General features: G+C 44.4%; 3 protein-coding genes across 4 annotated transcripts; 1 reads left to right on the forward strand and 2 right to left on the reverse strand.

The window, feature by feature from the left end:
• Positions 1-6895: 6895 nt before the first annotated feature.
• Positions 6896-25737, forward strand: DNAL1 (dynein axonemal light chain 1; the record flags this gene model as incomplete). Its single annotated transcript, XM_079699834.1, has 7 exons — positions 6896-6928; positions 10856-10965; positions 14429-14484; positions 20006-20061; positions 21464-21590; positions 22465-22605; positions 25697-25737. Exons 2-7 carry the CDS (start codon positions 10931-10933, stop codon positions 25735-25737), a joined length of 456 nt encoding a protein of 151 aa, XP_079555960.1. The 5' UTR covers positions 6896-6928; positions 10856-10930.
• A 9613-nt stretch (positions 25738-35350) lies between these two features.
• PNMA1 (PNMA family member 1) lies at positions 35351-36412 on the reverse strand (the record flags this gene model as incomplete). The annotated part of the gene is made up of 1 exon (XM_079699187.1): positions 35351-36412. The coding sequence occupies one exon, from the start codon at positions 36410-36412 to the stop codon at positions 35351-35353; it is 1062 nt and encodes a 353-aa protein (XP_079555313.1).
• A 4688-nt stretch (positions 36413-41100) lies between these two features.
• Positions 41101-60545, reverse strand: MIDEAS (mitotic deacetylase associated SANT domain protein; the record flags this gene model as incomplete). Of its 2 annotated transcripts, none has more annotated exons than XM_079700408.1 (12): positions 41101-41428; positions 41798-41994; positions 43513-43725; positions 44942-45091; positions 47550-47638; positions 48338-48413; positions 48885-48988; positions 49118-49260; positions 49761-49827; positions 52097-52442; positions 57633-57932; positions 59118-60545. In XM_079700408.1, the coding sequence occupies 12 exons, from the start codon at positions 60543-60545 to the stop codon at positions 41251-41253; spliced, it is 3291 nt and encodes a 1096-aa protein (XP_079556534.1). In that variant the 3' UTR covers positions 41101-41250. The 2 variants fall into 2 exon arrangements, with proteins under 2 accessions (XP_079556534.1, XP_079556533.1); XM_079700407.1 differs by having other exon boundaries at positions 59109-60545.
• Between the last annotated feature and the right edge of the window lie 11319 nt (positions 60546-71864).

A 71864-nucleotide genomic window follows, 5' to 3' on the forward strand; every position in this document is an offset into this window, starting at 1 on the left:
TGTGGGATCCTCCCAGGCCAGGGCTCGAACCCGTGTCCCCTGCATTAGGGGGCAGATTCTCAACCACTGCGCCACCAGGGAAGCCCCTGATGGAAATATTTATAAAGAATAAGTTTAAGTAGTTTTCTTCATTTTGTGATTCCATTGCTATATAAGTGGGCAGAAACTGAGCCCAGGAAATTGAAATGATGAGGAAATCATGCCTGACCTCAACCACGAGATTAAATGCTACTCTTTTTTTTTTTTAATAAATTTATTTGTTTTATGGCTTTTCTCTAGTTGTGGGGAGCGGGAGCTTTCTCTTCCTTACGGTGTGCAGGCTTCTCACTGCGGTGGCTTCTCTTGTTGTGGAACATGGGCTCTAGGCGCACGGGCTTCAGTAGTTGTGGCTCGCTGGCTCTAGAGTGCAGGCTCAGTAGTTGTGGCTTGCGGGCTCTAGAGTGCGGGCTCAGTAGTTGTGGTGCATGGGCTTAGTTGCTCTGTGGCATGTGGGATCTTCCCGGACCAGGGCTCAAACCCGTGTCCCCTGCATTGGCACGGATTCTTAACCACTGTGCCACCAGGGAAGTCCCTAAATCCTACTCTTTTAAAAGCAGTTTTCCCCTCTGCCTTCCTTACTTTATTCCACAGGCATTTAGCTGAAAACCAAGGAAAGTAAAAAATTCTTGGACCTAAATTTATATTTAGGTGAAGAAATAACTAGCCTTAAATAATTCTGCAAGTATGAATGAGAATTATTGAAAATCTTCAAATAGAGAATCAGAATTAGTAATTAGATGAAGCTAGCTGAGGCTGCAAACTTGTAGTTCTGGGGCCCTCTAGAAATACAGTCCCACATAGTTGTTTTGTTTTTTGTTTTTTGTTTTTTGGCTGTGTTGGGTGTTCGTTTCTGTGCGAGGGCTTTGTCTAGTTGTGGCAAGCGGGGGCCACTGTTCATCGCGGTGCACGGGCCTCTCACTATCGTGACCTCTCTTGTTGCAGAGCACAGGCTCCAGTCACGCAGGCTCAGTAGTTGTGGCTCACGGGCCTAGTTGCTCCGCGGCATGTGGGATCTTCCCAGACCAGGGTTCGAACCCGTGTCCTCTTCATTGGCAGGCAGATTCTCAACCACTGTGCCACCAGGGAAGCCCCCCCACATCGTTTTTTAACTTAAAAAAATTAGCTTCCAGTGTCTTAAAAATGATCATATTTTACATCAAAATGCAGATTTCTGGCTTCTCTGAAAAATCAGAAATACCATATTTCACTATCGGACACATCTTTTTTCATATTTTTGTACTACTGAAATATGATGGTGTGATATAATTGGCAGCATCTTTTCTTTCTTAATGGTACATAAAATAAGGGTGTTACTTTCAATTAACAGAGTTTTCATATTTGGAGAAATGTGATATTAGGGTAACTCTTGTTCCAAGTCCACCTGCCAAGTTTTCTAGAACCAAGTAGAGGTTATCCTCTTTACATGGCCAGCTTTACACATTAATGATGTCTATTGGTCCTTTAGGCATTTCAGATTTTGACTCCCACTAGTTCCACTGTAGGGGAACTAGTGACCTTATAAACCAATTTATAGATAACTGGATTGCTTCCAACTTGGAAGTGTTCTTATAGGTGTCTTTTTTTGGACCCACGCAAAGATTTCTGTGGGAAGTATATCCAGGAATGACACTGTGGGGTCCTAGAGTCTATGAGTACTTAATTTCTCTAGGCACTGTCAGATTGCTTTCCAGAATGGCTATACTAGTTCTTACTTACTTCAGTAATGCATGAGAGTTCCTATTTCTCTACATTCTCACTAACTTTCTAACTTTTGCCAATTTGAGGATGTATTTTAGTATCCCATTGTTTTACTCTGCATTTCTCTGATTTTCATTGAGTTCAAATACCTCACTATTAGTCATCTGGCTTTCAGTTTCTGTGAATTTTCTGTTTACATTTTTTACCAACTTTTCCCTTTTTTGGTTGTTTGGTTTTGAATTTTAGGAGTTCCTTGTATATTCTAGATAGTAGTCCTTTGTTGTTTTTACATTGAAAATATCATCTCTTAATTTTTCTAAGTTGTCAACAGAGTTCTTCATTTGCTATACTCTATCTGTTCTAGTATTTGTTAGTTTATTCTATTGTGTTTTCTACACAGATGATCATCTGCACATAGTGTTTTATTTCCTCCTTTAATCATTCCAATTTGTACTTCTTTTTATTGTAATATTGATAAAGATCTCTTGTACTATGTTAAACAGTAGCAGTGATAGTAGATAGGCATCCTTGATGTGTTTGGGATCTTAGAGAGAATACTTTTTTCTTTTTTATTGATGTATAGTTGATTTACAATGTTGTGTTTTCTGGTGTACAGCAAAGTGATTCAGTTATACATATTTAAATATATATATTTTTCATATTCTTTTCCATTATAGCTTATTACAAAATATCGAATATAGTTCCCTGTCTATACAGTAGGACCTTGTTGTTTATATATATTTTTTTGCTATTTGAATTATCAATTTTTTTAATTTATTTTTTTATTGAAGTATAATTGATTCACAATGTTGGGTTATTTCAAGTGTACAGCAAAGTGATTCAGTCATATATATATATTTATATTCTTGTTCATATTCTTTTCCATTATAGCTTATTACAAAATATTGAATATAGTTCCCTGTGCTATACAGTAGGTCCTTGTTGTTTATCTGGTTTTTGTTTTGTTTTGCGGTACGCGGGCCTCTCACCGTTGTGGCCTCTCCCCGTTGTGGCCTCTCCCGTTGCGGAGCACAGGCTCCGGACGCGCAGGCTCAGCGGCCATGGCTCACGGGCCCAGCCGCCCCGCGGCATGTGGGATCCTCCCGGACCGGGGCACAAACCCGTGTCCCCTGCATCGGCAGGTGGACTCTCAACCACAGCGCCACCAGGGAAGCCCCTGCCCATTTTTTGATTGTGTTGTTTGAGTTTTTTTGTTTGTTTGTTTTGTTTTGTTCATTACTGAGTTGTATGAGCTATTTGTATATTTTGGAAATTAGCCCTTGTCAGTCACATCATTTACAAATATTTTCTCCCAGTCCATAGGTTGTCTTTTCATTTTATTTATGGTTTCCTTTGCTGTGCAAAGCTTTTAAGTTTGATTAGGTCCCTTTTGTTTATTTTTGCTTTCATTTCTATTGCCTTGGGAGACTGACCTAAGAAAACATTGCTACAATTCATGTCAGAGAATGTTTTGCCTATGTTCTCTTCTAGGAGTTTGAGAATGCTTTTCATGTTGCATTCCCATTTTGGCCCACGTTGACCACGTTTTTTAAAATAAATCCTCCATACACATATACACACATCCTGATACTCTTTACCAAGCTCAGCTTTTTCTTTTTCCTTAGTAATTGTCACCTTCTAATATACTATATGATTTATATCTATTTATTTATTATATTATTTACCATCTGTCTCCCGCCAATAGATGTAAATTCCATGAAGGCAGGGATCTTTGTTTTGTACACTGATATATCCTCAGCAAGTGAAAGAATGTTTGGTACATAGGAGGTAATCAATAAATATTTTCTGAAATGAATGAATTGCTCCCTTAAGTGTGGTGTTTGTTGAAGCTTTTTGATGTGTAGCTTTTATCAAGTAAGAAATTTCACTTTAACCCTTAGTTGAGAGCTTTTAATATCATCTGTAAAACTTTATCAACTGCTCTTTCTGCACTTACTGAAATAAATGTGATTTTCTCCCTTTAATCCCTTAATAAGTGATTTATATTTATAGACTTTTCTGTTGTTAAACAATCCTTATGATCCTGGCATAAGCCATTTTTGGTCATGATCATTATACACCATTGGCTTTGGAGATCTAATGTTGTATCTAGGATTTTCAAATCTGTTTTGAAAAGTAAAGAGGGCTCCTTATCTGGTTATGGCATCAAGGTTATTCTGGCCTCGTAAAATAAGTTGGAAACTTTCCCTCTTTTTTCTGATTTCTGAAACAACTTGTATAACAAGTAATATCTGTTCCCTGAAAGCTTGGTAGAACTTGTAATTTATCTAGGCTTGGGGTTTTAGGGGAGGAGGGTGAGGGTAAATCTCTGATTATCTTTTTTTTTTTTTTTTTTTTTTTTTTTTGCGGTACGCGGGCCTCTCACTGCTGTGGCCTCTCCCATTGTGGAGCACAGGCTCCGGACGCACAGGCTCAGCAGCCATGGCTCACGGGCCCAGCCGCTCTGCGGCATGTGGGATCTTCCAGGACTGGGGCACGAACCCGTGTCCCCTGCATCGGCAGGCGGACTCTGAGCCACTGCGCCACCAGGGAAGCCCTGATTATCTTTTTAATGTTTTAAATAGTAATTAGTCTATTCAAATTTTCTGATTCTTCTTGTGAGTTTTGGCACTTTTGTTTTTTCTAGAAATGCATACTTTGTCTAGGTTTTCAAACTTATTACCATATATTTGCTTATAATATTTTATTTTTAAAATCTCTGTGATGGGACTTCCTTGGTGGCACAGGGGTTAAGTATCTGCCTGCCATAGCTGGGGACCCAGGTTCGAGACCTGGTCTGAGAAGATCCCACATGCTGCGAAGCAACTAAACCCGTGCGCCACAACTACTGAGGCTGTGCTCTAGAGCCCGTGAGCCCACATGCCACAACTACTGAAGCCCGCGTGCCTAGAGCCCGTGCTCCACAACAAGAGTAGCCACCGCGATGAGAAGCCCGCACACTGCAATGATGTGTAGCCCCCGCTCGCCACAACTAGAGAAAGCCCGCGTGCAGCAATGAAGACCCAATGCAGTAAAAAATAAATAAATAAATAAATAAAATCTCTGTGATATCTGTTATTTCCCCTTATTTATTCTATATTTTAAATTTGTATGTCTCTCTTTTTAGCTCAGTTGAGCTTGCCAGAGACTTCAGAACCCACTTTTAGTTTAGTTAATCTTTTTTCCTCTCGTTCTGTTTTTCATTGATTTCTTCCTTTGTATCTCCTTCTGCCTTCATGATGTACTTTTTCAAACATCTTGAATGCTTAACTTATTTGTTTTCTATCTCTTGTTCTCTCTATATTTTTAAAATTTATTTTATTCAAGTATAGTTGATTTACAATGTTGCGTTAACTTCTGCCATACAGCAAAGTGATTCATTTATATATATATATGTGTGTGTGTGTATATATATATATATATACACACATATATATATACACAACACATATATATATACACATTCTTTTTCATATTCTTTTCCATTATGGTTTATCATAGGGTATTGAATATCATTCCCTGTTCTTATTTTCTTTTTATTTTATTTAATTTATTTATTTTTGGCTGTGTTGGGTCTTCGTTGCTGTGTGCAGGCTTTCTCTAGTTGCGGCGAGTGGGGGCTACTCTTTGTTGTGGTGCACAGGCTTCTAATTGCAGTGGCTTCTCTTGTTGCGGAGCATGGGCTCTAGGCGCGCAGGCTTCAGTAGTTGTGGCTCGCGGGCTCTAGAGCGCAGGCTCAGTAGTTGTGGAGCATGGGCTTAGTTGCTCCCCAGCATGTGGGATCTTCCTGGACCAGGACTCAAACTCATGTCCCCTGCATTGGCACATGGATTCTCAACCACTGCGCCACCAGGGAAGTCCCTCTCTTATTTTTTTTTCTTTTTTTTCCCTCTCTTATTTTTAAATTAATGTATTTGAAGCATAAGTTTCCTTTTAAGTGTTATATTCCTCAAATATTGACATTCTTTGTCTTTAATTTTATTATTTTACTTAAATTTAAATTTTATTTTTAACTCAAGTGCTACTTATTAGTGTATCTTTATTTCATAGACATAATTCCTTTTGTTATTGTTTAGGGCTCTCTCTTTTTTTTTAACGAGCTCCAGCAATGATTCAAAGAATGTCTTCCTTTTCTTACCTTAAAAAATTTTTAATATCATATAAATTGAATCTAAGATACTATTGATTATAAGGTGCGACATTATTTTTTGTTCTACTAAGAAAGAAAAATAAGAAGTTAGAATTAAACTATGGCATAATTTCCTATCACTTAGAATTTTTATTTTGTACTTATTAACAGAGTTATTTTAAATGTATTTAGGCATATAGATTTTTATCATATGTTATCCTTTGATAAACATAAAAATGCATATCGTATGTATATTAAATAAGAAGGTTAATTTTTTTAAATTTATTAATTTATTTATTTTTGGCTGCGTTGGGTCTTCATTGCTGTGTGCGGGCTTTCTCTAGTTGCGGCGAGCAGGGGCTACTCTTCATTGCGGTACGCGGGCTTTTCATTGCAGTGGCTTCCCTTGTTGTGGAGCATGGGCTCTAGGTGCGTGGGCTTCAGTAGTTGTGGCTCGCGGGTTTTAGAGCGCAGGATCAGTAGTTGTGGCACACGGGCTTAGTTGCTCCGCGGCATGTGGGATCTTCCCAGAGCAGGGCTCAAACCTGTGTCCCTTGCACTGGCAGGCGGATTCTTAACCACTGCACTACTAAGGAAGTCCAAGATGGTTAATATTTTTCTAAAACTTCATCAGTGCTACCTGGCTGCAGCAATTATAAATTGTTCCTGGTTGTAAAATGTATCCAAATTTCAAAGATATTAAAATATAAAAGAAGATATAAATCTTAGAATCAATGAAATAAGATATATTTTAATATCAGTGTTGAAAGCTATATGTTTTCTGTAAACCAAGTGGGAGTGAAGTATCTGACATTACATCACGATTTCCTTAATTTCTCTGAGAGGTATTTAAATGAGTATTTCTGATTTCAGGAAATTAAAACACTCTTTTTGCATATAAAGTCTCAAAAAAAGAAGTTAATCTTTTTAACGGTAGATGCCAGGGCTAATAATTATTGCATGAAAATTGAGTCAACAAATCATACCAATAAAGACAGCTTTGTTTTTTCTTCTCTTTTTAAGGCAAAAGCAACAACAATCAAAGAAGCCCTAGCCAGATGGGTGAGTTATGAGTTTTTACTTCTTCTAGAAACCACATAAGGAGAATTTTTGGATAATTATTTAAATATGACCATTCAATACAAGGGATCTTTGTGGTATTGGAACTGTTTAGCTATCTTGACGGTGTTAGTGGATACATGAGCCTACACATGTGATAAAATTGTATAGAACTTAATACACACGTGCAAACACATTCACACTCGTATGTACAAATGAGTACAAATAAAATTGGGAAAATCTGATTAAAATCAGTGGATTGCATCAATATCAATATCCTGGTTGTGATATTATACTATAGTTTTGAAAACTGTTACCATTGGGGGAAACTGGGCAAAGTGTATAAGGGATCTCTCTGTACTATTTTTTATAACTGCACATAAATTTTCAAGTGTCTCAATAAAAATTTCAATTAAAAAATCTGACCATTGGAAAATTTAAATATGGAAAAGCTGATTCATCTGTTACTGTAATGGCTGGAATCTCTGTTACAGTACATTTTCTTTTTCAACTTTATCATCATTAAACTACATGTCATTTTCAGGTGATAGATTGATATGTGTTGTGGATTATCTAGGTTTTAGACAAATGATGGTTTTAGCCTCTTGGAGGTTAGAACAGGGACAGTCAATGTGGACAAACGAAAATCATGCATAGACAACTGAAAAAACATTGAATAAAAATACTAAAATGATGCTTAACATCACTGATCATCAGGGAAATGCAAATCAAAACTGCAGTGAGATATCACCTCACACCTGTTAAAATGGCTATCATCAAAAATACGGGAGAAAAGTGTTGGTGAGGATGCGGAGAAAAGAAACTCTTTTGCACTTTGGTGGGGATGTAAATGTAAATTGGTACCGTGCTATGGTAAATACTATGGAGGTTCCTCAAAAATTAAAAGTAGATCTACCATGTGATCCAGCAATCCCACTTCTGCATATATATCTGAAGGAAATGAAATCACTATCTCAAAGAGATACGTGTATCCCCATGTTCATTGCAGCGTTATTCACAATAGCCAAGATATGAAAACAACCTAAATGCCTATCAATGGATGAATGGATGAAGAAAATGTATATTTGTATACAATGGAATATTATTCAGCCATAAAAAGAAGGAAATCCTGCCATTTGCAACAACGTGGAAGGACCTTGAGTGCGTTATGCTAAATGACATAAGTCAGGTAGCTAAAGACAAATACTGTATGATCTCACTTACATGTGGAATCTAAAAAAGCCGAACTCATAGAAACAGATTAGAATGGTGATGGCCAGAGTTGAGTGGAGGAAATGGGGAGAAGTTGGTCAAAGGGTATAAACTTCCAGTTATAAGATCAATAAGTTCTGGGGATCTAATGTACAGAATATTTAATAATACTGTATTATGTACTTGAAATTTGCTAAGAGAGTAGATTTTTTAAAAAAATAAATTTATTTATTTATTTATTTTTGGCTGAGTCGGGTCTTTGTTGCTGCACGCCAGCTTTCTCTAGTTGCAGCCAGCGGGGACTACTCTTCATTGTGGTGCGCGGGTTTCTCATTGTGGTGGCTTCTCTTGCTGTGGAGCACGGGCTCTAGCCGCGTGGGCTTCAGTAGTTGTGGCACGTGGGCTCAGTAGTTGTGGCTTGTGGGCTCTAGAGCACAGGCTAAGTAGTTGTGGCGCACGGGCTTAGTTGCTCCACGGCATATGGGATCTTCCTGGACCAGGGCTCGGACCCGTGTCCCCTGCATTGACAGGTAGATTCTTAACCACTGCGCCACCAGGGAAGTCTGGAGAGTAGATCGTAAATGTTCTCAGCACACCAAAAAATAATTATATGTGGTGCTGGATGTGTTAACTAACCTTCTTCTGGTAATCATTTTGCAATGTATACATGTATCAAAGCATCACAGGGTATACCTTAAACATAAACAATGTTATATCTCAATAAATCTGTAAAAAATAGTGATCATTTTGTAATGTATAGAAATATTGAATCACTATGTTGTACAGTGGGAATTAACATAGTATTATAGGTCAATTATATTTCAACAAACAAACAAATTCATAGAAAAAGGCATCAGATTTGTGGTAACCAGAGCCAAGGAGTAGGGGTAGGGGGAATTGGATGAAGATGGTCAATAGGTACAAGCTTCCAGTTACACGGTAAATAAGTACTAGGGATGTAATGTACGACATGATTAATATAATTAACACTGCTGTATGTTATATATGAAAGTTAAGAGAGTAAATCCTGAGTTCTCATCACAAGGAAAAATTTTTTTCTTTTTCTTTTATTTTGTATCTGTATGAGATGATGAATGTTCACTAAACTTATTGTGGTAATCATTTCATGATTTTGTGAGTCAGATTGTTATGCTGTATATATTAAACTTATTCAGTGCTATATATCATTATATCTGGAAAAAATATACAATACATAACACAAAATACATTTTTAAAAAGCATATAGTAATATTAGAGAGGAAACTGTATTGTAAAAAATGCATTAAATATAAACAAATATTTTGAATATAACATTCTATAAAGTTTGAACAGTTGTATTTCAGCATTATAGATCAAATTTCCATAGAGTATAGAGGTGGCTCCTCAATTTCTATGCCCAGTGATATCATATTTGACTATGTTATCACTTGTTTTTTTGTATAATAATGTATCTTTTGCTTTTGTAGCTGGGCTTTAAATAAAAACTCTTTCAAGAAACTTGGTGTCTAGGGAAAATAGACAAAATGGGTAGGATAATGAAATATTTGAATTTTTGTTTTAGTGCTTATAAACTTCTTTGTACTCTAATTACATTAAAAAATTTTCTGCTTAGTTAGTGAAAGATCTGTTTTGTTTAATAAAAAAGTGTGGAGTAGGCTTAGTATTAGATTTGATTTCCTTCAATCAGATTTTAGGATTTTATTTTATTTATTTATGATAACAAGTGGTTGGTTTTTTGCTTTGGTTTGTAGGTTCTATTTCTAGATTACATTATGGCCATAAATCTTTGACTTTAAGATTATTTGAAGACATCATGCTCATTCTTGCACTCATTTAACCCAACATTTATTAAGGATCTACTTGGTGTCAGTCTCCCATCTCCTAACCTATAAAGTATGGCACAAAAAAAATACTGAGTGATTGTGTATTAGATCTCTTTCAACTGATTATATATTTTCTGTTATTGATGTGTTATGATTTGACTTTTTAAAAATAAGCTTCTTTTGTGTCTAATATCAGGTTATAGAAAATATAGGAAAGCAAGAAAATGGTCCCTGAGCTGTAGGATCTTCTTGTTTTGTTGGAGAGATAGAGCTAACTCTAAGTATTGAGGTACTTAGAAACTATTATTAGGCAGCATATCCTGGTAATTAAAATTTAAACTGCGTACTTAGTACTGAAATTAAACTCTAAGGTAGAATTTAGTAGTAAATTATTGTAGAGCAAATAAATTTGACTTCAGCTTTGTCATAAAGAGAAAATCTTCCCAAATTCTCGGTATTTGGTGGTTCTAGCTCTGACTAAATTGTATATAGGAACAGAAAGATGAGATGACAGAAAGAGTTGATCTTATAGGTCTGAATCTGATACTTAGGAAAAGTTTGTTTAGGGACAAGGAATTCTTCCCAGGAAAATGTTTTTGTTTATTAACTGATAGGCTCTAAAATGATTTTTTAAATTACGGAAATAAAAGTTATTTTTTTCCGCCTTTTTTCCATTTGGTTGAGACCTAACAGTGAATTATCTGAATCAGCCATGTATAAGGCTAGTTATCAGGTTCAGTAAGTAAATGTTGTCAATAAGTGAACTGTCAGGAATGTACAGAATTATTGAATTTTAATAATTGTTTTGAAATAAACATTGAAAAGCCTTGAGAAATTTTGGCCTTTTTTAGTTCCACATTTGGATTATTTTCTTCCAAATTAATTTTTAACATAGGAAGAGAAAACCAGTCAGAAGCCATCAGAAGCCAGAGAGATAAAGCTGTATGCCCAGATTCCCCCTATAGAGAAGATGGATGCGTCCTTGTCCACACTTTTTAATTGCGAGTAAGTTCTCTTGTCTTTTTTCGTCTTTTCTAGTATTGCTGTTAAGTTTCACTTCCTTTTCTAAATACACAAACTAGAAAAATATATTTATTTTCTTGATCTTCATTTCCCTTCTTTCCTTCCTTCCTTCCTTCCTTCCTTCTTTCCTCCCTCCCTCCCTTCTTTCTTTCTTTTTCTGATTCTCACTTTGGCAAACCCAAACATAAAAGATTATTGGTTTCTAGGATTATTAATAGAGTAATCCTGAATAATCCTGTACTGTATTTTTTTTTTTTTTTTTGCTGTACACGGGCCTCTCACTGCTGTGGCCTCTGCCGTTGCGGAGCACAGGCTCCGGACGCGCAGGCTCAGTGGCCATGGCTCACGGGCTCAGCCGCTCCGCGGCATGTGGGATCTTCCCGGACTGGGGCACGAACCTGTGTCCCCTGCATCAGCAGGCGGACTCTCAACCACTGCGCCACCAGGGAAGCCCCTGTATTTTTTTACAGTATAATTTTTACAATATGCTTGGAGAATAGAAATTTCCTTGTCTCTTAGGAGAAGCTAAATAACACAATTAAACTATTTCTCTGTCATAGAGTCTAGTACTTTCTCTTGTAAGATTATCCACCAAAGTCGATACTATACTTACTCAGAGGCATAGAGATACTGCTTTAAAAAATACTTTTCAGGGCTTCCCTGGTGGCGCAGTGGTTGAGAGTCCGCCTGCCGATGCAGGGGACGGGGGTTCGTGCCCCGGTCCAGGAAGATCCCACATACCGCAGAGCGGCTGGGCCCATGAGCCATGGCCACTGAGCCTGCGCGTCTGGAGCCTGTGCTTCGCAACGGGAGAGGCCACAACAGTGAGAGGCCCGTACCACAAAAAAAAAAAAAAAAAAAAGCAAAACTTTTCAAACTATGAAAATACATTGTAAAGCACCTAGAAGGGCTTCCCTGGTGGCGCAGTGGTTAAGAATTTGCCTGCCAATGCAGGGGACACGGATTTGATCCCTGGTCTGGGAAGATCCCACATGCCGTGGAGTAACTAAACCCATGTGCCACAACTACTGAGCCTGTGCTCTAGAGCCCACGAGCCACAACTACTGAAGCCCGCGTGCCTAGAGCCTGTGCTCCGCAACAAGAGAAGCCACTGCAATGAGAAGCCCGCACAGCGCAATGAAGAGTAGCCCGCGCTCACCACAACTAGAGAAAGTCCGCACACAGCAACGAAGACCCAACGCAGCCAAAAATAAATTAAAAAAAAAAAAAAAAAAAAAGAGCCCTCTTTAAAAGTCATAAGGGACACAAAATAATTTTTTTAAAAAACCTAGAAAATGTTAAAAGCACAAAGAAAGGGAAATAATATCAACCAAAATTGCACACCTTTTGAGAACCAGTGTTAGCATTTTGGTTTTTATTTTATTTTATTATTTTTTTAACTTTTTGGCCAGACCGCAGGGCATGTGGGATCTTAGTTCCCCGACCAGGGATCAGGGATCTCACCCCTGCCCCCTGCAATGGAAGCGCAGAGTCTTAACCATTGGACTGCCAGGGAAGTCTCAGCATTTTGATATAGAGCCTTCTAATTTTTTTCCTAATTGGGATCAAGTTACATTTATTTGTAATCCTATTTATCCAAGACTTTAAGTATCAGATCTATATTTATTCCTTTTAACTTATTTTCTAAATACACACTTTTTAGCAGGGTTCTGTGGCTAATTTGAGGCAATTATACCATGACACCTTGTAACCGTGCTCTCAGGCTGCAGCGTCTTGTCAGCGGCATAGAATGTTACAGAATCACTTGGGGTTCTTTCTGATTTCTTCATCCTTTGTTTTTCTAACTGTGGTCCCCTGACTACCTATATAAGAATCTCCTTGTGCAGTAGATAAGCCCCACTCCAAATTTATAGAAACAGAATCTACTGATGAAACTAGGTATCTGTATTTATAATAAGCAATCTGAATGACTCTTAGATGCATATTTGTGAACTCATGCATTAGACTAATATCTGTCTTTGGAATTAAAGGGAAAAGCAAACATATTTAGTTATTGTATGCAACTTGTCCTTTTTGATGAGAACACAATGTATTACATAAAAACCCACCTTAGATGTGTTTTTGCCTTCAAAAATCATGATTTCAAAGATCATTATTTCAAAGTGGTCAAATATCTTTTTATCATAAAGCCAGTTCAAAGGCAAGCATTTGAGAAGGTTCTGTACCCCCATACCAAAGTACCTTGGAAACTGCTTAGAAAGAGTCACCCTGTTCATATTTTTGCTGACACTATTTGAGCAGGTTGCTTAAATTAAAGAATTGTTCCCCAACCATAGTCCCAGATTTTCCAGTCCATTTTTCACTTTAACTGGTTGTTCTTGAGAATGGGGAATGACTAGAAAATACATATATTTGACCAGTAATTTACAGTGTACAGTAATTGCTTTTAGTGTTTCAAGCAAAAAAAAAAAAAAAAAAGAAGAAGAATAATTCCTCTTGAGGTCAAATCAGAAGGGTAAGATCTTATGTTCTAGAGTCAGTTTTTTTGCATCTTAAATTTGCCTGTGCTACTTTCTGGTTGTATAATATCAGGCAAATTGCTTAACATCTTTGTGCCTCAGTTTCCTCATTTGTAAAATTTGGATAATAATACTTATTTCATAGGATTGTTCTGATGGTTAAAATAGTTAATACATGTAAAATACTTAGAAGAATACTAGGCACACATTAAGTGTTCAATAAAATTAACTTTTATTATATTCTTTGCATGATATTTACTAAGATATTAAACATTTTTGTCAAGAAAGGAAGATTAATAATGTGTAATTATGCTCCCTTTAAAAATTTGTTTTTATACATTAAAGTATGTACAGGAAAAAAATCTAGAAAAATATATACGAACTATTAAAAGTCATTATCTCTGGGGGAATGTGTGGGGTGGTTAGGATTACATAACTTTTTATTATACACATATCATGGACATTTTCCCAAGTTGGTATGTATAGCCCAATCTTGTTTGCTTTACTGGCAAATAGTATTTCATTTTCTGTATTCCTCAGCTGATGGGTATTTATAAATTTTTTCCCACTTTTTTGCTATTACTATAATACAGTAAATAATCTAATTCATATATTTTTTGGCATTTGTATTAGTATTTCAATAGGACATATTCCTAGAAATGAATTACTGGGTCAAAGAATACATGCATTTAAAAATTTAATAGATAACACCAAATTACCCTCAAAAAGGTTTTTTTGATTTTATACAATAGTGTATATTAACTTTTGTAATCAGGGAAAAAGTATGAAGATTTCAAAATGAAGGAATACATGTCACGTCTGAGAGGGAAAAAAGGATTCAGTGTAAAAGGAAATGTGACTTAAATATCATCTTCTGTGGACAGTTGAAGAATAATTTCTGATATACCATTAACATTTTTTTCTTATTAATTCAAGTGTTCCTTTTTTTTTTTTTTTTTTTTTAGGAAGCTTTCACTGTCTACAAACTGCATTGAAAAAATTGCAAACCTGAATGGCTTAAGTAAGTGATCCACAGTAACAGATGGTTCTTGGATTTTGTAGTTATTTGGAATAAACATTCCAGAGGCACTACATAATCCTAGAAGCTGGCACCTGTTTTAACCCCAGTAATTGTCAGATGTCAGAAAGAATATATAAACCATGTATCTTATTTAATTATCCAAAGAAAAGTAGAGATAACATGAAACCGGAACAGCTTAAAGACATTATAAAGTTTTTGTAGTGTTAGAATTGAAATAGCTTAAATAGAAAATCAGGTGTTTTATATTTTTTTGTTCAGATTTATCTTGTGTTTCATACTTATGATATTTAAAATTTTATTCTTCACCATCCCTGTTTTTCCTGTGCTCCTTGTCTTTGTTAATGACATCGACACCTTCCCAGTTGCCAAGGCTACTTGTGCTAGTTGCCTGTGGCTGCAGAAACTTGGTGGCTTAAAACTGCAGAAATGTATTCCCTCATTGTTCTAGAGGCCAGAAGTCTGAAATCAGTTTCACTGGGCCAAAATCAAGAGGGCCACACCTTCTCTAGAGGCTTCAGGGGAGAATCTTTTCCTTACCTTTTCTAGATTCTGATGGCTGCCAGATTCCTTGGCTTGTGACTGCGTCAGTCCAATATCTGCCTCTGTCGTCCTATTGCCTTCTCCTCTTTTGTCTCTGTCATATCTTTCTCTTTCACCCTCTTATGAGGATACATGTGATTGCATTTAAGGAACACCTGGGTAATGAAAGCTACTCTCCCCATCTTAAGATCCCTAACTTAATCATATCTGCAAAGTACTTTTCCCCATATATAGTAACATTCACAGGTTCCAGGGATTAGGATATAGGTATCTTTTGGTGAGCCATTATTTAGCATATTATATTTCCCTTTACTTCCCTCAAGCCCTACATGCAAGTTCATCAGTAAGTCCTGTTAACTCTATTCTTTGAAAGAGCTCTCAAGTAATTTGTTGCTTTTCCATTTCCAGGAGCTACAGCTTTAATTTAGACCCTCATCATCTCCCCCTTAGGTCATATTTTTCAAATTTTTTTTACCACTTCCCACAGTAAGAAATACCTTTGAATTTATGACTCAGTATATATATATTCTTATGAATACACATATCAAATATAGCATATGCATATGAACGGGATTAAAATTTGTAAAACAATATTTACCCTTATAGCATAGGTTCCAGTATAAATTTTTTTAGCATGATTTCATTGTTTTTTAAATGCTTGTCACAACCCACTAAGTTGATTTCACATGACCCACAGTTTGAAAAAATACTGCCTTACAACTTCTGTTATAGCCTCCCAATTGATCTCCTTGTCTCCCATCTTTCTGTTCTTCTATTGACCTTCAGCACTGACACCAGAGTTTTCTTTTGAAAAATATTGTTCTCATTATCATTCCTCCAGATCAGAGATCTTTAATGCCTCCCCTTTGCCTAGTAAAGACCAGATGCCTTAAGGTTGCATTCAGGGTCACCTAAAAGCTTGTGACATCCTCTTCACACCCAAACATATAATTCTTTTTTTATGACTTTGTGCACTTGTTAATGCAGTGCTTTTCATTGAGAACAGCCCCTTCCTCTAGCAGGAAAACCCTACAAGAAACCAAATTAAGATTAAGAATGCCAAGTTTAAATGTCATTTAGAGGGAGACCCCTAAAGACTTCTTTAATCTCCATCATCATAACAATTACTCTTTCTTGGGAACATTCATAACAGTCTACCTTAGATTATAATAATAATTACTTCATATAGTTATTGTAAAGATTAAATGAGTAGTGTGTATAAAGTTCTTAGAACAGTGCCTAGTGCATATAAATGCTCAAGAAATATTAGCTGTTATTATAGTTAGTGAGGAATATGTTCTGTCTCTTCAGATAATGAGTTCCTTTAGGGCAAACATCACATCTTATTAATCTATCTTCTGTTCCAAATCTCCATCCCCCCCCAGTACTGTACTCAAAGTTGTACTGAGTATTTATATAGTGCTGGAGAGGAAGTGTTTACTTTTAGAGTTGTGTATAAGATGATTCAGTCTATTCCATTTTTCACTGACTCATTAAACAATTTATGTTTCATTTCATTCCCTATTCTTTGTCTGTATTTGAAATAACTTGCTTAAAGGAGACTAAATGAATAACATTATTTATCAGTATGAATAACATGCTTTTCTTTCATAAAAACATGACTGTGACAATATGAAAATGAAAATATGAAAAACCTATATAAGGCTGGTAATGGGTTTGAACTCATATTCTCTTTGGTCAATTGGTAGTGACACTCAGGAAAGTCATATGAAGAAGAGTTCCAAAAATTCAGTGGAAAAGAGTACCTTGATCAATTATTGATGTCTGATGTAGGCATGGAATGAGAGAGAATAGGCATTTGTACCATGTATTTGCTATATTTGATGCATCTCATTTTAGTTCTGCTTATAACAAATGGTATTTCTGCAGTCTATGGAGAGAATACATTTTGTCTGTGACTATGAAGCCAACTGATTCATGCAAAAGATTGAACCTATGACGCTAGCTTGCCTCCCACCCCTTTCCTTTCATGAGCACTATAGTCTTACCTACTACGCTGTGATAAGAGGATCTGAAATAAGTAGGTATTCCTATTTAACAGCGGGGTTATAAGGCACAATAACCCTAACAGCAATATATATTGTTTCAAAACTGTGACTAGAAAACTGTATGACATTACTATGTTCAAAACTGTGACTAAAAAGCTGTACAATGTGAATACTAATACTCTCATATTAAAGATTAGAAAGTAAAGTTTCTTGGTAAAAAAGTATACTCCTTCAGTTTACTAAATAAATAAACATAAAACTTTAAGGTATTGTTTTGATTTCGTCAGGACCTAAGAAGAAAAAAACAGTGTTTTCCTTCTAGTGGTGCTCTCTACTTATGCAACATATAAAATATGGAAAATACATAATTCTGTAATGTTAGAAGAGTTAATCTATTAAGTTTGATATCATAATTTACTTCCCCGTACAGCAAAAAGATCTCTTTAGCCTTTCATTGCCATTTTCATGTGCATTTTTTAAAAAAGGAGTTGTATATATTTAAGTTAGATACTATCTTTAAAAGATTTGTATATATCTGTTATCTCTAATTTCTGAGATCAGTTCTTATCTTAGTTGACCTAAGTGTATTTTGACATGGATGATTTCTTTTCTCTTTGAAGCAATTTCAATATTGGATTTCTAGGACAGTGTACCCTTCTGATTTTCTCCTGCCTTTTTGGCTACTTCTTCCCAGTCTCATGTCCTCAAATTTTAAATGTTGGAGTATCTGGGGACTCAGTTCTTGGATCTCTTCTCTTTTCTGTCTTCACCTACTCCCTAGATTATCTCATCCAGATCATGGCTTTACCATCTACATGCTGATGGCTCCGAAATTTATATCTCTAGTCCATACATCTCCTCTGAACTCCAGATTCACACATTCAGTTGCCTGACATTTCCATTGGATGTCTACTGGGCATCTCATACTTAACATGTCCAATACTGAGTCCTGATGTACTTCCCCAGCCCTAGTTAACCCAACTTCTTGTGTGTCTGTCTCAGATAGTGACAACTGCATTATTCTGGTTGCTCAGGCCAAACTCCTTGGTAATTTCTTGACTCCTCTCTCACTATATATGCCTGATACACACACACATACATCATTTATTTGTACTTACCATGGATTAGGCCTTGTACTGAATATTTTAGACAATTATCTCATTTAATCCTTATACTCTTATAAGGTAGATCCTATACTTCCTCATTTTACATATGAGAAAACTGAGATTCTAAGAGGTTTGGTTACTTCCCTAGAGAGTTAGGATTGGAACTCAGTTATGGATTTGTGCTCTTAACCATTGATTTATGGATGTTATAGAACAGTGCCATCCAATAGAATTATCTGCACTGTACCAATACAGTTGCCACTAGCCATATGTAGCTATTAAGCTCTTGAAATGTGATAATGTGATGGAGAAACTGAATTTTTTATCGTATTTAATTTTAATTAAATTAAATAGCCACATGTGGTTAGTAACTACCATACTGGACAGCATAGTTATAGAAGTTTAAGTTGTGAAAATTAAATGTATAACTTATGCATAAGTAATCACAGTAGTTTTTTAGGACAGAAGTGAGGTTTCCTGTGTTTTACTAGAAATCTTTTATTTTAATTTTGAAAAATAATGTATGTACATGGTTTTATGCAAATAGTTCAGAAGAGGGTGCAGTTAAAAATGTCTTCCTCCAGGGACTTCCCTGGTGGTCCAGTGGGTAAGACTGCACGCTCCCAATACAGGGGGCCTGGGTTCGATCCCTGGTCAGGGAACTAGATCCCGCATGCATGCTGCAATTAAGAGTTTGCATGCAGCACTAAGAGTCCGCATGCCACAACTAAGAAGCCCACATGCCTCAACTAAAGATCCCTCATGCCGCAATGAAGATCCCGCATGCTGCAACGAAGACCCGTTGCAGCCAAAATTAAATGAATAAATATTTAATAAATAAATAAATAAATAAAAAGAAAAATATCTTCCTCTGACCATAGACTGACTTTCAGTTCCTCCCCCAAACCAACCACTGTTTCTACTTTTCTCTTCCAGAAATAGCCTATAGATATAAAAATAGAAACATTCTTTTAAAAAATACAAATAGACATTTTTTAACCAATCACAATCTAATTATTTTAAAAAATGAAAGCAAAAGGTTTTAAAAATACTGATTCATTTGATTTCACTTCTAATCCTTTGTGGAGCAAGGTGGACCAAACATGAATATGTTTTCTATTTTCTAGTGTAAGTCCTCATATTATAAGAGATTTGAAATATATATGCTCCCAAATTTAAAGTTCAAATCTTCTTTACTCTTATTTTATCCTTGTAGTATTAAAACCATGCATTTCAAATAGCTAACCATTTAAAATTTAACATTGGCATGATGTGCAATTGTAGTTGTAGTGTTTACCTTAGTGATATGTCTATGTTATTTCTTACTTGATTACCATTTTTTATTAATACGGCCTTTTTTATTATATAAGCTTATTTATTATATAAATGTATTTTTTAATTTAAAAAAATTATTATTATTTAAAAAATTTTTGGCTGCATTGGGTCTTCGTTTCTGCACACGGGCTTTCTCTAGTTGCAGCGAGCGGGGGCTACTTTTCGTTGCGATGCGTGGGCTTCTCATTGCAGCGGCTTCTCTTGCTGCGGAGCACGAACTCTAGGCACAAGACTTCAGTAGTTGTGGCACGCAGGCTCAGTAGTTGTGGCTTAAGGTCTCTAGAGTGCAGGCTCAGTAGTTGTGGCACATGGGCTTAGTTGCTTTGTGGCATGTGGGATCTTCCTGGACCAGGGCTTGAACCCGTGTCCCCTGCATTGGCTGGCGGATTCTTAACCACTGCGCCACCAGAGAAGTCCCTATATAAATGTATTAAAGCTTTATTACATTAGATTTATAACAATTGTGTGATATGATTCTAATAAACCAAAATTGTTTTCTTTCCTCTACAGAAAACTTGAGAATATTGTCTTTAGGAAGAAACAACATAAAGAACTTAAATGGACTGGTAGGTTGTTATTTATTACTTAAAAGCATACACTCTTTTTCTTGAGTATGCAAATAATACTTGTCTGTTGCAGAAACTTTACAAAATAGAAAAGCAAATATAAAAATTACCTATAAACCACTGCTAACATTTTGATTGACTTTTTTTCCTATTCTTTGGTGGGTATGTAGAGAATGAAATCATACCATATATATTGTCTTGCATCTCTTTTTTTTACTTAGTATATAAAGATCATTTTTTCCATGTCATTCATTCATTCAGCAAATTCATTCAATATATTTCCTGAATGCCTACTTTTAGCCAGGCACTGTTCTAGGCACTAGAGATACAGCAGGATATAAAATAAAGTCCTTGCTCTCATTGAATTTAAATTATAGTGGAGGGAGACAGACTAGAAAATAACTGTATAATAATACATCAGGTGGTGATGAATGCAATGAAGAAAAACAAGGCATATATATTCCAAATAGATAATTATTTCCATTAAATTTTACTGTTAAAAATTATCTCAAGTTTCTGCCTGGCCAGAAAATTTTAAATTCTAATTTTATATCTTCCTAATTTATATATTTTTCCAAATTTATGTTATCTTCCTATGTGGTTAACATGCCATCTCTATCTTTGTAGCATTTATATGGATTTTATGGTGATCGCGGAATAAAATATAATTATTGATTTAAAAAAAACAAAAACAAAAATGAGGCATATAAGAGAACATAGATTGATGGGAAGTCCTCTCTAAAAGTGAGAATGTAAGCTCTAGAGCTGACCAAGGGACCAGTGCTCCAGACTGGCGAGGGACAGCAAGTGCAGATGTCTTGAAACTGAAGCTCCTTGGTATGCTTGAGTAAGAGCAAGAGTTGAATGAGGGAGAATTGTCCTCAGTGAGGTTGGAGAGGGAGCCAAGAACCATCCTTATAGGACTTGGTAAGATTTTAGATTTTTTTCTAAGTGGCTTGCAAAGCCATTTGAGGTTTTTGATCAGAGGATTTTATTTAAGTTTTTAAAATAATTTTCAACCATACTTTTTTTTTTTTTGCGGTATGTGGGCCTCTCACTGTTGTGGCCTCTCCCGTTGCGGAGCACAGGCTCCGGACGCGCAGGCTCAACGGCCATGGCTCACGGGCCCAGCCGCTCCGCGGCATGTGGGATCTTCCCAGACCGGGGCACGAACCCGTGTCCCCTGCATCGGCAGGTGGACTCTCAACCACTGTGCCAGCAGGGGAGCCCTCTAGTTGGCTTTCTTAATGAGAAAAAACTCCCACACAGCCTTCAGCTCTGCTGCCAGTGGACAGGTTGGTCTCAGTTCTCTCTGAAGGCCATTGTCTTTATGTTTATGAGGAAGGGGACAGAAAGAAAAGCTTAAAAATAAGTATGTAAATCAAATTGCTTTCTTTTTCAGGAAGCAGTAGGGGACACATTAGAAGAACTGTGGATCTCCTACAATTTTATTGAGAAGTTGAAAGGGATCCATGTAATGAAGAAATTGAAGATTCTTTACATGTCTAATAACCTGGTGAAAGACTGGGGTAAGTGAGGCAGGCTCTTTGCTAACCTTCTACCTCATGTTTATAGAAAATAGCCCTATAGGGAACAAGATACGAAATGGGGACATTTCTTTCTAAGCAGAGGGAAATAGCTATAGGAGTTCCTATATTTCATCTAAACACTTGAAATTTACATTTAAATATTTACTTAGAATGATTATAATTGAATAGGTCCTGGTCCTATTAATCATGAAAAAAATTAAACTATTGTCCAAAGGCCAAAAGGAATCGGTTTAATAATTCTTGGGTGGAAGACTTATTTAACATATATATTGCTTTTCTTTTTTATTGTACATTATCCATTTAGCATTTTAAAGCCCTATTGTGTGCCATGAACTATGCCAGGCTGTTGAGATACATAGTTGAATAGGACATTATCCCTGCCCTCAAGGAGTTCACAGCTTAGTGGGAAAGATTGGTTTATGAGTTAATAATTAGAAAACTGTGTGATAAGTTCTACAACAGAGGCTTGAATGAGTTGCTTTAAGAATTTAGAGATGAGGGAATGGGTCGAGACAAAGGCAGTGTAGTTTAGCTGATACTGATGTAGTACAGTATAGAGAAGACCTGTCACTGGAGAGTGATTTGTTGATTCTGAACCTCATTTCCTCTTCTTATGCCATCCTTAGATTAGCATAAAGGTAGAAGAGGTACGTCTCGCTTTCCCTCCCTTTCCATAATGTCTTCAGAGAATGACTTCATATGGTATAATGTCCCCTACTTCCTTCAAAATCTTAAACAATGAATTGTTCTGAATAGTCACAAACTGAGGGCTAGTGATAATGGGATTCACCCTTCAAAATCATAAGAGTAAAACTTGCCATTTTAATATGGAATGTATTCTTTGTACTTGTAGGTGAATTTGTGAAGCTGGCAGAACTACCATGCCTAGAAGACCTGGTGTTTGTAGGCAATCCCTTGGAAGAGAAACATTCTGCTGAAGGGAACTGGATTGACGAGGCAACCAAGAGAGTACCCAAACTGAAAAAGCTAGATGGTGAGTGACTCTGGGCCAGCTTGGAAATGTTTTCTGGGTGTAAGAATTGAATTTGTAGCACAGAATCATGAAAAGGAGCAAAACTAAAGAAAATGATAGGTTATCTCTGGTCTCCAAGGCCATTTCTGTCCGTAGGAAATTTTGTGGTCCCAGTTTGGGCCAGAGTGAGATGAAAGACTTCTAGAATATTTAGACTGGCGTAAGACCATCCCTAAACCAAAAGCTTATAAGAAAGCTGGGTTTATTCTCAGGTCCCAAACGTATTATTTTGCAAAATAATTAGACATAAATAGTAAGGAGTTGCTTTTTCACAATTGGATCAAAATTGTAATGTTTTCTCTCCCTCTCCCCCCTAATTTTAGTTTCTCAATACCTAAGGTAGGTGAAAATGTCAGGAGAGATCCCTGACTGACTGGGTTCAAGTCCCAGTTCTAGCTTTTTTGTCATCGGGCTGGTTAATTCATCTCACCAAACTTTGTTCTTTTGTCATCTGAAAACCAGAAATAATAGAAGAGTCACAGACCTCCCTGGGTCTTTCCTCCTTCCAGTGGTCCTATGAGGAAGCTAGGCCATTTTTACCTTAAACCTACACAATGTTATATATCAATCATATCTCAATAAAGTTGGGGGGAAAAGATAATGAACATATATATCACCCCCCAAAATTTCCTTTTGCCTCTTTGTAATCCCTCCCTCCTGCTGCTCACCACCATCCCTCCCAAGGCAATCACTGATCTGCTTTCTGTCCCTATAGATTAGTTTGTATTTTATAGAGTTTTATATAAATGGAATCATGCAGAATGTTCCTTTTTTTCCCTCTGGCTACATACCTAGCAGTAAAATAACAAAGACACTAGACTGCCTCTTGTGGGAGGTACAGGAACAAACAGGAAGAGGCAAACAGGTTTCTTAGATACTGGTGATGTTCTGTTTCCTAAATTGGGTGGTGGGTATACAATAATTGGTTTTGTTACTCTTTATTTATATTGTATCTATATGAGTGAATATTTCATAAGTTAAAATAAAATAGAACAAAAGAGAGGGTACATTAGAGCCTTGGACTTCAGCCTTTTTATGTTCAACTTTGACCTCTAGAAACCATTTGAAATCATTTGTCTTCCTTTCTCATTGTGCACGGGAAGTGAACCCTTCCATTAAGAATGGAAAAGAATCCCTTATATAGACCCTGAATAGACCAAGCCACATTATATACAGCCTTTTGGACCAAATATTGACTTCAGGCCAATCTGAACAGCCCCTAGAAAAACCAGCTGGTCTATCCTAAACCAGTGAGATGGACCAGAACACAGGTGGCCACAGCTGCTAGCTTGCCTCTTTTTGCTCCTCTTCAGTTGCTTGTAAGAAAAACTGAGGGGTGTTAAAGAGCTAAAATGAAAAAGACAGACAATACCAAATGTTAGTGGAACATGGAGCAACTAAAACTCTCATACCCTGCTGGATAGTAATGTAACTTGGTATAACCTTGGAAAACTGGCATTATCTACAGAAGCTCTACATACATATCCCACATGACCCAGCAACTTTTCTCCTAGCTGTATACCCAGGAGAAAAGAGCATGGATGTTTACCAAAAGACCTGTATGACAATGCTCATTGCACCACTATTTTAATAGCTATAAATTGGAAACAACCCAAATGCCCAACAAAAATAGGATAAGTAAATTATGACATATTCGTACAATGGAATATTAAACAGCAATGAGAACGAATGAACTATAGCTTCACACAATATACATGAATCATATAAACATAACGTTGAGCAAAAGAAGCCAGACACAGAGCGCACGCTACATCATTCTATTCATATCAGTTTCAAAATCAGGCAAAATAATCCATGGTGTTAGACATTAGGATAGAATATAACTTTTGTTGGGGGACAGTGACTGGAAGGGGACCTGAGGAAGTTTTGGGGGTTCTGATAATGTTCTCTTCCTAATCTGGGTGCTGGTTACCAGATGTGTTCACTTCGTATACATTTACCAATCTGTACACTTATACTTTGTGTACTTTGTATGTATATTTCAATAAAACATTCACTACCCCCCACAAACAGATGCTGTGGGGAGTACAGAGGGGTAAGACTCTGCTCGTTGCCATAAAGAAGAATCACACAGGAAGAGGCACTGGAGATGGCTCTTAATTAAGAGTAGGGCCTAGATGGAAGGGGTGTTACAGAGGGCATTCCAAAATGGAGGAGCTTGGTTAGCCAGGAGTCCAGAGGTAGTAGTCTGCAAGATGAGTTTGGGAGACAATGAGTTGATCAGTTCATCTGGAGTGGAGGGTGACTGGCTGAAGAGTTAAGACTGAACAGTTGACTAGGGTCAGATTGTGGGCATGCTTCAAATGCCAGAGCTCAGAAATGGCTGGCTCTTGGGCCAGTGAGAGCCTGCAGATATATTTTATTTTCTGTGCCTTGGTTCTTTTTATTTTTTTCCAATTTATCCCCAATGTTTAGTATTTGAGGGAGTAACATAAAAATTCAGATTCTGGTAATACTGGGATTGCGTATTTTATTGTGAAAAATGAATATTTCTTTGTGTTTAACATACAAAGTTTTTAGTGTGTATAGGGCCTTATTTTTCTGCCTGGTACTTGTAGGCATTTTTTTTTTTTTTTTTTTTTTCTCTGGTACGCAGGCCTCTCACTGTTGTGGCCTCTCCCGTTGTGGAGCACAGGCTCCGGACGCGCAGGCTCAGCGGCCATGGCTCACGGGCCTAGCTGCTCCGCAGCATGTGGGATCTTCCCAGACCGGGGCACAAACCCGTGTCCCCTGCATTGGCAGGCGGACTCTCAACCACTGCGCCACCAGGGAAGCTCCTATAGGCATTTTTATTTGTAAGTCTGCATTTGGGGACCTGAATATTTATAATTACTTATATTAATCCATTTGGGAATTCTCCTGAGAGGCTTTTTGGATAATTAGAAATTTAAAAGATTATTTTATGATATTATTTTTATTATGGCACACTTCTCAGCATCTCAGAACTCCTCAGGTTAACAGAAAAATATTTTCATTTAGAATTTAACAATCTCTTGAGAATGACCAGTAATAATTTTCTTTTTCATTTTAGGTACCCCAGTAATTAAAGAGGATGAGGAAGAAGATAACTAACACCACATTTTCCACTTTGTGTAACTTATTTAAATGTCATAAGAACAATAGATAAGTTTTGTATAGTTGTCTATTTTAAAGATTCTGTGTGGGGCAAATGGTTCTTAAGATAAAACAAATCTTTCATTCCTTTTTTTCTCGTAACCTATTCAGTGTTTCTCCCCCAAAATGATAACACCAACTTTATATATTCTAGTTCTCTTTTTGGAAGCTATAAATTTTCAATTTTTGTCTTCAGTCCCAGTTATGTACTGCGTGGCCCCATCTACTGAAACCTTTATAGACCAGTCATTTTTAACAACAAAGGAACAAATGTGATTCTTTATTCAGTTTGTTTAGTTTTTTCATTTTTGTTTGTTTGTTTTTTTTAGGCCAGGCATTTAAATACTTAACTTTTGAATCTGTAGGCCATCTTTCTTGAAGGTCCGTCTCTTTATGACTCAGAAGCACAAATGTGTCATGCCTTTGGTTTGGGAAGAGCTCCTCTTAGAAATATAGCAGCAGTCCTAGAATCAAGACTCCAAAGTCCAGTTTGAAAAACTATGGAAACAAGGAAAAATTAGTACCTTGGAAGCCTTATAGCCCATGTTATATTTACTTATTTGTTGTTCCAAAAGTGTGTGCATTGTCAACTGGAATTTATGCTGTGTTTACCTGCATGTCCACTCAAGTCCTGCAAACAGTCAGCCAGTCATTCCGTGATCCAGGTCAGTGGTTAAAATGACTGTTATAATCACTCCTTTGACCAGTACTTTGGCCTTATTACACATATGGACCTGACCTTAGGCACACTTTTTGGTTATAGTTCCTTATATTGGGTTGGCCAAAAGGTTTGTTTGTTTTTTTCCGTAAGATGGCTCTAGTAGCACTTAGTTGTCTTTAACTTCATTTGAAACAATTTTGTTAGATTGTATTGTGACAGCTGTCATATCAGCATGCATTTTAAAAAAAACTTATCAAAATTGGTGAATTTTTGTGTAGCCATTTTAATATTGAAGATGGAAGAAAAAAAAGCAACAGTTTTGGCATATTATCCTTTATTATTTCAAGAAAGGTAAAAACACAACTGAAACTCAAAAAAAGATTTGTGCGGCCTATGGAGATGGTGCTGTGGCTGATTGAACGTGTCAAAAGTGGTTTGCGAAGTTTCGTGCTGGAGATTTCTCGCTGGAAGATGCTCCATGGTCGGGTAGATCAGTTGAAGTTGATAGCCATCAAAGCAAGACATTAATTGAGAACAATCAATGTTATACCACGTGGAAGATAGCCAACATACTCAAAATATCCAAATCAAGAGCTGAAAATCATTTGCTCCAGCTTGGTTATGTGAATCGCTTTGACGTTTGGGGTCCACATAAATTAAGCGAAAAAAACCTTCTAGACTGTATTTCTGCATGCAATTCTCTACTTAAACGTAACAAAAACGTTCCATTTTTAAAACAAATTGTGAGGGGCAATGAAAAGTGGATACTGTACAATAATATGGAATGGAAGAGATGGTGGGGCAAGCGAAATGAACCACCACCAACCACACCAAAGGCCGGTCTTCATCCAAAGAAGGTGATGTTGTGTATATGGTGGGATTGGAAGGGAGTCCTCTATTATGAGCTCCTTCTGGAAAACCAAACGATTAATTCTAACAAGTGCTGCTCCCAATTAGACCAACTGAAAGCAGCACTCGTCGAAAAGCATCCGGAATTAGTCAACAGAAAACACATAATCCTCCATCAGGATAAGGCAAGACTGAATGTTTCTTTGATGACCAGGCAAAAACTGTTAGAGCTTGGCTGGGAAGTTCTGATTCATCCACTGTATTCACCAGACATTGCACCTTCAGATTTCCATTTATTTCGGTCTCTACAAAATTCTCTTAATGGAAAAAATTTCAATTCCCTGGAAGACTATAAAAGGCACCTGGAACAGTTCTTTGCTCAAAAAGATAAAAAGTTTTAGGAAGATGGAATTATGAAGTTGCCTGAAAAATGGCAGAAGGTAGCGGAACAAAAGGGTGAATACGCTGTTCAATAAAGTTCTTGATTAAAATGAAAAATGTGTCTTTTATCTTTACTTAAAAACCAAAGGAACTTTTTGGCCAACCCAATATGTTAGATAAGTAAATATATATAAGCAGTAGTTATATCTGAATTCCTAGCCTAAATGTTGGCCATTCATATTTTGTAAAATTTGCCCTAATAACTTTGGTCTGTTGACCCTCATGTTGAGAGAAGTGATTGTTGTTAAGGGTGTAGAACTTGAAAGACTGGATTTGGTACCGTTCAATAAGTGAAATTTAGTATTTCAAAATATATTTTTTCAAAAAGTTTAAGTTAAACAGCTCTTAAAATGAATTATGTATATGTTTGTGGATGGAAAAGAGATGTTTCATTATGGAATCCCAGGCAAACGGCATTATTTTTGAGGATTGCCTCTTCTGTGAAGCATAGCAGGTGATTTAACCTCAGAATTGCAAAGCAATAGTTGGATACAGAGCTTGGAATTTATCATATAAGAAAAAATTGTTTTTGGAAAATGCAAGATACGGTAGTCAGTAACCAGATGAAGTCCATAGTAGGCTGTGACTGAGTCACTGATAGATTGCAAAAAAGACGTCAGAGGCCCCCTGCCATATTGTGCCTAAAGTCCCTCAACCAGAAACTATTGGCTCCTATTTCCCAATTTACTTGTGTAAAACTAGTCAGAGAGGGAACAGTCATTTTAAAAAAGTGATTGCATAAGTAGTCCTGGCTTTCAGAAGTTTTCAGCTGTCATTTAAGTAGGAATTACATGAGTTCTCTGAGTCACTCTGATCAAAAGGGACCACTGCTTTGACAATCAATTCTAAATAAAGGTCCAATACTATTTTTAGCTTCCTTTTGCTCTTCCTTACAGTCTGATAGGAAGAAATCTTTACTCTGACTGGCTTATACATTCAAAGCCTTTGACTATTTCTTTTGTGAACCATAGGCAATGAGAATTTTCCTTGGTGATGTTTAAACTAAGAAGACGATCTTTTCTTGTACTCTGCACTTCATCTAGTAGGTAAGCTTAAAGCCCTATTGCTAGGTATGGATGTATTTTCTAAAAGCTATGCTGGAAGTGAATATAGTAGGGAATGCATGAATGACTTCATACTGAATTTATTTATAAAATGGCTTACAGTGTTGGTGTTTGGTTTTTCTGAATTCTTAATATAGAAACTAATTTTCTCTGTTTCTCCTTGTTTCTTAATGTCTTTTAATCACTGGTAGTTCTCAGAGAAGTGTAAGGTGCTTTTCTGTGTCCATTTCACACAAAATTCATAATTCAGTTCCACTCAACAAATATTGAATGACTTCTGTGCCTCCTTTTCTTGGAATTAAAGCCAGAATCCATGTTATTAGAAAATGGAAGATAAGGTATATGAAGAAGTTCAGAATATTCTCTCAAATCATTCCTTAAATCATCCTTTACTGCTGCAAATTTAGCTGATATTAAATGCTTTTGGTTTATGCTTCTTGGATTAGATATTTGACCTACTTGGAAGAGATTCTCTCTGTGCTCCTTGTTTAAAGCATTATGCCATTTTAGTGGATCATTCAATTTCTTCTGTTCTTATGATGGAATCAGTGCAGTATTTTAATTTTTCACAGGAAATTTTATTTTCGTCTACCAAGGAATTCAGCTTTCCTATGTTCCCTAACGTTAAGCTTATGGCTGTATTACCTAGTCCGATCTTGAAAGGTTTTTGTGTTCTCTGTAAATAGGCGTTTGTTCCTTTAAACCAGAGTTTCTCAACCTTGGCACTATTAATATTTTAGGCTGGATAATGTTGTGGGGAGGGGGGCTGTCCTTTGTAGTACAGGATGTTTAGCAGCATCTCTGGCTTTACACATTCGATGCCAGTAGAACCCTCTCCCAAGTTGTGACAATCAGAAGTGTCTTCAGACATTGCCATCTATCCTCTGGGGCAGAAGGGTGGGAACAAATTCGCCCCCGATTAAGAACCAGTGCTTTGTAGCAACATTCCTTTTTCCAAGGTCCATTTATTTTCACTCTGTAGCCATATGCTACCTGAGTTGTTATTGGAGAGAAGGTGATGTATTTAATAATCATGGATGGAAGGAAATGGTCACTGGTGTTTTCCTTTGTCATGCTCATTTTAATAATTTTCACATAACATTAGAAACTCAGGGCTGGAAGGTTCAACTTGTTTTTTTAGCAGGGCCTCAGCTTTTATTGTTTAGCATTCTTATCTTAGGACAGTAATTATTAACCAACCTCTCTCCTACTATCAAAAAAAACCAATTTTATGATAGATTTTGCTTTGTCTCTAAAGTTTAACATTTTAAGTGTACTTTAGAAAATGGATCATCCTTCTTAGGTGTTCATTCTTTATGTATTCATTCATTGTCCAATAATGCACAAATTTTGTAGACTGTAGCAGTCATTAAATACAGAAAAATATTGTATAAAATTTGGTAATCATATATGAAAGTAGCTGGTGTAGACACTGATTTTGCATGTGGACCGAAGACTATCTGGTCGTGATAACTAGCCGGTAACTTGGTATGGTTACTGGATCTATTCCACAAATAGAGGTGGTATAAGACACGTAAATGTGGTTCCTCTATAGAAAGAAATTTTGACTTGAATAGATGCTTCTTCTGATACCTCTTACCAGTGGTCTGAAGTAGAATAAAGAGGAGTACGAAATGAATCTTAACTGTTAACTTATTCTAAGAGTTGGTGATGTGTAAGTAGAGTTGAAGGTGGTTATCTATGTGACCTAGAATCTTCCAGCTGGATTTTTCTTAGGACTAAATGGAAAAAAGTATAGGGCCTAGAGAGGTTGGATTAAATCATTAACTTTAAAAAATTGGGGGGGAAGTGTCAAAGCATCAATCATGAGTAGTCTGATTGTCTGTTCACAAAGACCTTACATTGTTAAGTATTGTTAAAGGAGGAAAAAATAACTGCTAAACTGAAAGTTACCCTTTACCAGAAATTAATTTCTTTGGCACACATTTTCTTTATTTGGGCTGCTTAATGTGCCTGTAAATAATTAAATATAAAACAAGATTCAGTGTAGCAGAGTTGGTGCTTCTGACATAGCTAACTTGACCATATTCCTTAATCTTCATTTTAGCATGAGTGTTTTTAACTATAAAGTAAGTGCAATAAAAAAATTAAAGGTATTTTTTTAAATCACTGAACTTTTAGAAATCCCTCATCTATATCTCTATTCCTGCCTTTAATCAACCATTGACTTCAAAGAAAGAAAACTGAAAAACTAGACTGAGTCTTACCTTTTTCTAACCTAAGATAAATTTTCACTTGACACTTGGAGAAGTCATAACTGGATTCTAGTTAATTTCCCATATTGGGCAGGTTAGAAGGGAACCAGCCAACCAAATTATGATCTAGCAAATTTAACAAGGGGGTGGGGGAGAGTAAGCTATTTTTCAGTAGATTTGCACTTTAAAATGAACTGGATGTTGGTGGAAAGTACTCTCAAAGGGAAGATGGGTAAATACCTAGCCTGCATGTGGATATTAGAGAATCAAACCTCATCCTTGCTCATTCTAAACCCACCTGAGCAGTAGTTGTGTGTCAGCATAATCAGAGCCAGGATTTCCCTATTTCCTTACTTGGTGTCATCTTTCATGTCTGCTACATTAAGTCATCCTTCTGGGGGATGTATCAAGTAGAATTTCCTACTCAGAATAGAAACTTTGTGAGTTATCTTTCCTACATCTAGATTTTAAAAATTAATTTAGATGTTGGCTAGATTAAGTTGTGGCTAATGTTACAAGGGTGGGGAGTTCTTTGCTTATTTGATCAGCAGGGTACCTGCCTCTGAGGTGCTATTGCCTAGAGTGATCAATCCCATCAAAAGACTGGTGAGTTGGTAGCTGTAGAGAATATACATATGGCCAGCTTCTCCCAGGGTGTCAGTCATGATCACGAGCATCACTCCAGAATCTTTGGCTTCTAGAACCAACTCCATTCTGAAGAACATTTTAACATCTATTATTATGTTGGTAATAATCTTTTATATTCAGGAATTTTGTAGCATGTCTTTATGACTAAACTTACTGTGTTAAATTATTTAGAAATGTTGAGTTTCTGAATGTTATTTTGTCAGATGTTTTAAAATAGTAATAAATTGTGTTATTTTATAAAAAAATTAATGTGTATCTTTTTTGGTTACATGTCCATTAGTTTTACCTAATATAGAGCAACTATGTGAACTTCCAATGATATTCAGTTCCGAAGAAACTCAGTGTTTGGATAACATATTCCACACAGCTTGTGTGTGTGAGAGAGAGAGAGAGGGAGAGAAAGAGAGAATTGGGGATTGACTCATTTCTTTATGCCAAAAATTTTTTTTTCAGTAGTTTACTACCAATGATAACCTCCTCTCTCAAGTTTGTAAGTCTTCCCCAGAAGTTCTCTGGGCACAATTTCAAATGACTAGGATCCTGGAAGGAGCACTTCCAGAGACAGTAAGTTACTACTACACTTGGTTATTCCTAGTCCTCTCCTGACTTCCAGAAGTGTACAAGGTTAAGGTTGGCTGACAGGCCCTTGATTTGTGGTCTGGAATGACCTGACGTTGGCTAGCCCTTTTTTGATACACAAGAAACAGGAAGAACCCAGCAATAAATAGCAGTAATATTACACATTTTCCCAGCATATATTCTGTGCTATCAGTCAAATGTAATTTTGGTCGCAGAATGGGAATATAGTGCAGTTTCTACTTCTTTATTCCACAATTCTTCGGTTGTGAGGATGTTTCTTGCTGCTCTCCTCCTTTAAAAGGCAGAAAGATTTTAATTTGTACCTATTAAGAGAAAACCTTAGGCTTCCCTGGTGGTGCAGTGGTTGAGAATCCGCCTGCCAGTGCAGAGGACACGGGTTCGAGCCCTGGTCCAGGAAGATCCCACATGCCATGGAGCAACTAAGCCCGTGTGCCACAACTACTGAGCCTGTGCTCTACAGCCCGTGAGCCACAACTACTGAGCCCGCGCTCTAGAGCCCGCGAGCCACAACTACTGAAGCCTGCTCACCTAGAGCCCATGCTTTGCAACGAGAAGCCACTGCAATGAGAAGCCTGCGCACCACAACGAAGAGTAGCCCCCGCTCGCCGCAACTCGAGAAAAAGCCAGCGCGCAGCAACGAAGACCCAATGCAACCAAAAATAAATAATTAAAAAAAGGAGAAAACCTTAATTCAGATCATAAATAGCACGTTATTTTTAGTTAATTGTTTCCTAGAACAAAGGGTGAACATCTAGGATTCTGACATTTTTTCTGCCATATATATATATTACACTAAATATATGTATGTATATGTAGATATATACAATTATATATAATAAAAGAATTCTAAGTGATGACTTTCCCTTCTAAAATGCAATCAACTCTGCAGCCATAAAAAGATGGCATATCCCTTTGTACAGGTAAAGTATGCCCATAACGTACTGGGTGAAAAAAGTGAAGAACCTATTATTTCTTTTTGTTGTAAATGTAGCGTGTGTGTGTGTGTGTGTGTGTGTGTGTGTGTGTGTGTGGTGGGAGGAGGGAGTATGTTTATGATGGAGTGTTGGGGAGAAGGTAGGAGTGAGTGTGTGAAGACAGAACTGTGAGGTATGGAGGGTGTGTATGGAGCGCCATGCCTGTGGGAACGGAGGAGGAAGTTATGAGTGGGGAGGAGGGGCAACGGGGACGTTTGTCGGGGGAAGTGAAGATTTGCGTGTCTGTTGTGGGGTCCAAGATGTGGAGATGTGTTGAGAAGAGTGTGAGAGGGAGTCACAGACATGATAAGTGAGGACATGAATAATTGTACAGAAAAATCTTAGAACATATACCAATATCAGCCTTCATAAATAAAATTTTTTACCTTGTGATTGTTATGCAGGCCAGCTATTAATTTAAAGCCTTGTTACTAGGGGAAAACCCCACTGAATTCTTATGTTCATTTAATCACTTCTGGATTTACTAGAATTTCAAAAGAAGGACATCTTCAGTCACTGAATCTCTGCAACCAAACAAACATGTCTTTAAGCCGTATTTCCCTTCTTATATCCTCTTGATGTAAATGGCTGCTGCAATACTGAAGCATTAATTTTATACAGGTATGATGAGTTATTCCTGCAGTGAAACATTTTTAGCTGAAAAAAGATTTAAAAGGGGAAAAAAAGCACTACTAGATAACCTCCTAAACCATTTCAGGATTTTCTAACATCTAATAGTAAGTTAACATTTACTTGTGTCTATTTTGCCTTCAAACATTTGTCTTGTAGAAAACATGCAAAAATTGAATATATTAAAAAGTATTGCTGGGGCTTCCCTGGTGGCACAGTGGTTAGGAATCCGCCTGCCAATGCAGGGGACACGGGTTCGAGCCCTGGTCTGGTAAGATCCCACATGCCGTGGAGCAACTAAGCCCGTGTGCCACAACTACTGAGCCCGCGCTCTAGAGCTCGCGAGCCACAACTACTGAAGCCAGGGCGCCTAGAGCCCGTGCTCCACAACAAGAGAAGCCACCGCAATGAAAAGCCTGTGCACCGCAACGAAGAGTAAGCCCCCACTCGCCACAACAAGAGAAAGCCCGCATGCAGCAATGGAGACCGAACGCAGCCAAAAATAAATAAATAAATTAAAAAAAAAAAAAGCATTGCAATTTAAAGTTACATACTATGATATAAGGCTTAAAGTAAAACAACTGAGGTTTGGGGTTTTTTTTTTTCCGTGACATGGGGAAGTCTTCCTAAGAAAAGAAAATATAATAGAGCTTAATTACAGAAAGTTTTTTATACATGTCAGAAAAACAAGACAATAGAATTTAAAAAATATTTCTATTAATATACATGTATTTGATAACTTCAAATTTAGAACACTTAGAATCAGCATGAACAAGGTAAACTACACTTCAATGACAAAGATTTGAAATGGGGTAATAGATACTGTAACTGGTTCATATTAACCTCCCCTTGCAATCTGTATCTTGTCCAGTGAAAACTTGATTTACACAGCTCTACAAGTGCAGTATTTTCCTAACAACCCATTTTGTAGTCTCGGAACACTTTTCAGTTAAACTGATTTAGATGTTTAAAGATGAAAAATAAGAAATTTGCACTCTAAATTTGAATATCTAATTCACATTTCTTTACATTAATGTAAATCAGGAACAATTTACAGTAAACACAAAAACTATTCATGATAGTAGTGACAGTTCACATTTTTACTGAACACTTCTTGTGTCAGCCAGGCTCTGCACTAAACATCTGAACATGCAATTTCACATTTAATTACCTCGATGGGAAGTGTCATGAGTTCACGTTTTCCACAACTGATGATGATGCAAGCTGATGACAGCTTGCACTGAGCACTCGTGTCCAGACCTTTCCCTAGCATCGTAGCTAGCATGAGTCACTTGTACCGCAGCAGCTCTGGTGCTTGTTTGCACGATTTTACTAATGTTACATGAATACGCAGGCCTGACTCCCCCCGCCCCAAAAAAACCATGGCTAAGTCTTTACTACTAGGAGACACACCTGTAAGACAGCATAGAGACAACGAATGAAAGCAGCTGTGACCTAGGTCTGCACTAAAGCCCCTTTTCTGGGGGCTCAGAAGTGCCCCTCCAGGCCTAACTGCAGGAGGGCAGCCTCAGCCTCCTCCTCCTCTTCCTTGGCCTCCTCCTCACGGATCTGCACCAGCAACTGGAAGAGGTTTGGGGCTGGCCCTTCCGCAGCCCCGGTCAGCCACAGCTGCCTTCGGATGGCCCCGCTGTGGTTGGCCCCGGCAATGACCTGCTCCAGGCGGGCTTGATTCACGTTATCTTTATCTATGGCCCCCTTCTCCACCACCTTCTGCAGCAGAGGCTCCAGACGAATGACATAAGCAGATAACTTTTCTCCTGGGTTCTGGTAAGTGTTCAGAAATCTGACCTGCGCATCCCTAGAGCTCTCCACGCTCCCAAACACCTGCTCAAGCGCCTTCAGGCATTCGGCGGTGGTAATCGCAGGGTTGCTGATCTTGAGGATGCGTATGACATCAGCAGCAGGGCCTCTAAGACTCTCCATCAACCGCCGCCTCTTTTCCACATCTGACACCTGCCACTCCTCTATGACCTCATTAGTGTGCTCCAGCCAGGGATCAAATGTCTCCTCTCCAGGCCCCAGGATGTCCCTCCCGGAGAAGAGTGTCAGCTTCTTGTACCATAAGGACTCAACAAGAGGCTGAATAACATTATCCAAAATATAGTTTAGCATCTCTGCTGGCATATCTGGGCCTGGGGCCGGAGTGGGGTTCTGAAACCCAAGGACACGGGCAACATCTTGCACGGTCCACCCCTCTCTTGCTAGGAAGAGGTGCAACCTTTCTAGAAATTCAGCATCGGAAGTCGGGGGCTTAAAGACCACTTTCCACACCCCTCCTTTACCTGGCATCTCCCTGGGGATCGCGGTGTAATCGACAGCGCCAGTGAGCTCTAACAAGGCTACTTTGGCATTCTCTTCCCTCCAGAACATTCTCCCAAGCACTCGATAGGGCACCTGGGGCATCGCAGCCTGGAGGGTCTCTTCGATTTCAGCCTCATCACAGTTCACTGGGATCCCCCAGACCAGCAGGGCTCTCTGGGAGTTCACATCCATCCCCCTACACCAGTCTTCCAACAGTGTCATCGCCATTTTGCCAACTATCAAGGGCCCCAATTTTACAAAATACGGGTTACTGTGGTTCCCTGTGCTCTAGAACTTAGGACAACAGCAGACACTCCCCCGCAATATGCCCGAGGAGTCAAGCTTCACGCAACCACGATTAACAAACGACACCAGAGTCCTGCTCTCGTCCTTTCGCTGCCCCCCAATGTCAGTCCGCGTTCTCGGAGCGAAGCCTGCGGAATGCTCAGTTACGCGGCCACCGCCATCTTGCGTCTCTGGTCGGGGTCCGCGGGCCGGGTCCTCCACCTGCAGGCAGGGTGTCGCGTCGCAGCTCAGAGGCGAGGAGTGAGGGAGGACGGCGAAGGAAGGAGCCGCCGGGCTATGGAGGCCGCCGGGGTGTAATTGCGGGGCGTGGCCTTCTGTTCTCCTCAGCCCGGGCGCCAGGCACTCGCGGCTGCTCCCGGCGTCAACCGGGCTTTCGCGGTCGGAGCCCGGCCTTCAGACGCGCGAGAAGCCGCTTCTCTGCAGACGAGAACTGTGCCGCCCCCGGAGGAAGAGACTATCCCGAGGTCGCAGCGGCGGCAGCGGGGCCAGCCCGAGAGAGGCTCCTTCGCTGGCGCAGGTGCCCGTCTGGGCTGCGAGGACGGCCAGGGACCCAGAACACAGGCGACGGGGGCGCGGGTAGGATGCAGAAGCAAGGATAGAGGTGGCGCAGACGAAGGCCCGCCGCGGCGACTGCGCGCGCGGGCTGCTGCCGGTTGAGACGGGATGGCGCAGCGCGGCTTCCGGCTGGTCAGACCCGCAGCCAGCCGAGGCGTTAAGGCCGCAGTGGAAGGCGGGGCCAACCGGCAAGCGGCTTTCGCCCCGCCCTGCCCCGCCCTGCCCCGCCCCCGCGGCCGAGCCTGCGCGAGCGTAGCCACGGCAACGGCGGCCCAGAAGACTGGCGACCCGAGTGCTCCGGCGGCCCGCAGAAGCGAGCGGTTGCCTTGGTGCCAGCAAGGAGCTCCGGGCATTAATTTCTCTGACGGCGTGTTTCCTTTTTCACATTTTCCAGATTTTTTTTTTCTCACAAAGCACTGTATTTAAAAGATGATAATATAACTCTGGAGTGGATTTAAGATGATATGCGTCCGTCAAGGAAGATTGTCTACTCACGTCGCTCGTTCAAGTCAATGCTGTATAAGAAAATACCTTATACCATCTGATCGCACTCTGCAACCTCCGCGAATTTCATCCCAATGAAACTAAAACGTTGTAAGTGTGCTGTGTGTTTGTGTGAGACACTGAGTTGAGACTTTTTCTTGTCTAAAATTTTGTAAGAATATCTAGATCTATTTAGTAACCTTTGTAGCCAGGCAAACGCTAACGTGTTATTTCCCCTGTCCTGGCATCATCGACAGTGAGCTGATAAAACAGAATCCTTACGGTTCAACAACGTCAAGTAATCCCTTGCAAGCAAACCAAGGCCTGTTTACGTCAATCCCAGATGGTGAAAATCTCCCCAGAAAGACACAGCATTCAACTCTGAATTTTTAAAACCTTATTTAATAAAAGGTTTAAAGATACAGAAGAACATTCAAAAGTAAATAAGTTACATAGGTACATTACAATCACATCAGCAAGATTTTCTTTAGTGTGTTAATTTTTTTTATAAAAAGCACACAAAAAATAAAATCTTCAGTCTGGTCTATCACAACTGTACAGCAAAAGAGGTAATATTTATATATATGTACACTATTTTAATATGTAACAGTCTTTTTAAAAAAGGGTGCCACAGGCAGCAAACACACAAAAGGCAGTGTCTGATATTTTTCAAAATAAAAGGAATATACTTATTTATATGCTATTAAAATATTTGTACAATAATTACAGACTGTCAAGGCTATTCCTGTGCTCCGTCCCCTCCAACAAGGCCTTCGACTGAGAGACGAATGAAAAGGTGAAACAGCTGCAAATTGTGAGAGGCAAATATTAACACAGCAAAAATATGGGGAGGACATACAGTTGTTTTATAAAAATATGCATACTTCCTATAAACCTAAGGAGTTAGGCTTGCCAGTCTGGTAATAAATACCGTCCCAGAAAAGTGAGCCCCAGTAAAAACATACTTAAATAGCTGAGGCTTGCGTATGTGTTGTATTCCTCCTTCATCTTAACATCTGGCACATGAGAAGAAAGAGGTTAGGTCACTGAGGCAGTTAAATATAGGGGATCCCTTTAGACGTAAGCAGCACACGACCTCTGTGCCAGGGGTGGAAGTGGGGTAGCAGAAGGGATGGGTGTGTACCTTAGTTGTGAGGGGGGCTGCTGAAGGCATGGAGGACAGTGCTGAAGCACTGTCTCCGTGGGTGGGTAAGAGACCTCAGAAACGGTCTAGAACACAGGCACTAGGTTAGTTTCATGCCCTTAGCTGAGTGTAGATGGAGGCTGAGAGATGGATATGTGACATGGTGTGGGGAGGACATTATAAAGCTGAAGGTGTTTGTCATTTAACGTCTTAAAGCAAAGAGCTCTGAATATAAGAAAAAAGAAAAAACAAAGTAGCCTAATGGTTCACAGGGAGAAAGCACCATAAAGGATATACGTATGCCAGCTTCTATGGGTGCACCTACTTTATTGGCAGGTCACTTGCCACAGTTGCATCTGCCCTCTAAACATTTTACCTTTTACACTGCATTCTAGATATAAATCCATTCTGGAGCATAAACCCTTCTAAAATACGGTGTTGGGTAGGGTTAATACAGAGAGGTACCATCTTGATTTTCTCCACCTATATTCACCTGGTCTGGTCTCCGTGAGCTTAGAAGAGGAGAATCGCTCTAGAGAAGGTGGTTTCTGTTACCACGTGTCCAAAAAAGAAGCCTGAAACTAAATACGGTTTAAATAGAAAAAACCTTGGGAAACTTAAGTAGCACTTTGGGGCAAAGCTGCGAAGGCACTCATATTACATATGTGATTTAGAAGAGAGCCTAAATTTGCTACCCTCCTGTTTTTGGAGGGTATACCAGATTTTTGCAGTCTTGGGCCATTGAGCTTGTAAAAGCCTATGGAAGAAACTAATTGGGAAGTTAGAGGTCTAGGTAGCCATCAGAAGTTGGGGAGGGGAGAGAATTTTGTAAAGTCCCATAGCTGGGCTCATGTATAACCATATTAATGCATAAATGAATGCTAATACATACCTGATAGTGCATAGTTTAGAAACAAAACTCCCTCCCCACTCCCAGCTACCAATATGACGCCTTTAGGCTATCTCAGAAGAGTAGCAGAATGAATACTTTTTGTCTCCTTCCTAACATGGATTCACTTAGAACTTCTTTTACACAACTAAAGTTGAACAGCAAGATCAGAAAAATAACTCAGCCCTCCTATGGGACTGGCAAGTGAAGGGACCTCCAGAATCTTCCAGCCCTTCCACTTCAGTGACTCCACACCAAATATGGCTTCTTCAAGCCAGAAACAAAACCAGAATCTGGCTTCCAGCCAATCCCCTCAAGCTACTTGAAAGTACAGCCAAAGAAGAGGTAGCAACAAGAACTGCCTTTGATCTCCCTTGATCCTGCTAGTCTCCGTGTGCCTTTGTGACATCTTCCACCTTTCCGCCCTCTTTCAGTGCTATCATTCCTATTGGCAAAACGAGGGACTTTAGGGTCTTGGAAATGTCGGGGAGAGGGTGGTGCCAAGAAGGTGCCTTGTTTTGGGATAAATGCACTTGGGCCTCTGGAAAGAAGGAATCCCCTGGTCCCTGAGAGGATGTTAAAAATTAAATATTAAGAATAAATAAATAGCTCCCAAATGACACAGGTCAAGGAATGAAGGCTCCTGTCCCATCTGGCTAGGAGACCTCCCCCTCCCAGGGAAGGATCCAGAAATCTCCAGCATGCAGGACTGAGGGCTGAGCTGTGGATATCAGCACTAGACCAGGTGGGGTGGGGTTAGGTGGCAGCTGCCAAGGGCAGGACAGAGGCAGGCAAGAAACTTGCACCAAGGAGGAGCAGGCTGGGCCTAGGCTAAGCTCCCTTAGCAGCCTCCAGGGCCCAAAGGTATTTGGCAAAAAGGTGGGAAGCAGGAAAAGCCAAGGCTTATCAAAAGCTCCCTCAGGCCTAGCCCTGTAGCAGCCCTGCAGCTTCCTTCCTTTGCACAGTTTCCTTCCCTCCAGCAGGCTGAGAGCTTGCAAAGAACATTGGCTCCTTCCCCAAACATCTGAGAAAACTTTCCAGCCCCAGCAGGCTGCTAGCGAGCAGCAAACGGATAGGTACCAGTCCTGGTCTCTCTCCCTGCACCCGTTCTGGCAGCCTCCCTCCCACGGAGGACGTGGCCTCTCTGAGGACATAGCCACTGGAGCAGCATGGCCTGGACACTGCCGCACAGGAGACAGCACAGATGCCAGGCTGAGCTCTCTCTCGGAGATGGCCACCACACTCCTTCCCACGGAGTCCCTCTTTCCGGGGCTTGGGGCAGGGCCTGTACAGGTCCCCTGGGGCGCGGGGGCGCGCTTGTGCTTGTCTCTCCATGGTGACCTAAGGGAGCAAGGGAAACAAAGAGGGAGAGAAGCGACCTCGTGGCGTGGCGGCAGAGGTCCATGTGAGAGGCAGCTGCGGCAGCGCTGGAGCCCCTCCCCACGGGCAGCCCCAGCGAGCAGGGACTCTCCCAGTCCCAGGAAAGCAGGAGGGAAACTTCCGACAGACCAAATGCAAGAGAACTGGATCCTGCAGCCCTTAACACTGCTCCTGGGCCCTGTATAAGTAAAAGAGCCGTTTATTTAATTGTATCCGTTTTGCAAAGACAAGTCCACGTGATCTCTCCCTCTGGAGGTTCCAGTGCTGGCAGAGCGTCTCAGGCTGGAGCAGGGCCCGGAGCCCCGGGCGTCAGCCCCTCTCGCCCGCGCTGCTCTCCTCCCTCAGGGCCGGCTGGTGGGAGGAGGCGGCTGCAGTGGCCGCAGCGGCCGCGGCCTCTTTCTCCTTCTGCCTCAGAGCGGCCGCCTTCTTCTCCTGCTCGGCGTGGCTCTTCATGTGAGCGCTGCGGCTCTTCACCTTGTAAAACACCCTGTAGCCGGGAAGGAGGGGCTCCATTAAGAGGTCTGTCTCCACCCCTGGGACCTCCACGCTAGAGCACGTGCGTGCGTGTGTGCGTGTGTCTGTTCTGGGGGCTCCCCGGCCCTTCTGGCTTGCTCCGCGCCACGTGGTCCAGCCCCACCCTCCAACAAGGGGACCGATGGGCTCCCGATTCAGTGTCATCATCCCTCTTCTGAAAGCTGCCAAGGGACGTCACTGCCCGGGGAAACCCTCTGAGCCAATCAAGAGACAGGGCGAAAGCTGTGACTCCTCCTACTTCTCCCCAGGAATCGACGTCTGCCCCTCCCCCAACCGCAGCCAACCTACCAGGTCCCAGTGGAGACTGGGACTGCCTTCTTACCTGCCACATTTTTTACACGGAAAAGTGTTCTCCTGATTCTGGCTCTTATTAAATGGCTCTGGTTTTTTCTTCTTCTCCGAAAAAGGAAGTGCCCTACGTGACTTCCCTGGCCCCTCCCTTGGCTTCTCTGAGGCCTGGCCACCCGCAGATCCAGGGGCATTGGATTCGTGGCTTCGGAGGATGAGGATGTCATTGGCCTGGAGAGGGTCAAACAAGGAGAGCTAAGAGATATGGGGAAGAGAGGATCCCGAATTATGCAATATCAGTGAACAGAGGGCTTTTAAAGATCATACACTCATTCCAAATGGTCCCCTAGCATCCTCTTGAATCTTTCCAGTGACAAGGCACTCACAGCTGTGTTTTCACAAATTGCTGGTACCGTAATTACGTGGGACAGCCCTAGCTGCTATAGGACTTCCTGATGCATCTGACAGGGGTTTTGGTGTCTCTGTTAATGACATGGGTTCATGTTTTCAGTCATTTAGTCTATTCATGACTTCATTCCACAAATGACCTTCAAATCTGTGTAACATGCCAGGTTACACAGGGGATACAGAGGTGGTGACAGGAGCCCCTGCCATCAGAGAACTCACAGTCTGAAGGGACAGACATGAAGGCAGTTAGCTCATGACAACATGAGCCACCATGGGAAACGCCAAGCAGGTGCCAGAGAGCACAGGACGCCTGGTGCAGACCTGGAGAGGTGCTGCTCAGGGTATGCGAACCATGGACCTCGGGTTAGGGGAGCCCCAGATGGCCATTAAGAGTCACACACGTGTGCACTGGATCAAACCCCACAGGAAAGCATTCATAAAAGTTCAGCAGAACTCAGTGGCATGTGTACACTGAGCACAGCTCTTGGAGAAGGAGCACAGACAAGGCTCAGAAGGGAGCAAACAGCTGTGTGTCTACAGTTTGTGAGGGTTTTCCTTCAAGTTTAACTGTACAACACAAATTAAACAAACAAACAAAGACTCTCATAGTAGTTCCGCAGCAGACCCTACCCAGCCCTCTCTCTCTTGGGGGACCTCTCCCTGACAAGGAACAGCTCTGGCTGCTATGTCTTGCTTCTTGGCCTGTGATGTGGTGCACAGAACACTGCACTAGGAGGACCTGGGGTGGGACCTCAGGCAAGTCACTTAGCATCTCTGAACCCAGCTTCCTCCATCGGTAAGGTGGGGGCTAACACTTTATGGGGTTATCGCGAGGGATGAATGAGATAATGAACAGGAAAGCACTTCACAGACAACATGCGTGAGGGGCCATTGTTGTTATTCCCATTGTCTCAGCTCAGTTTCAGAATTCTTGTCAGGGACACGGCTCTCTTGGGGGAGCCCTGTCTGAACTGTAAGTCAGGAATGCTTCCCCAGTGTCCCACACACCTGGGTTTTCACAAAGCCTTTTTCTCCTCTGTGACTCAGATACAGAAGCAGTAGAGTGTAAAATCAATAGCGGATTCTGGAGTCAGGCTGCCTACTAGCTGTCTTATCTGGGACCTCAATTTCCTTCTCTGTAAAATGGGAATAATGACAGTAACTACTACATGGAGTTATGAGGATAAAATGAGTTAACAGCATAAACTATCTAGTGCTTTCCTGCCATGATGATGATCATCATCATCATCATGTTCCTGCTCTGCCCTCCCTCCCACACCCCTAGGCCCAGCTCCAGCCGTCCTCCTGGCCCTGGGCTCCCCGAGTGGAGGTCACACTTACCGACTCATTGGCCTGTAGTGTCTGCGTGGCTTTGACAGCCGCTGCCCGCCGGCTTCGCTCTCGCCCCTCTTCCTGCTCCCCCTTCTCCTGGGTCTCTGGCATCTCTTCCTCTTCCTCCTTTCTGGTCTCCTTTACTTCCTTCTTAGGCTCTAGCCTCTCTTCACTTGGGGACTCTCTTCTGGGAGGAGGCACCCTGGGGAACTTCTGGGAAGTCTATGGGGTACAAGAACAGGGCAGTGAGCCTACAGCTCAGTCATGCAGCCATATGCACAGATTCTGACCCAGCCAGGGGCTCACTAGGCCCTGCTAGTCCTGCTAGCCTGGCCTGGACCAGTGCGGCCTCCTGTGCTAGACTCTATACTCTCCCACCGCTAATCTGCCTGTAAAATGAGACAGAGCCTTGAGGCCTGGAAGCCCTCAGGATGAGACCAAGCACTTGAGATGGAGCTGGGGCAGGGAGGGAGCATGCCAGTCCCTCCCCACAGGCCACCTGTCCTCTTGGGTGTATCCAAGAGACACATTCTAGGCCAGGGTGGTCTGGTGGAACCAGGCAGCAGCCTTCAGCTCCATTCTAAGCTATCTTTGTAACGTTTTCTGTATCTCTACCCCCTTCCCATCTGCAAAATGGGAACTAAATCACTCCCTGTCTTAGAGCAGAATGTCACCAAGTGTGGACTTGTGACCCCAAGATGATATTAGGTGGATACATGGACACAGAATTAAATAACATTCTCTTTTCACAGAATTGAATAACGTTCTCTTTTCAATTCTCTTTCAATCCTGATTATGTCAAGGACAAAGTCTCGAGTTGGTATTAATGTGTCTTTTATACTGCTCTAGACTTAACAGGGAGAGGTCAGACCTCATCTCAGAGCCTTGACAGGTAATAGTATCTGGCTAGAATTTAATAACATTGTTTGGTTTGCATATATATTTATTTTTACCAGTACCTTCTATGGCAAGCAACACCGGTTTTCTATTTATGATTGTGATATAAAGCTTCCCTTGAGTAAAAAATGGGTTGATTTAAAGAAAAATATTAAAAGCATAAGTGGTGTATGGACATGACAAAAATAGTAATGGTGACGTGGTAGGATGCAGATACAGCAGAATTCATAAAGGTGATACAAGAATGACTAAAGTTTAGGAGACAGTGTTAGAGGTCTGCTACGAGGGGACAATAAGTCAATGCTGGTGCAAATACTGTGGGAAATTTCCCCCAATGTTCTGCATCAACACAATATATTATTACGATGACACTGGCAGATAGAGAGGGGAACCCAAAGGTCCAGGGCCAGTGTCCAGGACATCAGCTCCCTGGGGCTGTCAGGGACACTGCCTTCCTCTCTCTGCCCTCCAGGGAGTCCTGGAGAGCTTGGCCTCAAGCTCCCACCTCAGCCTAAGCAGCTGAGGCAGGGAAGGGAGTCACCTTAATATCCACTTCAACCTCTTCCTGGGCCGACTTTTCATCACTAGTATCCACATCCCCGAAGGTTAGCGTCCCATTGCGGCCAATCTTCACCTGCTTCTTGTAGGTGTAGTAGAACTCCACACACTGGGCCACGGTCTTGGTTTGGATCTGGTAATGAAGCCAAAACTGAGGTCAGAGTTCCTGGTTCAGCTCACCTGCCTGGGGGCACTCCAGCCTTTCTTATCCCTGCATGCCCCTCCATTAACCTTAGCAAACACTAAACCCAATAAACCCAGGAAATACAAGCACGTCTCCAACACCTGCTCTGCACAAACCACTGACCAATTCAACACTTCAGCCCCATTTTTTTTAAAAAAGCTAAAAAGGACGACATGGAGCCATTGGGGAAATTTGAATACAGATCATGTATTAGAGAGTATTATTGTGTCAGTTTAAATTTCTTGGGTGTGATAATGGTACTTTGGTTTTGTAGGAGAATATCTTTGTTTTAGGAAATATTTAGGTCAAATGTCATGATGTCTGTAACTTTTAATGATTAGTTAAAGCGGAGAATACCTGTGTGTGTGAGTTTATTTGCGGACACAGAGAGACAGCAAATGTGGCAAATGTTAACAACTGGTAAATCTGAGAGGTAGATGGGTGTTCATTATACTATTCTTTCCATTTTTCTGTAAGCTTGAGATTTTGCAAAATGAAAAGTTAAAGGGGAAAAAGCCTGGGCACCATCAACATTCAAAGCCAGACTAGACCTGGCAACACAGCCTCTCTACATCAATCGGAGCAAACAATTTCATTCCTCTTCAGGGAGCAGTGAGGACAGAGAACTGTCAAACTGCCCTGTGTTGGGGAGGAACTCAGGGGAGACTAACACGAAAGCCCTGGAAAACCTGAAGAGGAAGCAGGAGGTTAAGTCTTGTTCTAACTCTGCCACTAAATGGCTGTGTGGCCTTAGGCAAGGCTCTTGGTGTGAAAGTAGTGAGTGGGATGAGACCAGATGATCCCCAAGGGCCTCCCAAGCTCTGAAACCCTAGCCCTCCTGTTTCACAAATCCATTTGGCCACTGGGTTTGGTTTCTGGACTACCTCCCCCCCACCCCCAAGCTGTTTTCTCTGACTCTCCCCCATCTCCCCAGACTCCCAGACTGCTCAGCCAACTGCTGGGCTGCACTGGGAACTGGGGTGTCCTGTCCACAGAGCCCAAGGGGTCAGTGAGGGCCCTCTGTGCATGAGCAGGAAGCAGACATGACTCATCTCCCAGGAATGGCCAAGTCACAAATTTATTAACTAGATCCTGTTTACACTTTTACTATCAATTCCCTCTGATCATCTGTTAGCCTGACCAATAGTCTGCTCTTTTCATTAAGGCATCAGGGGCACCTCAGTGAGCTTCACAAGGCATGTACTTCCCGGCAATATTGCCCAATCAGGGAGCCCAGCAAATGACTGTCCTCACAACAGGGCCCTTGTAGGAGAATTTGTCAGCACTTGGTCCAGGCCCCAGGGTGTTCCTGGTACAACCTACAATCTCAGGAGGAAAAAGCACATTCTGGGAAGCGCTCTTCCCTTAGCTGTCCACACAGCTCACTCTCGCCATAGCCCAGGCTTTGTGAGACAGGGCTGGGGGAAGATGCAAGCCCTCGGATTAGCAGATCACTCTCCCAGAAGAACACAGGGGGAGGACAAGAGAATCTAGGAAAACTAGGCCCAGGCTTCCTCTACTCTGTCAGCTGAGTTACTGGAAGGAAGCCCCAGGCCTGACAGGAAGTGGGCAGAAGCTCCCTAGGTCAGTTACAGTCACTTGCTAGCTCTCGGTCCCTTCATCTCGGGGTGACTTCTCCTCCCACTAATTGTGGCCTTTGAAGTACTCCAGCCCCTTAGGATGGCTCACCTCTGCTTGCAGCCCCCCTTCTCTTCCTGTTCTCCCTTAGGCAAGTCACTATTTATTTGGTGCCACTGGGTCTGGCGCCCACTCAGGCCCCCCTCTGGACTGAGACTTCAGAGTATGGCCACCCTACCCTAAGGTGAGGGAAGGGGCTTAGAATCAAGGGGGAAAAGGCCTGATCATTTCCATTCTTGTTTTATTTAGAAAAAAATGTCTCTGGGGACTTCCCTGGTGGTGCAGAGGTTAAGAATCCGCCTGCCAATGCAGAGGACATGGGTTCAAGCCCTGGTCTGGGAAGATCCCACATGCCACAGAACAGCTAAACCCGTGTGCCACAACTACTGAGCCTGTGCTCTAGAGCCCACAAGCCACAGCTACTGAGCCCACGTGCCACAACTACTGAAGCCCGTACACGTAGAGCTCGTGCTCTGCAACAAGAGAAGCCACCGCAATGAGAAGCCCGCACGCCGCAACTAAAAAAAGCCTGCGTGCAGCAACGAAGACCCAATGCAGCCAAAAATAAATAAATAAATGTATTTTAAAAAAAAAAAAGAAAGAAAGAAAAAGAAAAAATGTCTCTGAAGCTACTTAGTGGCATTGACCTAACTGCTTTGTAAGAGGCCTTGGTAAGCAATTGCAGGGCCCCCCACTGGCAGAGGGAGCCCCCAAATCATGCAGGCAGCTCCTGCCCCTCTCTTGCCCCCAAAACAGAGCCCCAGCTCACCAGTTTCTGCACCAAGAAGAAATCCTTCTTGTAGATGGCAATGCCCTTGTTGAACAGCTTCCTCTCAGCCATCTTCCACTGGTCGGAGCCTGCAGGGCAAAGAGGAAGCCAGGGTAGTGAGGGGGTGGGACTGTGAGCACTGCAGGGGCAATTCTGAACAGCAGAAAAGTGTGAGGTCATCTAGCCACTGTCTCTGTAGGCGTTCAGAGCTGGCTCCACATCCTGCTTCTGCCACTTACTAGCCATGTCGCTTAGCCTCTGAGCCTCACTTTCCCCACTTGTGAAATGGGAACTAATAATAGAAGCCACCTCACCAGCTGTGGTACAGACTCAGTGAGACAATGCATGTGGAGCCCTTGGTGATATACCTGGCACAGACGGGATGCACCACTCGATGGGGGTCAATACCAGGGACTGCTATGATTATGCCACTTGGTCAATGTCCCTCTTAAAGCACAGTCCCCAGAATGGGACATGGCACTCCAGGGGTTCTCTAAGTTCTAGCACCTGATGCCAATTTGGATGGCACTCCCTGGGTTCCTGCCCCTTATACCCACACCCTGGGCTCTTCTATCCGGATGGGCTCCCACCTCCCTTCTCTCTTCCCTTGCAGGGCACAGGAAGCCCCCAGCTCTGGTGTCAGTCCCCTCACACTGGATCTTGGCTTATCTGCCCCCCACCTCTCCACCCCCGCCCCACCCTGGGCTGTGACTCAGCACTGAACTGAGCTCCATTGATGCTGGTGACCCCTCGAGGCCCCAGGTCCCAGGCCCACCCTGCCAGCCCACCTGTGTAGTGATAAGTTGCCAATGGGTGGTTGTGGAGCCGCAGGGGCTTCTTCAGTAGCAGCTTGTTCAGCGTTTCCTAAAAGGGAAGTGAAGAAAAGGTCAAGGCCCTGGCCGGGGTCTTGGTGGGCAAAATTCGGGCCTCTGAGTAGGGTGAGCACTCACTCTTGGCCCTCTTAACTGCGGAGGGGCAAGAGGTCTGGCAGGATGGCAAGGGCATGGGGGTTGGGTTGCTCAGGGCCTCTTAAAAGAGGAAACACATGGTCCCCAAGGCAGGCAGCCACAGATAGAGAAGGCCCTCAGTGACAGCCCTGTCCGAGGGTGGGGACCTACTACCCAGGATCAGAGACTGGGGTGGACCTTGCACAGCAAAGTCTGTAGTTTGGAACCAGGGCTCCCTCAGGCCGACCCCCTACCATCCCCAACTTGGTCAGACCTTCCTGCTTGCCTCAAATCAGCTCACCAACAGGCGTGGCTCCTGGACGGCACACACACGGATCCCTGCCAGCCTCCCCAAGGGGCCCTCCCTCCACCGGGGGCAGTGTCTCACCAGGATGTCTCCCCTGGACTCGTGCAGATAGTGCAGGGCTAGCTCCTGGTTGGTGCCAGCTCCAGGGAAAATGCTGGAGCAGGCAGCCGTCAGCAGGTCTTCCACTGGGGAGGGAGGAGAGAAAGGCACTTTTAGGGCTGGGCTGCGCTGGGCTGCATGGGGCGGAGCCTAGCCCACCCACTGCCCAATAGCCGGCCTTTGCCTGCTTTGCCTGCTGGCTCGTGCCCTCTCACCTTGCCTCTGCTTCTCCTGGCTGCTCTCTAGGTCCTCCCATGGCTGCCACACCAAGTCGGCCTTGTGGGAGTCTGCTGCTGCCAGGGAGCGGTCCCTCATCGAGGGGATTTCTGCTTGGAACCGGGAGCCCACATTGATCCGTCTGCAGGGGTGGAAAGGGCAGGGAGTGAGGCTTCACCATGTGGGGATGGGGAACCCTACTTCCTCCCTGAGGATGGAGAAGATGCGGGGGTAGCTGGCAGAGGCTGAGCGTGGCAAGGCTTCAGCTGGGTGTAAGGGAACCTGGCTTCTATGAGGACAGCCTGGCAAGTGGCACCTGGTGCTGCCAGAAAGGCAAGGCCCAGAGGTTGGAAAGGGGAGAAGAAGCTCCAGGTTTACAGACAGGGAAAGAGTCTCTTGGACAGCCCTTCTAATTTTCCTCAGAGGCAAATTCAAACTGAGCTGGTCCTTTCCCTCCCTGTGACTTCCACACAGAAGCTGGGGCGGGGATCAGTGAAGCCCAGGGCTAAGTGCAGAAGCCCAGAGAGGTCTGCTCAGCCCCCAGCCCACAGAAGCCTCCTCTTCCTCGTAGGGCCCACCTGCATGCACCGGACTCCAGCTGGCCACCCTCACCCCCTGAGCCAGAGGCTGGGCTGAACTTACGGTTCGATGCTCACTGGGGTGGCCTCCCCCATCACAGAGAGGACAGGTGGGGTGACTTCAGCGCTATCTACGGGACGAAAGGTAGGTTAGTAAATGGCACCCTCTGCCCTTCAGCAAAGCCACCCTCTCCAACCTAGGTGGCTGCACTTTATGCACAAGAGCCACAGCAGTGACTCAGAGGTTCACGCTGGGAAATCAGGCACCCTGAGTCCTGGCTCTGCAGCCTGCAATTGTGACAACTAGCTGTGACTTTACCAAGTATGTGGGTGCCTCCGTTTTCACGCCTGCTGAAAGGGAATGTTGCTACCTATCTCCCTAGGTTGATGTGAGGATTGAATGAAATCATGCACAAAGCTGAGCCCTCAATAAATATCAGCTACTCTTATTACTACTGCTACCAGTTCCACTACTAGAGCCATGTTCTGCCCCGGGAGCACCCACAGTACAGCATTAAGTCCAGCATTCAACTATGGTTGCTCTAGTAAAGAGGCTGAAACTTCCGCCACACAAATGAGGTGGTGAAGGAGATCACTGTTTCATAATTATCTTCTCACTTCCTTGCTGGGTTCTCTGCCTTGGTTTCTCCCGAGCTAATCTTAACGCCCTGTGTGATCAAGACACTCTCTTGCTCCAAAAGCAAAATCTGCTGACTCCTCTCTGCAACCTGAGAGAAAACTTCAACTCCTCAGCTCAGTGTTCAAGGCAGTTCCCCTGCCAGCTATGCATCCCACCACCGCCTTGCCTGGACCGTCCATCTTCGCAGGCCGCTCCCTCATGGCCCCTCGCGTTCCCTGCACAGTCCCACCTCTGGGCCTTTGCACCTCTCCTTTCTTCTGCCTAGTGTGCCCTCCCCACCTGCTTCCTAGTTCAAGCTCAGCTTTAACCCCACCCTCTCTTCAATAAATGCTTTCCTCACCACTAGGGCTAGCAGCCTCTGCAGGCTTCACTCACTGACTGCTCATCCCACTCTGCCTGAAACTTCTGCTTTCCTGTCTCCCAGGCTTTCAAGTCAATGCCCTAATGGCCCAGCACTCTCTTTAGAACAGACCACGGTGTCCCACACATTACTGGTGCCCTCACAGGACCCAGTTCAGGCTTTACACCTGAGTGCAAGAAAAAATCCTCATGGATGGACAGACCTCTTCTTTGACGCCAGGCTGGCCTCTACAGCGACTTCTTCCTGCACAGCCCAGGCAGGGAGAGAAGCTTCCAAGCTTCCAGTAGAAGTGGAAGAGCCAAAGGCCAGCCAGCCCAGGGTGAGCCCTTTCTCACCCAGACACCAGAGGGCACCAGAGAGGCATGCCACGATGAGGTCAGGGTCAGAGGTTAATCCCGGGACCGCACTGCCTCACCCCTGTGCTAGCTCTGGTTAGGATTACTCTCAATCTTCTCTATCATCCTGAGATAGGATTATCCCATTTTTCAGGGGAAATGAATTCTTGTGTGGAGTGGGCAACATTTTCCAGCAATTCACCACCCAGGCCAGCCAAAATGTCTGCTCTGGGCCAAAATGACTGTTCAAGAGACCCAGGAGACAGATCTGCCACCTAATATTAAGAACAAATGTGAAACGGACTTGAGGATATGGGGAGGGTGAAGGGTAAGCTGTGACAAAGCGAAAGAGAGGCATGGACATATATACACTACCAAACGTAAGGTAGATAGATAGTGGGAAGCAGCCGCAGAGCACAGGGAGATCAGCTCGGTGCTTTGTGACCGCCTGGAGGGGTGGGATAGGGAGGGTGGGAGGGAGGGAGACGCAATAGGGAAGGGATGTGGGAACAGATGTGTATGTATGACTGATTCACTTTGTTATAAAGCAGAAACTAATAAAAAATAAAAAAATTAAAAAAAAAAAGAACAAATGTGACATGCCAGGCACAATGTAAAGTGCTTTACGTGTGTTAATGCATCTGGACCTCACCACAACCCTCTGAGGTAGCTATTAGGTTGAACCATAGGAAACTGCTGTTTGTGGTTCTAAAAATAGCTGAATACATATTGGCGATTTCATCATTAACCAAACACTACTAACATCCTCATTTACACGCTGAAGAAACTGAGACCCAGGGAGTTTAAATCACTTCCACAGGGGATGGAACAGTAAATGGTGGAATTGGGATGTAAGTCCAAGCAGTTGGGCTGACACCTCCTCTCCCCAACCACAGCGTGTACTTGAGCCAGGACAACCTCCTTCTCTCTCTCAAAGGAGACAGTAGAGCCCCTTTTCCCACAGCATTCCAGCCCTACCCCGGCAGTGCCAGAAGCTGAGTCTTCCCTACCCACCGCCCTCCCACAATGCCTGCCCTCACGGCTGCCAAGGGGGGATCACTCACTAGACCGGAGCAGGGTGCGATGGGCACTCTTTGGCGTGATGGGAGGAGGGGCTGGGATGCTGCTGGTCGACATGATGGCATTGAAATAGAGTCCGGAGCCTTCCCGCACGGGGCTGAGGATGGGGGGTGGTGTATAGGGAGGCAGCTCAAAGCTCCGCTCGGAGGGGTGGTCAGCTAGGCGGACAGGGGAGCGCAGGTGGCTCTGGTATGGGGTGATGTTGGAGTAGACAGGAGGGGCAATGAAAGTGCCCGCCTTGGTGGGGATGATCAGAGGCTCAGGCCTCGGCCGCTGCTTTGGTTTCCGCACTGAAGGCTCCCCCTCCAACTTGACGTTCATGTCCTCAGCCTGGAGAAGGAAACAGACCAAGATGGCTCAGCCACTTACATCCTGGGAAAAACTGAAGTCTTGACCACTGCTTGCCAGTTTCACCTTTGGAACTTAGTCTGCCCACCACACCCACTAAGGCAAGCCTGAGACAGGAAGCAGATCCAAAAGCCCTTCTTACTGTCTCCTCTAGGGCAGGGGTCAGCACACTGTCTCTGTCAAGGGCCAGATAGTATATATTTTAGGCTTTGTAGGCCACACACATATTCTTCGGTGCATATTCTTCTTCTTCTCCTGACCCCACCCCCTGCCCTTTTAAAATAATCCTTTGAAAAGTGTAAAAAACAGTCTTAGGGCTGGATTTGGTTCACAGGTCATAGCTGCCAACCCCTGCTATAAAGTATACTACAGGGCAGGGAACTATTGTAGTTAAGGGCCAGGCCCTGGAACTGGATTGCTTGGATTGGGAATCTACTTCCTTTAATTACCGCTTAAAATACTTAACTCTGTGTGCATTATGATTTTTAACATGGGAATAACAAATTCCTACCTAATGGGGTAGCTATGAGGACTAAATAAATTAATACATGGAAATCACTGAGAACAGTACCTGGTACATAGTAATTACTCAATGAATACTGACTGCTATCACTACTTAAACTCCAAGCTCTGCATTAGATGGAGGCCCATATCGCGTGCCAAGACCCAAGCTAGGCATGGGACCACAGAGTGAACAGGACAGCCCTGTCCTTGAAGAACTTTTATTCTCATAGTTATTAGTCCTACTTTTGCTGTCAAAGGTTAGCCCTCCTGGCTTACACTTCTCCCTGCTTGGTATGCCTCGTGGGCCTCCATACAGAATAGAGGGCAGGGCTGTACAGGAATAGAGGACTTTCCTTGCTGCATCCTTGTCCTCTAAAGAGAGAATGGAGCCCTACACGAGTGAGTGACATCGATCACCTCCCTGGGTGCACAGGTGAGACTGGCCACACTGACTGGGCCCAGGAACAACAGGCTTTCTCCTCCTCCCAGGTTCCAGCTCCCACAAGACCTTCCAGCAGAGGGCCCTGAGTCCCCATGAGGCCTTGGCCATGTCTTTTAGCCATCTGTGTCCTCTCTGCTCTTCTACAGACTAGGAAGAAATGACATTGCTCATTCTCACCCCCTTAGGGGAACAATATGATTGCACAGAAAAACATGCAGTGGAGCCAAAGGCCCCCAAACTTCTAGACAAGAAATCCAACATGAACTCAAGCTAGCTGTAATGATTTGTGATTTTATAGGGAAAATGGATTTAAACTATTCTAAATATTTGACAATATTTTTCATATTGATTTTTTGCTTGTTTATTTATTTATTTATTTATTTAGGCTGCGTTGGGTCTTTTTTTCTGCGCATGGGCTTTCTCTAGTTGTGGCGAGCGGGGGCTACTCTTTGTTGCAGTGCACGGGCTTCTCATTGCGGTGGCTTCTCTTGTGGAGCACGGGCTCTATGAGTGTGGGCTTCAGTAGTTGTGGCTTGCGGGCTCTAAAGCGCAGGCTCAGCAGTTGTGGCGCACGGGCTTAGCTGCTCTGCAGCATGTGGGATCTTCCTGGACCAGGGCTCGAACCCGTGTCCCCTGCATTGGCAGGCGGATTCTTAACCACTGCACCACCAGGGAAGCCCTCATATTGATTTTTTAGGTGTGATGACATTGTGCGAAGGAAGGAAGGAAAGAAGGGAAGGAGGGAAAGAATCCTTATGTATGGTGTACTTCAGGTACAAAACCAAAGTATTTATGGATGGAATGATGTGATATTTGGGATTTGCTTCAAAAAAAACCCAGTGGCAGGAGAAGTAGAGGTACAAATGAAAGAAGATTGGTTGTATTTTGAAAACTGTAAAAGAGGGTGATGGCTAAATATTAGGACTCATTATACCATTTTCTCTACTTCTGTGCATGATTGAAAATGTCTGTAACACAAAGAGAGAGAGAGAAAGAAAGAGACAGACCTCCCCAAAAGCCTGGTATAGTGAGAGTCCTCAGGCAGGATTCAAGAGATCCAAACTCCAGGGCTAGCTCTGCCACTACTTGGCTGTATGATCTCAGGTAAGCCTCTGGCCTTTTCTGGACCTATTTCCTCATCTATGAAATGGGTATGTTGAGCTGTGTAGTTGCTCAGGCTCCTTCCTGCCATCCTCAGGACAAGCTGCCCAAGCCTCCAGCCTCCACCACAAACTCTCCCCCAACCAGAGAACAAGATTCCAGAGAGCAGAGACTGTGCTACTCATGATGATCTTGGAGCTCTCCTTTCTGTTATAGACAACAGGCATGCAGGCCAACTCTCCAGTTGCGAATGACTAATAAAATCTAGATGCTATACAAAACCACATTTCTGCAGGTACCAGAGAACAAATTAGTTGGCAAAGAATTAAAGAGCCAAGATCCAGGAAAAAAAAAAAGGAAAGCCAAAAAGGTGAGCCCAGCATTTAGAATTGTGTTTTCCCTAGAGATAGATGCTGTTATGGAAGAGACAACGAGAGGCTGAGAAACTGAGTAAGGCTTTTAATAAATTCAAGGAGCCAGCAGAATAAAAACTGGAGTTTAGAGCTTGCCAAGGAAGGAGAGCCTGGTGAACCCCTAGGCTTTGGATTGGGACTCCAAAGGGCTATATTCTCAGAATAAAGGTGAATCAGATATAGATTAGTTCTCAAATGGGATAATGCCCAGCTTCAAATCATCTGATTAAGTTAAAGTAATCCAGGATTGCTTGTGCTCTCTGCTACCTGTCAGATGCAAAGACAAGTCCTCTCCAGTAGAGGAGAACAGCATCCAGGGTCTTTTAATTACCTCAACAATTTTTCATATATAGTGTCTGACATTCAATAAAAAATAGCCAGATACACAAAAGAGTAAGATGTGATTTAAAAACAAGAAATAGCAGATAATAAACGCAGACCCACAGGGATCCCATTAACAGAGCTATGAGACATAAACTTTAAGAAGACTATGCTTGGGAATTCCCTGGTGGTCCAGTGGTTGGGGACTTGGCGCTTTCACTGCTGGGGCCCACGTTCAATCCCTGGTCGGGGAACTAAGATCCCACAAGTCATGTGGTGTGGCCAAAAAAGGGGAAAAAAAAAAGAAAAGAAAAGAAAACTATGCTTAAGTTATGCAATAAAATAAAAGGCAAGGTTGAGAATCTCATCAAAGAACTAGAAACTCTAAAAATGAACCAAATGAAAATTCAGGTGACTGAAAAATAAAATAACTGAAGACAAGAGTTCAATGAATAGGCTTAACAACATATTAGACACAGCTAAAGAGAGAACTGGTGAACTGAAAGATAGGTCAGACTTAAAAAAAAAAAGAAATGGAAAGCATAGAAAAGTGCATGACAGACAAAATAGGGGATACCGTGAAAAGCGCTAACAAAACGTGTAACTGGAGTCCCAGAAGGAGAGGAGAGAGAAAATGGAGCAGAAGCACTTTAAACAGGATAAATACAAAGAGATCAATACTTAGGTTTCACAGCAAAACTGCTGAAAACCAATGACAAAAAAAAAAAAATCTTGAAAACAACAAGATAAAAGGATACCTTACATTCAAAGAAGCAACAATATGGATTATAGTGATTTCTCAATACTGTAACTACAATAGAAGCCTGAAAACAATGGAATGACATCTTTAAAGTGCCAAGAAAAAAAAAACTACCAACACAGAATTCTCTACCCAGCAGTTATCCTTCAAAAAATGAAGATGAAATAAAAACATTTTCAGACAATCAAAGATGAATAAAATTGATCACTAACAGACTCACACTAAAGGAAATACTAAGGGATGTTCTTCAAACAGCATATAAATGAACTGAGATGGAAGCTTGGAGATATGAGAAGAAATAAAAAGCAACAAAACACTCTTAAGTATTTGAATAAATCTAAAATGAACAACAACTGAACAAAACCATAATGTTATAATGTCCTATCAATGTTAAAATATAGAGAGAATGAAAATTCATGTCAATAATTCTACAAGTTAGGGGTTAGGGGGAAATGGAGTTAAAGGGTTATAAGAACTCTGCATTGTCCAAGAAGAGGCAAAGCACTAACTTATATTAGATTTCAATAAGCTAAGAATGCATTTTAATCTCTAGGAACGCTTCTCAACCAGAGGATTAAGCTCTAATGTCATAAGGCATTCACTATGTAATAAGTTGACTTCTCTCCTACACATCTAGAAGATCTCCAGATAATTGAGAAAATGGTCACTTAAATCCCCTTCTGTAGGGCTTAATTCTCGAATAGAAATCCAGGTAATAAAGGCTGCTATGGTAATCACTAAAGGAGTAATACATAAGTATATAACTAATAAATTAATAAAGAGGGGAAATGGAATAACAAACCCAATCAATCCAAAGGAAAACAAAAAAAGAGGGAAAAAAAAGGAAGAAAGAAAAGGCAGGATGGGATAAGTGGATGGCAGATTTAAACCAAAGTTTATCAGTAATTACATTAAGTGTAAACCGTATCAATGCTCTAACGAAAAGACAAAGGTTGTTAGAACAGATGATAACAAACCCCAATTATAAATCCAGTTGAAAGATATACCTTAAGTAGAAGGATACAGAAAGGCTGAAAGCAAAAAGATGGAAAAGATACACATCCCATCCTCCTCCCACCCACACTAACGGAAAGAAAGAGAAATATCTGACAAAGTAGACTTTAAAAGGCAAAAAGATTACTAAAAATAAAAAAAGAAACATTTCATGATGAAGTGTCTAATCTAGTTCTAAATAAGTATGCAATTAACATTGCATCAAAATGTATAAAACGAATACTGACAGAACTAAGAAGAAATAGACAAAACCTCAATCTTAGCGGGAGAGTACAACATGCATGTTTGTACTGAGAGAACAAGCAAACATTTCTACATCCCGGTACCTAGCACAAGGTCTGACCCATATGAGAGGCCAAATCAAAATTTGCTGACCTGAAATAAAAGAGATTCACACATTCTGGATTTTCCTAAACAGTCCAAATTTCAAGTATAAAATTGTCTCTTTGTCCCTCATAAGTTCATTTGTCCAAAAGTTTTGTTTGGAAAATATAAATAATATCCCCATGGGTGACTTGAATCCCTCCTATACTGCCATGTTCTCCTTTTTCCCATATAATATTAGGTCACCAGGAGCACTCAGGTACTGAGCTGCTTGCATGGGGCGCCTCTCATACCTGAGCTGGGGCATCAGTCCCGGGGATACGGTTGGACCGCCTACGGGTGACGATGACCGACGGCTTGTGTTCAGTGGGGTTCTGCTCAGGACCCTTTCCATCCTCGTCAACACCTCCAGCTTGGGCTGCCTCAGTTGGGTCCACAGCCCGCACAGGCACAGACACTGGGATTATGAGGGGTACCATCCCGCTGTCCTCTCGCGCTCGCTTGGCAGCTAAGGAAGGCTCAGAAAACTCCACCCCACACTTGGTAGTTGAAGCCAATACACTTTTCCGCTTCTCCTCAGAGCCACTGGCATCCTGGAGAAGGAGAGAGAGAGGAAATGGAGACGGTTAGAAGGTAAGTCCTGATCTGCTGGTCCAGGACCCCTAATCCCATTTGATTCGGGGACTCAAACACCCATGATGGTTCCCAATGGTCTTTGGCAACCTGGCCTTTCCCTGACCACCTTTTCCCCCACCATATTCTCAAATACTCTCTATAACCTCCCTTCTGCCAGGTTCTCCCATCCTGGCCTGGAGCAGGAATCCCCAGATGGCCAACTCAGGCCAAAAGTGGCTAATTGATGTGTTTTGTTTGGTCTACACGGTGCATGGCATGTGAAATAGTATCTATATATTCAAAACATATCTCTGCAAAAGAAAGCAAGCAAGGAACCTGTGGCAAGGTAAGGGTGGTCTTTGGATCTATTTCCCCACTGGCAACTAGCTGGAGTGAAGTCAAGTTCTGCAGCCTCCTACATATAGGTCTGGCCCTATAGGCTTCGGGGGTTGAGACCTCTAGTGAGGGAAGGGGCAAACACTGGCTTTGGAGTCCGATACTAGCTTCTGTCCTACCTTTGTGACCTTAGGAAATCCCACTTGGGCCTTAGCTTCTTTAGCAATAAAATGGAATAAATGCCAGCATCCCTCTCATAGGGTTTGATGAGAAATTACTTGTGACCAAAGATAAGAAACTCCAAGTACAACATAGGTGCTCAAATTCTATTCATTCTTCTTCCCCATTTAGATTGTCTTTTCTTCCCAGTCAACTTTATTGCTGTATAATTTACACGCAACAAAACGCACCTATTTTTAATTATAGTTTGATGCATTTTGACAAGTATAACCACCTGTGTAACCACTACCACATTCTTGTCTTTTAGCATATACTGGATCTGGAAATGGTTTCACCTCCCTCTACTCCCAACCCTGCAAGTCTCAAAGAAGGCAACCCACGATGGTGTATTGCATTTTCCTGCCTGCAACCCTGCATGTGTATAAAACCCATCTTCCCTTCAGGTATGGATACACCTACTTAGAGATTCTTTGCATGCAGAGAGTTCAGAACTCCCTGAAATGGATGGGTTCTTTCATTTCCTTCAATGAAGGGAGAAAACTGCCCTTGTGACCCTGGAGTCACTTGCTCTCCCCTGGCCCCAGACACAGCTCGCCCTGCCCTCTGCCAGGTCTGTCCCCAGCCCATGCCACTCTCACCTTTGTGTTCTGCAGTGAGGCCAGCTCCACTGCCTTCTGGGCCAGGGTCAGCAAATTGGCCTCCTGGGACGCCCGGCGCCTCCGTCGAGTGCTCTGGATCACCCCACCCCGTAGCACCTGCCCACAGTCCCCTGTGCCCACAGCCCGCGTGCCCTCCTCGCTGCCCATGGCGGGAGCCTCCCGCTCCCGGCCATTGGGTGCCAGTCTCTCCCCGTCCGACAGCAACTGCGACTCCCTCAGCTCCAGCGGGTATCCCAGAGCTTCAGGATGGGGCTGCCCCAGGGTGCCGGGTGGCGGCTGCTGCAGGGGCCAGTGGTGCAGGAACAGGTTGCTGGCGGGATCCTGCCCGGGTTGGGTGCCAGCCCCATCCAGGGTGGTGGAAGGCAGGACGCCCTCCTTAGAGAGGCGGCGGGAACGGCGGGGAAAGGCGATCTGGGCCTGAGGTAGCACAGGCTGCGGGGCTGACTCCTGCAGGAGGGCCTTGCGCAGTTCTGGGTTCATGTCAGGGTTTGGGGGGAAGGGGTAGGGTGCCAGGCTGTGGTGAGCCAGGTGGGACTGACTCAGTGGCCCGGCCGGCTGCAGGCCAAAGTCCTGGGGCTGCTGAGAGGGTGGCTGCTGCATGGGGTAGAAGTTCTCAAAGAGCTGCATCTGGGGCAGGGCCGCTTGCTGCTGCTGCTGCTGCTTCTGCGGTGGGAAGGCGGCGACGGGGTTGGGCGGCGATGGGCCCTGCCGGAAGACCTGCCGGTTCACCTGGTGGCCGAACGCCAGCTGGAAGGGCTGCAGGGGCAGCGTCTGGTTCGGCGGCTTCTTGGCCACATGGAAAGAGTTCAGGGGTGCCTGGGGCCGCCCAACCTCCAGCTGCACCTTCTGCGGCACCATTGGCCGCACAGCGTTCCCAAAGCGGTCCAGCTGTGGCCCCCCTGCTTTCTCCCGCTTCAGTGGCTCAGGGTGGTTATAGTAGCTGGAGACCCCCATGCCAGGATGAGGGCTTCCCTTGGGTCCACTGTAAAGGGGCAGGCTGTGGCGATTCCACGTCGAGTGGGGCGGAGGCTGGCCCGGCTGCTGCTGCCAGCCGCTGTCACTGACACCCCCAACCCCTCCACGCTCCGGGCCCCGCCCTGGAGCCATCACAGAGTTGGGCCACTTGACCGAGCCCACCTGCTGAGACAACATGGTTCGCTCAGACCCATACACCACGGAGTTCAGCAGGGCCAGGCTGTTGGAAGGGGGCAGTTCCACAGGCTGGGAGGCGGGGACAGCCCCTGCTGGACCCTCGTGTGCAAAGTAAGGCTCCTCCTTCACTCTGGACGGTGGAGGGGCCGGGGGCTGCTGTGGTGCTTGCAGGGGCTGGAGCTGCTCCTTGGGAGCTGGTTCCTGGTCCCCAAAGAGGCAACGCTTCCGCTTGTTCTGAGCCTTGGGCTGGGCCTGGAGGTTCATGGTGTGGCCAACTGGGCCCCGGCAGTGAGACCTACTTCACCAGTTGCCCATCCCCTGGGGGATGGTCCTGCTGGAAGCTTGGCCCTAGTCCAGCAGCCAGAGAGGGCAGAGGAAACGCTGGATGATGCGGTCGGGCACGGGGAGAAAGAACTGCTGGCGCTTCCTTCCTTTTTGCAGAGAGGCTCTCAGGCTCCTCTACAGTTCCCAGTTCATGATGCTCCACAGGGCCCTGGAGCCTGCAGACAGAAGAACAGTAATAGTGTCAGCCACAGCCTCCCAGGATGCCCCAGAGGGCAGCACAAGTGTGAGGGGAGGGTCTCAAGGGTCCTACAGTTCCACTGCCTCCTGGGGACAAGCCCAAGGTCACAGAGCAGCTTTGGTGAGGCAGGAGCCAGGACCTTGGGGGAGCTACCAGAAGCTACCAGAAGGCGGCAACATCCCCCAGGGTACTCTGGGACTCTCCCTTGTCCCACCACCTTGCCCTCCTGGTTAGTGTCCAGGACTGCTGTGTTTGGTTGTGTAACTTGCACACTGCACAAAAGCACCTGCCGAGGGGGCAAGTGGGGCTGAGATCCAGCCTGAGCCCCTGCAGTCAAGCTGGGATAAGGGGTAACAAAGGCCATGCTGGGTTCCCTACTCCTCTGAAGCCAGGCCCCAGCCTACTGGGCAGCCAAGCAGGTCCTCTCACATCTGTCCAGGCAGTGGCCTCCCCAGTAGACCCCGCAGGAGTGTTTTCAGCCAATGCCTCCTCTGACACTCCATGCACCCCTCAGACAGGAAATGGAGAAAACATTAGTCATTCCCAACTGTGCAGCCCATGGGTCGGGAGGTCCACCAGGCCCTTGCAGAGTCCTGGGTCCACATCCTTTACACTGAGGCACGTAGGTGAGGCCCCAGAAGGGTGTGTGCAGTCCTAACCCCACCCCTGGGAGGAGCTGCTGGGTGGAACTGTGGCTGCCAGTGTTCCCCAACCGAGCATGGAATGGAAACCTGTTTTGCAACCTGGGCTGACTGGAGACAGGATCTGGCCTGGTAGCTGGTCAGCAGTCCCCACCCACCCTCCTCCACTGCCAAAGAGCTCCTGGCATCTTGAGCAAAGGAAGAATATAGCTACGATATTGAGGGGGGGGGGTGTGCAGATTTCTAGAACTTAAGTCCAGAAGGTTTCTCCATGACATGGTGTGACTAAAGTGCTCACAGTGTTCCTGTGTTTGTTTTCTAACTTGATTAAAAAAAAAAAAAAAGGTTGCTCTATTTATCCTGCTACAGAGGAATTGAGACCAGTATTTTATAATTTACATGTGTTTTTATTACTTACATGCAAGTTATAACTTACACCTATACCTTGCGTGTATTTTCAAATACTTTTTCATTCTTCAGAGAGGGCTGGTTTTGTCTTTTGTTTTGTTTGCCTCTCTGGGAAGTTGGTGAGGGTGGGAGCTACATGGCCCACCTCTTCCCCATGCTAAGATTCTGATCCTGAGCCAGTCCGTCTAGCAGAGGAGGGGAGCTCAGGAAGCCCCCGCGAATAAATCTGAAGGTACAGGCTGACCTCAGACGTCAGAACCTAGATGCCCCAGGTCATCGTTAGCAGCCCCGGGAGTTCCCAGGAAACCAGCCGAGAGGCGCAGAGGAGGGCTGGCTGGGCATGCCGGGCAAGCTCTGGTATGAAGCCCTGGCTACACCCGGCGATGCCCCTGGCCCCAGGGAGGCGGCCGGGCTATCGCTCCTCCGCACGCTTCCGCAGCTCCCCAGCCCTTCCCCTCCTGCGGCGGCCGTGACTCACTCCAACCCCCTGCTGCCTTTCACTTTCACCCAGCACCCAGAAGGGGAGGAACTTCCTCCTCCATTTCCTTCCTCAGCTCCCGGCCCTGCTGTGAGTGAGAGCGACTCTCCGTGCTCGCACCCCCTTTGTCTCGCATATGGAAGCTGGGGGAGGGGGAGACTAGGAGGGCATCCAAGTCACCCAGGCCCCGCCACCAGGGGAGGATTCGGACAAGCAGCGAGTGCTGAGGCCACAGAAACCGCCTTCTGAACAAACCCCTTTCTCTTGCTTTTAAACTCTCATTCCCTGACAGCCAACCCAACACAGAGCAGAGACCCAAAAGCCAGCCCCCAGACTGAAAACAACCCTGGGCGCCATCGTGAAGCTGCAGGGTGGGGCCGTCCCGGCTATAGGAGTCCGGCTCTGCCTCTCCAATCAGAATGAACCAACTACAAGTACGTGTGTGTCTGCAGAAGCAAGACAGAGGAAGGAAGAACGTGCTGGGGTGGGGTGGGGGGGAAAGTTGGCAGGTCCACGTGCCTCCAGGGAACTGGGAGCCTCCCCTCCCCCGGCAGTACAGGCACCCCCGCCATCGCAGCCCTGTTGCCTGGTGAGCCACAGCACAGGCTCGGGGCTTGGAGGAAGGGAAGGCACACGTGGCAGATGGGCCTGAGTGCACGTGCGCCTGCGTGCCTGATGGAGGGTACCAGGCGCGGGGATGGCCGCTCAGCGCCTAGGGGAGGGCGACTGCACACTTGGGACTGGGGAGATGGGGGCGGAGTCTGTGAAAGGGGATCCAAGGCAGGGCTGCTCCTGCCCCAGTCCACGCTGGCTGGCCTGCTCTGCCTCCCACCTCCCGCCCTACACATCGAGGGGGGGCCTTCACTCCTGACACCACAGTAGGTTTCCAAAGCCGGGCCAGGGACTTCTTTAGAAGAAATTAAGAGGGCCAGCTCTGGGGAGGCTGCAGCTTCTGCAGAGGCCTCCCTGTCATCCCCATTGGAAGGCTGCTAACAATGCTAAGAGCACAGACACCCGGACCTGGGACCCTCGAAGAAGAAAGGTCATTATCTGGGCTGTTGGGGGGGGGTGCGGGGGGAGAGTGGAAGAGGCCTGGGAGGTAGGAGGGGAGGGGACACACCAAGGCAGCAGGATATGTAGCAGGGTATGTAGCAGTAGGAGTAACAGCTAGTAGTTGTAGTAATAATAATAACAACAACAACAATGCACCTGTGCCAGGCAGATCCTGAGTACTCTGTGCATGTTTAATTCCCACAACAGCTTCATAAAGCAGCATGAAGCCAAAGCATGAAGCAGTGTTATTTTAACCTCTATTTTACAGGTGAGCTAGACAAGCTCTAAAGGGCTGAAAAAATTGCCAGCGGTCACACGGTAACTACGTTGCAGAGCCAGGGCTTGAATTTAGGTCCGTCTGACTCCAAGACCAAGCTCTTATTCCCTGTCCCTAAGACATGCCGCTAAGACACCAGGCCCTTTCTGCACACCTCCCTCCCACAGCATGCTCGCGACAGTCTCAGAGCAAGGATTTTCCCAACACGGATCTCCCTCCTCACTGGCGCTAGGAAGCCTCTTTCCTGCACCAGAACTGTAGGCAGGTAAACCTCTCCTATTCTGCGCCGGTACAGCTGAGACCCTCAGACCTACAGGAAGGGAGGGAAGGGAAGGGGGGCCGCCTCACAGAGGCGCCAGCAGGTGTGGGAGGTCCACTGGCAGGGAGGCCTGAGACTGCACTGGTCACTTCCGCTTCATTCTCCAGACCTGGACCCTCCAGCCCCTGCAAGCCCACCCCTGCCTCAGTTCTGGTGGCTGCAGGTGGGGCTGCCAGCTCTCATACGCCACTCATACCTCACAGCCTGCGAGTGTGGCCAGGACTGAGCCACTTCCTCCCATTTCTTCTGCCCCAGCCCTCCTCCTCTGTCCCTCAGGTGGAAGTCTGCCTGCTCTTCCTCACAATGAGGAAGAGGAAGCAAGCCGTCCTTTCTGAAGGCTCCCAACAGATGGGCCAACTCCCTGAAGTTGCAGGGAAGAGGGTGTAATGAGGAACTCCTGCAGGCAGCTCACCCTTGGGACCAGCTGCAGGGCCTCTGACAACGGATGCAGAAACACTGCAAAAGGAAACCCACAGACATCATGGGGCCCCAGACACTCACACCCACTCCATCAGTCGGTTTGACTGTCAAGGCTCTATTCACTCTTCCCTTCCTCCGGGAGCCTCGCTGCTGCAACCAGTCCCTGACCACACCACAGACAGCCCTGGGCAGAAGACACAGCCAGCATCTGATCTCAACAGACAGGGACCTCTGGGGCTTTCAGGAGCATCTATGGTGAGAAACACTTTCTCTCTACCGAAGAAGCAATGTGCAATAAGTAAAGAAAAAAGTGCTGAAACCACATGTATTCTGCACACACATGAGGGAAGGTACTGAAAAGGCTGTTGGGTGTTCTATGCTCGTGGTGACACCACACCCTCCAAGGACAGCAACCAGAACACGTACTGTTCCCCACGTGCCATAAACAGCCCAACCGCATGTGTGACATTGGCTGGGGGAGTCCAGTGAGCCCTCACCACAGGGCAATGGGGCCAGGCCATGCATGACCACTGAGGGGACCAGGACCACTCACAAGCTTGGGGCACTGAATGCAGCCATCCAAGAGACAAGACTGTTGTGAATCAAGGTTACACGGGCTAGGAAAGGGGTGCCCAGCTTGGTCCCGGTGGCCACGGGGCCTCAGCTCTGACCTGGGGCTGAGAGCCGACTGAAGGACCCCCCGACCCTGGGAGGCTAATGCTCCAAGCTCCTCCTCTTACCTGGGCCACCCCTGGCCCCGCAAACTCAGCACTAGGAAGAGGGGGAGTCACAGCTCATGCATCTCCAACCCGAGGCGAACAGACTTCAATATGGCACCCAAGAAAGCCCCGAATCTCTAGGCCAGCCAGCTCACTGAGCACCAAAGAGGCTGTCTTAGGACAAAGTCTAAACTCCTTATCCGGCCCACAGGTCCCTGCAGACTTGGGCTCCTGCCACTTCTCTCAACACTCCACGCTGGAGCCATCACTCAGTGCTGTTCCTGCTTTGCCTCCAGGTCTGTGACCAGGCAGTTCCTCTGCCTAGCACACATTCCCAACCTTTTCATCTGACCAAGTCCTACTCACTTTCAGGTTTCAGACACTGCTTCCTCTGGGAAGTCTGCCCTCATCCCAAGTCTGAGCCAAGTACTATACTCTGAGCCCATACTACCTCCTAAACCTCATGACTGGACTCAGCACACTGAATTCCGGGTGCCTATTTCTTAGTCCCCAGCAGACAGCAAACTCCAGGGGGCAGAGTCTGCAGATCATTGTACCTTGGCACTTGGCTTGTACCTGCCTCTTAGGCTGCTCATTCAAGACTGCACCCAAGGTGAGTCAGAGCCACTGCTCACGGCCAGTGTATCCACCGTGGGCTCCTGCCCAGCCCTGACTTCTGGTCTCTCTCCCTGATGCACATCAGAGCTCCTGAGCACATCATGCTGAGATGAAGTGAAGAGGCCCAGCTGCCTAACCCCATCCCATCCCATCAGTGGCCCCAGGCCCTATCCAACTAAGCTGAACACAAATCCTTCTCCACTTGCAGGCCCATAAGCCACTTGCCCCTTGACTGTCACTCACTGTCCCACACTACATGCAGGACAACTGACAAAGTGCCAGCCCCACTGTTGCCCCCTGTCCCATTCTTCTTCCCTCAAGGCTTCCCACTCCTGCCTAGACCAAGGCCAGGGACATGAACCTGTGGATCTGTTTATCTCATGCTCTGACATGGCTGGGCTGAGCCTGAAGACACCAAGGTATCTGGTTAGGATGCCCGGGGCAGTGATGAGGGGCCCTCCCTAGAGGAGCCCTGCATGGCCCAGCTGGCCCTCCAGTCCAGACTCACATCCTGAAAAGCTCTCTCTCAAATACTCTGGGGCCTTTGGCTACAGCCAGACTGGGCGAGTGGCCTGAAATTGCCATCTTGGGCCAGCTAGAGTTGCCCAGGCCCTAGGTAGACCTTGCCTCTGGGCACAGTGCAATGATCTCAATGCTGTGTGCACCCCCTCTAACTGGGAGTTCACACCCAGGCTGCAGGGCCCCATTTCTCCAAGCCACTGGACATACAAGTCCTGTTCTCAAGGGGTATGTAAAACCAATAAGGAAGGAGACGCCAGCCACAGAGATGAGGACCTGCCTCCCACAAGTGTCACTTCCCCTGGGGACGTGAGAGAGCAGGCCCCGTGTTGTGCCCGTTCCCAGCCCAGAGAGAGTCCCTGGATTATCACTTCTCCAGACTGAACTTCAGCCCTTATAGGCCAGGGCATCATGAGTCCCAGGGGCTCAGCCATCAAGCTGGACAGGCTCAGAGGCTTGGCCAGGGTTCGAGCTGCCTGAAGTTTGAGCTTTGACTGTAAAAATGCCAACACTGAGATGCTTTTTTTTTTTTTTTTTTTTTGCGGTACGCGGGCCTCTCACTGCTGTGGCCTCTCCCGTTGCGGAGCACAGGCTCCGGACGCGCAGGCTCAGCGGCCATGGCTCACGGGCCCAGCCGCTCCGCGGCATGTGGGATCTTCCCGGACCGGGGCACGAAGCCGTGTCCCCTGCATCGGCAGGCGGACTGTCAACCACTGCGCCACCAGGGAAGCCCTGAGATGCTTTTAAAGGGATACAGGTAAGAGGAAATCCTTTGCCTTATGATGCACCCCCCCAGGGCTTCATTCAGGCATCTACCTTTATCATCTCCTCCCCCCATACCCCACAAACACCCCCAGGATGTCCATGAAAGTCAGGATACCCAGGGCCGTTTTATAGGAGGGAAGCTGAGGCAGAGAGAAAACATTGAGTCGTAGGCAGAGCCAGGAAAGGACTGAGCCTCCAGGCCCAGCTTCCACCCATACTCGGGGTGGGGACTGGCTGCCTCCCTCCTAGACAAGGGCCACAAAGGACCACAGGCAGCTCAGGAAACCCCCTTCTACAGGACTCGGGACTCCCAGGGGGTAAAATGGAAGCTGGCAGGATTAGGCTCTCTCCAGAAGAGACAAAGCAAGTGTCCCTGCAGCCAGCCCTTCAGTGACTGAGCCTCTGGAGAAGGTTTCATGAGGACCTCACAACCCTCTCTATGCCCTACAGGGCTCACGCCACCAGAGGCTGCTCCAGCTCCCCCTCCCCTTCTGGAAGGGCCTGGCTCTCCTTCTGGAAGGGCCTGGCTAAACCGCAGGTCTAGGGCAGGGCTCCCTGGAGTCTGTGCCTGAGGCCCAGTGCCAGACTCTGTCCCAGACCAACATACAGAGAAGGCCATTCACAGGGACCTCCCTTAACATGGCCCTGCCCTGCTTACTGTGCCCTCCCACAAACACACACCCTCTGTAGCCCTGCAGGTCTGCCCACTGCCCCTTCATCCACTCAACAAGCATTTGCTGAGCACTGGCTGTAAGCCAGGCTCTGGGGAGACACAGGAGACGAGGTACAGTCCCTACCCACACAGAGCTCCCAGTCCAATGGGGGAGAAAACAGAAACACACATTGATTATAACGCAAGGTGGCCTGTCCTGGGGCTCGAGACACACACAGGGAATAAGTGACCCTGGGGAGAGTTCCCCGGCTTTGAGCCTTTGCTGGAGCTGTCACCTCTGCCTGGAAGCCCTGCCTCTGCTCTGACAACCTGCCACCCTCAAAGCCTACCTCTTCCAGGCAGCCCTCCGGCACATACTGTTCTCACCCTTTCTGAGTCTTCGTGCTCTTACTCGCTATTAACCACCAGCTCACAAGGCTCCTGCAATTCCCTTCTGTTTCCGCAACAAGGCTGGGAGAAGCAGGACCTGGAGGCAGTGTGGCCCAATGGAGAGGGCAGTGAACTGGTTGTCAGGTAACCCGGTATCTGGTCCAGGAACCGCTACTCAATGGTTTCTACCTTTGAGGAATTTGGGAGCGGGGGGTTGGGGTTGTGGGGGGTGGAGAAGGCCTGTGTCCAGGAATCACCTTTGTAATGAACAACTGCCACAATAAACAGTAGCCACCAGCACTGCCCATGTGTCCAATGTGTGTGAGTATTGCTCACTTGTATAACCACTTATCCCCATCTGAGAAATGAGGAAAGGTTGGCTCTGAAAAGTAACTTGTTCCAGGTCACAGCCGGAGGTCCTTGGTAGGAGCCAGGATTCTAATCCAGGCCTACCGAGTCCAAACCAGGTCTCCATCACACTCTGCTGCCTGTCAGTGTTGAGCAGTGGTTCTCAAACCCACCCCGAGAGATTATTAGTTCATGGGTCTGGTAACGGGGGGAAATCCACAATGCTTCATAAGCAGCCCAGGTGGTGCCCGCGTGCTGAAGCAGAGGAACGGCTAGAGGGTCAGGGCCTGGCACAGTGCAGTTTCCAAGGACCCACTGCTCCTCACCCCCCTGGGAGCCACCTGCCAGGGTGTCGTGCCCTGCACAGGAGGCATGAGGGGTCCCATGAGCCCTAGGGCTGACCATGGCTCTTAGAGTGCCCAAGGCCCAACTGAGTGCCCGTGTTTACTGAGCTTGTACTATCTGCCAAACACTGTGCTGAGTGCATTGCTGGAAACATCTTATTTAACCCTCACTCTTCTTTGTCCCATTTTACAGCTCTGGAATGGTATACTCAAAAGTATCTATTTAACACAAAAGAAGACAGTAACGGAGTAACAGAGGAACCAAAAAAGACATTAGACAGAGAGCAAATAGCAAAAATGGCAGACATAAATCCAACCTTTTAAATAATTACTTTAAATGTAAATAGATTAACACCCCAATTAAAAGGCAGAGTTTGGGAAAATGGGTTTAAAAAAACCATGATCCATGGGCTTCCCTGGTGGCGCAGTGGTTGAGAGTCCGCCTGCCGATGCAGGGGACACGGGTTCGTGCCCCGGTCCGGGAAGATCCCACGTGCCGCGGAGCGGCTGGGCCCGTGAGCCATGGCCGCTGAGCCTGCGCATCCGGAGCCTGTGCTCCGCAACGGGAGAGGCCACAATAGTGAGAGGCCCGCATACCGCAAAAAAAAAACAAACAAAAAAAAACCATGATCCAACCGTTAACAAGAGACACACACTTCAGATTCAAAGACACTAATAGGTTGAAAGTAAAAGGATGGAAAAAGATATACCATGCTAACAGTAACCAAAAGAGAGCTGGGAATGGCTATGCTAATATTAGACAAAATAGACTTTAAGACAAAAACTCTTATTAGAGACAAAGAAGGACACTTTATAATGATAAAAGTGTCTACCCATTAAGAGGATATTACAATTATAAATGTATTTGCACCTAACAACAGAGCCCCCAAAATACATGAAGCAAAAACTGTCAGAATTGAAGGGGAAAATAGACAATTCAACAATAAGAGTTGGCTGGGCCCGTGAGCCATGGCCGCTGAGCCTGCGCATCCGGAGCCTGTGCTCCGCAACGGGAGAGGCCGCGACAGTGAGAGGCCTGCGTACCGCAAAAAAAAAAAAAAAAAAAAGAAGGAAATTTGGGGAATTTACAGGAAATGAAAGTTAGAAGTAACTTGTCAAGTTCTCAGCTCAGAAAGGCCACTCCTTCCTTACTCAGACCATATTCTCCACACCTTCTGCACAGCCCTAGGAAGCTGCAGATCTCAGGTTTTTGCAAACGCCTGGGTAGCTCCACACCAGAACACACGCTGAACCTGACCCCAATCTTGATCCCGGAATCAAAACAGCTGGGGAGGGAGAGCCCTTTAGGGCTGTAACAGCTTGTTATTCAGCCCTACTTCTCCCTGGGAAGACGGCCACAAGCAAACATCTTCACTTCCCCAGCCAGTCTACAGAATGTCCAAAAGGCAGATCCTTCCCAAAAGAAGGAAGCTAACATATACAGAGCACTTTCCCCACACCAGGTACCTGACATACCGTAATCCACGCATACAAACTTCCCACCCAGGCATCTCATTGTCCCCATTCTACAGAGGGAAACTGAGGCTCTGTTATTAAGGTGGCAGAAGATTCAAAATCTTGTTGTCTGCCTTTAAAGTCCTTGGTCTTTCCATCATCCTTCCAGAAAAATCCCAAATCTACACTTGTTGTGGGCTTCAGAAGGAATGCTATACATGAGAACCCCACAAAGCCAGCTGTGGATCCTCCCCTTTCTCGTGCCCCCTCCTAGAACTGCTGCTTTTCCTGGGGCCATTTCCAAGTAGAGCATAGTATATAACACTCCCTCCCAAGAAATAATCCCAGCCCCAGCCTGCAGAAACAGTCTCCCCTCGAGATCGTGAACATCTGTAAGACCCCCTGGAAGCTAGGACAGCCCATAGGGCTTTGAGGTGGGAGGACTGCAGGCGTGAGCTGGGAGCTGCAGTCAGCAGGATCACCCTCTGGAATAAGAGCCTCCACACCACATGGAGAAAGGTGGCTTGTGCCTCTCTTCAGAGCCAACCACCAAAGCAGGGCATAGCTGCGGAAGCTGAACAGATTCCACATATCAAGGGATGTTGCATCTCACTCAGTCCAATTCCTTGTTCCACAAAGCAGCCCAGGGAAGGAAAGAAACTTGCCTGCAAATACACAGACAGGAGCAAGAATCAAGGCCCAGAATCAAGGACACCAATAACAATGCTTCATGCCTCCATTTAGGAGGCCCCACCTTTTGGCAAGACACTGGGCAGGGCTTGGAGCCAAAGTGAAACCTCAACATCACAAATGTAAGCCTTCTACTTCACCATCATCTCCACCTCTGACATTTCTTGAGGGCACTACTATGTGCCAAGCATGGTGCTGAGTGAACTCTACACACATGATCCCGTTTAATCCTCACAGCAAGGCAGGTATTATTACACTCCCGTTTCTCAACGAGGCACCTGAAGATCTGAGGTCACAGGAGTATAGAGGCAATGCCAGGACTGGAACCCAGAGCCTTTTCTGCAGGGCCTCAGGCTCAGCCTCCTGCTTGGGTGCACATCAGGCTATTTGGGATGGATGGCAGCAGGCTCTGGGCCGTTCACATCTTCTCCCTGGAGAGCGGCTTCAGCTGGCCTGAAAACCAGTCATGTCCTGGAAGTGTGGCTGGTCAGGAAAGGTGAGTGAGAGAGGTCTGGGAGGCAAGGGGCTTTGAAAATGAAGATGCTACTGGTGATTACCACCACTGGGCCAACCTGTGAAGCTCAACATCTTCAGTTCAAGAGGAAGCCACATCCCTCCCACACTCTGCAACCCCACACCCACGGTTGGCCAACAGCTCTTTAAAAATAAAGCCGTGACTTGCCCCAAATCCCCATGGGGCCCAGGTTCCCATCCCTTCCCCTGGCACACTGAAATCTGGGTCAAGTCAGTCCATGCTTGGGTTCCTACTTGTGCCAATGCCCCCCACCCAGGGCACTGAGCATCAGCCCCAGCCTGACAAGCCACCTCTCTGCATGGGGCTCTCAGAAGGGTTTCCTCTCAAGAAGTGAAATTACTAAATAAAGGTTGTTCATTGCGCATCCTAAATAAGGGAGACAGTGCCCACCCGCTCCAAAGGTCATTGGTCCAAATCTCAATTTCATGG

The sequence above is a fragment of the Hyperoodon ampullatus genome (assembly GCF_949752795.1).
Source record: "Hyperoodon ampullatus genome assembly, chromosome: 3".
In the NCBI taxonomy this organism is placed as follows: domain Eukaryota; kingdom Metazoa; phylum Chordata; class Mammalia; order Artiodactyla; family Ziphiidae; genus Hyperoodon; species Hyperoodon ampullatus.